General features: G+C 40.9%; 1 protein-coding gene and 1 pseudogene across 1 annotated transcript in view; both read left to right on the top strand.

Annotated features, from left to right (window-relative positions):
- Positions 1-19,982: 19,982 nt before the first annotated feature.
- Positions 19,983-44,461, top strand: LOC120553578 (annotated as a pseudogene).
- Positions 44,462-52,933: 8,472 nt separating this feature from the next.
- Positions 52,934-54,448, top strand: part of LOC120553037 (NXPE family member 3-like) — a 23,603-nt gene continuing 22,088 nt past the window's right edge. Inside the window, exon 1 of the mRNA XM_039791094.1 lies at positions 52,934-53,077. The gene's annotated coding sequence lies outside the window, so the exon portion shown is untranslated. The remainder of the gene's footprint in view (positions 53,078-54,448) is intronic.

Genomic DNA, 54,448 nt, shown 5'->3' with positions numbered 1-54,448 from the left:
TAACCTGTTAATAGAGACATATTGATCATATCTAGTAATGAGGTGTTAACCACAGGTAATGCTTCTTTGAGTAGTCTCGTTGGGATGGGGTCCAAGAGACAGGTAGATGGCTTAGCTGAGGATATCTTTAACATTAATTGTTGAAGGTCTATAGGATAAAAGCAGTCTAAGTATATGTCGAGACTAGTCTTTATTTCTAACGACTCTGCGTTTAAAGGTGAACCGTTAGAAGTTGAGTGTAAAAGGTGATGAATTTTATCTCTAATTGTTGTAATTTTATCATTGAAGAAGCTCATGAAGTCATCACTACTCAGAGCTAGAGGAATAGATGGCTCAGTAGAGCTGTGGCTATCTGTCAGCCTGGCGACAGTGCTGAAAAGAAACCTTGGGTTGTTCTTGTTTTCTTCTATTAGTGATGAGTAATAGTCTGATCTGGCCTTTCTTAGGGCCTTCCTATAGGTTTTGAGACTTTCTTGCCAATCCAAACGAGATTCTTCCACCTTGGTGGAACGCCACTTACATTCGAGGTTTCGCGAGATTTGTTTTAATTTGCGAGTTTGGGAGTTATACCAAGGTGCTAGTTTCCTTTGCTTCATCATCTTCTTTTTCAGGGGAGCGACGGAGTCTAAGGTCGTCCGTAGGCATGTCGTAACACCGTCTACAAATGCATCAATTTGAGAGGGACTGAGGTTAACATACAGGTCCTCTGTTATGTTAAGGCATGACATAGAGTCGAAGAGTCTTCACAGGTAGGATGGGGGAGTTGCATCCATGAGTGTAAATTCAAACCAAGGCACCTTTTGTCTTTGATGGCTATCAGTTTAATGAGTGCGACTTAAAGGAACACGCCGACTTATTGGGAATTTAGCTTATTCACCGTAACCCCCAGAGTAAGACAAGTCGATACATACCCTTCTCATCTCCGTGTGTGCTGTAACGCTGTCTGACGGCTCCAGCATTAGCTTAGCCCAGCACAGATCCTGCAGGTAACTGGTTCCAACTAGCCTACCTTCGAATTGTGACAAAGTGACAAAATAAGCGCAACATGTTCCTATTTACATATTGGCGATTGTAGAGTCACAGCGTGTACAAAAACAGCGTAACATGAGACACAGCCATCTTCTATCCCTAAACAAACCAGGAACTATATTCTCAGACAGGCTTGCTGCGAGCATATCACTCCTACCAAGTACTATATTCTTCCGCCTGAGAATATGTTTCCGGTTTGTTACGCGTTAGAAGATGGCTGTGTCTCATGTTACGTTGTTTTTTTGTACACGCTGTGACTCTACAAATCACAACATGTAAATAGGAACATGTTGGCGTTATTTTGTCACTTATTCGGAGCAGTAGAACCTGCCTGTTCTGTTATGGGCTGATGCCGCTGGAGACGTCAGACAGCTTTACAGCACGCACGGAGATGAGAAGGGAGTCTAACTCGGCCGGCTGTTACGGACTTTTTAAAATTTAAATGGCGTAACAAGGTCTGCTTTTTCAAGAACTCATAAATTTAAAATGTACAGCCTACAGGTTTTACTAGGTCGACTTTTTCACGAACTCATAAATTCAACATTTATACAAGTAAAACCAGGTTGACTCATACACTTCAAAATCTACACATGTACCCATTTATCAGAGTATAACTCGGCCGGCTGTTTACGGACTTTTTATTTTTAATTTAATAGGCGTAACAAGGTCTGCTTTTTCAAGAACTCATAAATTTAAATTGTATACAGGTTTTACTAGGTCGACTTTTTCACGAACTCATAAATTCAACATTTATACAAGTAAAACCTGGTCGACTTTTTCACGAACTTTCTAATATGCACGCGGCTCAAACTCTTATTCTACGGGTCTCCCGTCCTGGTCGGCTACTGTGCACTTAATACCATATGGACCCTCTTTCAGGCTTTTTAAGCTTAACACATACAAATCACACACAATCACATACATTGCCTTTGATTTATCGTTTTCAACGTAGTTCTCAATTGGGCATTACTTTATCATTACTTTTACAGATTTTAATAGACTTACCAGTTGATGCTGCTGAATTTTCACATCTAAAACGTTTCCTATATAAGCTCTGCAGCGTTTTGATAAAAACAGGTTTTCTGCTCACCTCTCAGTTGTCTGGGCCCATGTGAAAATTCAGCAAATCACCATGATCCGTCTTTCAATTTGCCTTTTTCCTTTCGTCCTCCAAAAATCCACGTCGGAGGGTCACCAATTGTTAAGAAAAACTAAAAGACGTGATCGTTTGATTTCTGAGGAGGAAGGAGATGCCTGGGTCGAATTGAAAGATTAAGCAAAAGGTTTAATGAACAACACGATGAAAACGACATAACAAAAACAATCAAACATGAAACACTGCCAGCAGTGGACTGAAATGACATGCCTCCTCTTCAGGAATTACATCAATCAGTCCTGAATCATTCTCAGGTTCCGAATTATATTCCTGTCTCTCAGGTTAAGGACACACCTCTGATTTCAGGTTTACTCCAGGTCACAGACAAAGGTCGTTTAACATGGTAGTGTCGATTCTGTTCAAGTTTACAGAGTTTGCATTTCCTTTGTTCTAATCAAGTCTGGCCCCGCAGGGAGTGGCTCCCCAAAAGTTGTTTAAACAATAAGTCTTCTAGAGCATCTACATTCATGCTAAGTAACAGACATGACCTAATCAATTCTTTAGAAGCTTGAGAAGGTGTGAGCCAGACAAATGCTAATTAAGTGTGGTGTGATGCAATCGGTATTGTTTCAGTGTTCTTTTGTAGCTACAGTGTTCATTTAACTAAATGTATATTTTTTAAATCAGACATCACCAATGGTTTAACTTTTTACAACCCAACACTCTCTGTTTCATCACGACTGCATTCACAGTTGGGCAAAAGCATTGCAAACACACACATAAAATATAGCAACGCTGGGTTAGCTTAGCTGCTACATTTACATGGCACAACAAAAGTTACGTGTCACTTCAACATACACAGTCGGAATATACGGCCAACTTTCCCACCATCACTACAATCTCCTGACACCATGCTACACATCTGCTTATTACCCATTTTATGTTTTCTTACCTGCAAAATACACAGACATTGCGTACATTGTTAACACATTTCTGTCCAGCGTTTGCTCTTAGCACTACCATACAATGTACATGCTGACTCTGTTTACTCCTGACAGAAGCGCTCATTTAAGGGTATACTCCCTCTTGTGGCTGAAGGGAGAAACAACATGTTTCTACTAGAATGCCTGAGTGCAAGGAGCACTCATTTTAATGAACATGAACTGCTATAATGCAATTAAATTAAATATTATATATGGGTGGTGGCTTTTCCTATGAACTAAACAGTATAACTTATTTTATGACCTGGTCTTCACAATTTGCCTACATTTATGCCTAGAGTAGCATCGTTGGTATGTATTCATTCAAAAATCCGTCAACTGGCTGCGTCCGCATTTCCGTTAAAAATAAGGTGAATAGAGCAATACCGAAGATGGCACGTTGCTTACACAATCAATAATAATAATAATAATAATAATAATAATCAGTGGTATCAAGGGGCAATTTTTCTGTTATGCGTACTTTTACTTTAATACTTTTGCTACAAATTTTGGTAATATACTTTTATTTAAGAGTATTTTCAATGCAGTTACTTGTAATTAAGTACTTTTACATGGCAGTATTGCTACCTTCACCACTGATCAAAGCCTCAGAACAAGGCTTCAAATATCAGTTAATGATTACGTGACTGGCTTTAACATGATTGGCTGCAACCTGTACCTCTGCAGGATGGACACTGATGCTACAGTGCCTTGCGAAAGTATTCGGCCCCCTTGAACGTTTCGACCTTTTGCCACATTTCAGGCCTCAAACATAAAGATATAAAACTGTAATTTTTTGTGAAGAATCAACAACAAGTGGGTCCCAATTATGAAGTGGAACGAAATTCATTGGCTATTTCAAACTTTTTTAACAAATAAAAAACTGAAAAAGTGGGCGTGCAAAATTATTCAGCCCCTTTACTTTCAGTGCAGCAAAATCTCTCCAGAAGTTCAGTGAGGATCTCTGAATGATCCAATGTTGACCTAAATGACTAATGATGATAAATAGAATCCAGCTGTGTGTAATCAAGTCTCCGTATAAATGCACCTGCTCTGTGATAGTCTCAGAGGTCCGTGTAAAGCGCAGAGAGCATCATGAAGAAGGAGGAACACACCAGGCAGGTCCGAGATACTGTTGTGGAGAAGTTTAAAGCTGGATTTGGATACAAAAAGATTTCCCAAGCTTTAAACATCCCAAGGAGCACTGTGCAAGCGATAATATTGAAATGGAAGGAGTATCAGACCACTACAAATCTACGAAGACCCGGCCGTCCCTCTAAACTTTCAGCTCATACAATGAGAAGACTGATCAGAGATGCAGCCAAGAGGCCCATGATCACTCTGGATGAACTGCAGAGATCTACAGCTGAGGTGGGAGACTCTGTCCATAGGACAACAATCAGTCGTATACTGCACAAATCTGGCCTTTATGGAAGAGTGGCAAGAAGAAAGCCATTTCTTAAAGATATCCATAAAAGTGTCGTTTAAAGTTTGCCAAAAGCCACCTGGGAGACACACCAAACATGTGGAAGAAGGTGCTGTGGTCAGATGAAACCAAAATCGAACTTTTTGGCAACAATGCAAAACGTTATGTTTGGCGTAAAAGCAACACAGCTCATCACCTTGAACACACCATCCCCACTGTCAAACATGGTGGTGGCAGCATCATGGTTTGGGCCTGCTTTTCTTCAGCAGGGACAGGGAAGATGGTTAAAATTGATGGGAAGATGGATGGAGCCAAATACAGGACCATTCTGGAAGAAAACCTGATGGAGTCTGCAAAAGACCTGAGACTGGGACGGAGATTTGTCTTCCAACAAGACAATGATCCAAAACATAAAGCAAAATCTACAATGGAATGGTTCACAAATAAACATATCCAGGTGTTAGAATGGCCAAGTCAAAGTCCAGACCTGAATCCAATCGAGAATCTGTGGAAAGAACTGAAAACTGCTGTTCACAAACGCTCTCCATCCAACCTCACTGAGCTTGAGCTGTTTTGCAAGAAGGAATGGGCAAAAATGTCAGTCTCTCGATGTGCAAAACTGATAGAGACATACCCCAAGACAACTTACAGCTGTATATCGCAGCAAAAGGTGGCGCCTACAAGTTATTAACTTAAGGGGGCTGAATAATTTTGCACGCCCAATATTTCAGTTTTTTATTTGTTTAAAAGGTTTGAAATATCCAATAAATTTCGTTCCACTTCATGATTGTGTCCCACTTGTTGTTGTTTCTTCACAAAAAATTACAGTTTTATATCTTTATGTTTGAGGCCTGAAATGTGGCAAAAGGTCGAAAAGTTCAAGGGGGCCGAATACTTTCGCAAGGCACTGTATCTGTGACTGTTTTAAGGTACATGGCGAATGCTCCTACCCAGAGTGGTGTATATGGCCTGCTACACCTCTGGAATCAGCCGAGACATTCCACACCCAGGAAGCTTTAAAGACTGCTCAATGATATCAAGGCCAGCATCAAGACAATAGATTTTACATCTGGAAACTTTATGGGCAACATCATAGGCAGAGGAAGGTCACCAGTATTACACACTAGTGCAGTGACCAGTGGCTAGAACAGACCAGTTACTCAAAGAGCTGATAATCTTTTAACCGGTCAAAATTATTAGCAGGTCGATTGTAACCGTCTCTGGATGAAGTACATTTTCAGGAGAATTGCCTGACACAGAGAGAGCAGAAGGTGAGGGGATGTCCCTCACCTTCCGCTCTCTGTCAATATGCAGAGAGGAGAGATAAGCTTGCGGTTACTCGCTGTCAGGTACCGAAATTTGGCACTGTTTGATTTAGCGTGAATAGGTCCACGGTAGTACCGAAGTAATTCGGTCGCTACTCAAAAAAAAAAAGTACAGAGTTCGGTACCCAACCCTAGTATTGGGACAGATTGTGGCAGGATTGCTCAGGACAAAGTAACGTTACACTGTATTGTGTGAACAGTTAATTTCATTAAATATTGTTTGTGGGCATTTTCTGTAAGGGGTGCAAATGTTACACCAAAACAAGTTCCTTCCCGAGACTATTTTGCAGAGCCACCGCCACTGTGTCCGGAGCTAAGCGCCAACCGAGACGATTGGGATTGGTGATTGTTATTGATGATTGTTGAACGCCACCAGGGAGGCGGAGGAGTGCCTACAACCAAAGAAAGAACAGGTTTAGATGGTTTTTTGCCCTTCATTCGTTAACAATGCTTTTTTTAAATTCAGGCAAAGAGACAAAATATGAAGACGTTTGTCTCACCACTCAACATCCACACTGACTTGAGCGTTGCGTACATAACGCCGCGGGTAGATGCACTTCCAGACGACTTTTAGATCCTGTTGGGTGATGATTTGATCTCTGATGGTCACAGTCAGAGTGTTTTGTAACTGGATGTGGGTTTTGTTCACCTGAACACACACACACACACACACAGTTATGTTAAGTCAGACCTCACACTTCACAAGGGTGGAATAGACTGAGAAACTGAATACACTTTGGCATCTGCTTTTTTTTTTTTTTTTTTACAGTTTTAGGACTTCATTATTGAGATATCTTCTTATGGGATGACAAACTGCACACAACTCTGACCTAAATGTCAGCAGGATTAGAGAAAAGCTACTGGCCCGATTACCACGAAACTTAGTGGAGGGTGTAGCATGGGCCAAAGATTCACGGGGCGGATACACGTTTTTTTCCCCCACTTTCGTTAACATTGTGAGAGAGGGCATTTGTGCTGCATTCATGTGGTGTTGGAATAATCAGGGAAATTCTTGGCAGAGGTCTGTGCTCTCCGAGTGTCCTTCTAGTTTGTGTACGTATTAAGAAGCCCATGAAGCCAATGATTACATCACTTTAGAGAGATATATAACAATTTCTTTTCCAGTAAGAATGAGAATAATAGGTCACAAATTGATGACGTTACCTCCTCCATTCTGACTGTGTAGTGGCTTCTGGGAATAGTGGTGTTGAAGAAAACACACAGACATTTCACAGCAGGTTTAAAACAACGGATGCCATGTCCAATTTTCTCTGGATGTCTCACTGGCTTGCTGCGGTTTATGTAAGTTTCAAATGATCACTTGGAATTTCACCAGTAACTTTACCTGGTATGTAAAAATAACCTTGTTGGGTAAATAGGGCAAATCTACTGTAAGGCTTCTTAATTAGTGATGATTCAAGGCTCTTCTGAATTCTCTGCAATTTAGAGCAATACACATTTTGCTGTGGCAGATATTGCATCTGTATTTATGTTCCCATTACTTCAGTGGTCCGTTTCAGGAAGGAGGTTTAACAAACTCTGAGTCTAACCCTGATCTCTGAGTTCATTTACCCTGAGACAGGAACGTTTTTGGTTCCAGAACAGCTGATTTGAGTTGGTTGTCAACTCAGAGTAGGTTCACTCAGAGTTAAACACGTGCACCACCACTATTAAAAGGCAGCATGAATGGAGCCATGATACTACGATTCACTATGGTAACGACCACAAACCGGTCGGTGGAAATTCTCATGCCACATACAGCGAGTTTGAATATATATTTAATATATATAACATATAGTGTATTAATATCATATTTATTCATAAGTATAATAGTACTGGTGAAATGGTATTGAACCTATAATCTATTTCATTTAGTAGCAGGGCTAGGACTTTTTCGCCCTCAGGATTGCACATCCTGTAGGCGAAAAAGTCCTAGGCCTACTAGTCCCATTCTGAGGCTGCAGCACCATCATTAACAGAATTATAATTCATAATCTTTTGTTTCAAAGGGTTTACATCATTCACCTGCAATCCTGTGGAACTCCTTTTTAATGGTTTGTGTCCAGGGAACACTATAAAAACGTTTATAAAACGTTTCAGAGCGAGTCACACTCTTCTGACTGCTTTACTAATATGCTCCACACCACCAGTGTTGTAAAGAAAACTGCTGTTTGCAAAAAAACGTAACGCGAGAAAGAATGTGCTGGGATGTAAGAGCATGTCCACGATGGGTGACGTTATATGAGGACGGATAAAAGTATGTAGGCTACATAACTGATAGACTGGGAGCTCAAATAGGTAGGCTAGTATCTGGATATGAAAATGCATCTCTAGTCGGGGCCTCAATATCATCTCCCAACGTATATGTTTAACTCCCTGGGAAGTAATACAGCTTCTTCATCAATGGGATCGTCGACAACAGGAAATGCTATGTTTTGAGAAAACACGGTTAATATACCAACCCCTTTTTTTTATTCATGCAGATAACAAACTGTGCTAAAATGTGCCTGCTACAGACTGAATGAATAAATGAATGAATGAATAGGGTAATTAAAGAGAGCTGTGTCAGAGGGAGGAGACCGACAGAAAAAAAACCTGTTCCCGACCAGGTTAGGTTTTACCATAGTAACTGACTGAGGTTAAGTTACCTCCCTTTCTGAAACAGACTGGAGTTACCCCTCTCTCAGGTTTAAATAATCTCTCTTTCTGAAACAGAAAACCCAGTTTCCCTCATCTCAGGGTTAACAAACTCAGAGTCTTCACTAAACCTGCTTTCTGAAAGGGACCCCTGGTGGTCAGTGGTGCCCTGCATCTCTCTGCATAGAATCTGCCCATCACTTAGTAATGAAATGTCTTTTCATTAGCTCGATCAGCCACTCACCCGCCTCTCAGTTCCACATTCAGAGGCTTTTCGTGAGATGCGGAAGTAGTAGAACATATCCGTCCATCTCCGTTTTTTGCATCCTAACAACTAATTCAACTTCCTTTATGTATCTCGGTGGCTGAGCAAATTGTGATAGGAGTCTGAGGAGTCTGAATGATTCAGGTGACCTGGAACACAGCGATAATATTTCAGGGAGCAGTTTCCTGGTGACCTAGGGTTTAATGGACAAAGCTACATTTTTAAAATGACCACTAAAAAGATATTAAGGCATTCAAAAGGGAAATGTATAGATATTTTGCTTGATTGACAGTAGTCCCAACCAATTACAGTTGCCCTGATTTTTTTAACCTCCAAACCCACCAACATACTGTTAGCAGCAGGCTATAAACCCATACAAAATGTTATTTTGGTTAACTTGTTCGTACCTTCTACAGCCTTTACACGAGGCACATTTTCTGCAGTGTTCATAATGAAGAAGCTTTAGTATTATATTGCTGAGGTCCAATTATACTGGAAGGGATATATTCTTAGTTTCACACCACTGCTTAGGATCAACCACTTCACATGAGTTAAAACTGAAATTTCACCTGTTAAAAAAGGCAACACGTGTTTAATAGGACAAGACATATGTCTTCAAAAAGTTTACCATTGCAGATTGGATGTGAAGCCACAGGGGGGTCGATGACAGAGCTCACATCGTAGTAGCCATGTTGGCACAAACAGGCGTAGGAGCCCAGGGTGTTGATGCACAGAGAGTTAAGAGGACACAGCTAAGCAAGTTGAGCATCAAGCTAGGTGACGTAAATTGTGTGAGACCAGAGATGTAGTTCACTGAGCGGTTTCACACTAAACTAAGTGGTCATGTGACAAACCTACGGCTAACTGAGACTTTCTTTGTTTGAATTTGACGAACATCATATTTGTAATCCATGGCTCAATTCAAACGGGATAAAAAAAATTATTATCTCTTCATCGACTCTCGTTCATATTTTTTCCGAATTATGGTCCCATGAGGTCCACCTGAAGGGGCGCGACTTCGGCTCTCTATACTGAATATCACATAGTTGCTTTAATCTAGCCTCCCTTATTTTCTACAGCTTTCCCTTTTGTTCTTTATGCTGCGTTTTCTTTGAAAAAAAAGAAATCTAGAAGTACCAGTCTTTCCAATTATTGTTCATTTGTGGATAATTTGTAAACACTAGATTCTAATTTAAGATTGCATTGTTTGGTATATTTCATATCACATTTGATTTGTTCTTTAGGAGGGAAATGATTAAGTTGTGTACTTTCCTTTTAGGATTTCAACCACTACATGAACTACCCCAGAATAAACCCCGTAGTAAGTCACCCACCGTAGTAAGTCACCCAGTTGAGTCTTGTCCAACAGCCCCCCCTTACTGCCAACTTGTAATTCACAACAATAGCCTGAGGTTTTCTTCCTCAGTTACAAATACCATACAAACTTACCATCGTGTTCCTCTTCTCAGTGACTGATGGAAATGGGCTGGACAATAATATAATATAATATAATATAATATACTTTACTGCAGCATCAGCGTTCTTTTTCCAGTTAATGAACTAGTGCTTACTAACAGGCCCATGTGTGTGGGACCAGTCTGTGTTGTCTTCTCATCTGTTTCTACATTACCTGTGTGTGCCACAACTGTCTTGGCATTCATGAGCACACCGTCTCCACACAGCGCCTCCACCTTAGCCTGGTGCTGTTGGCATGGCAGCAGCCCCCCCACAGTGAAGTTGGTGACGAGCGTGGTGCCCTGCAGCTCCCCCTCGTGGTAGATCCTGAACATGGAGATGGACGAGGTGTCCCGGGACTCCCAGCTCAGGGTGTAGCTGTCGTGGCCATACGATGTCTGTTGCAAGGCCTCAATGCTGGAGTGAACTGAGGAGTAGAGAGACGAGGATGTCTTGCAACTGTGGTCTTTTCTAAAAGGACGATATCAGCCGGATGACGACAAAATCCTCTTTAGAGCTGCTTGTCATATTTGCTCAAATATACTGTACATGTTCATATGCTACTCTGGTGTACAGTTTTCTATTATTTGCTGCACTGACCCGTTTCCCCCAGCAGAGATCACTGAAGTTTCACTTCAAACGTCTGCTCTTTCAAATGTGAGTCTCATTTTTTTTTTGGCATTACTGTGTAACCAACCACTGTGGCCACACGTGACAATTACAAGGTAACGGTAGGTGCTAAAGTACTACAGAAGTGTCATCAAGATGACTCTTCTGTTCTTGTGCTACTGTGAGTTACAGTACATGGCAATATCAACATACATTTAGCCACCATAAGCTGCCAGACCAAAGAAAGCTGTATTGGCAAAAGCACTGAGTGTATATGAGGAACAGTGCATTTTATTTCTCATCATCACTAATATAGTTTGTAAGCTCTGGAAAATATTGCCTTGGACTTCACATATGGTACAGTAACTGTATCTGTGGTAAGACAGGGATCTCAAACTGTAAAGGATATCATGAAACATGATTCATTGTTAATGTTCACTTTAGTACTATGTGTGTAGTTGTTGTCTAGCTCTGTGTGTATTTTTCTTTTTATTTCTTCTTTTGCAGGCATGAAAACGGGTCAGGGGTGAAAAAGGTGAGAAGGATATTACCCCTCTAGGGTGGTCCGGGGGCATGCTCCCCTGTAAGAAAATTTTAAATATTCCATATTTTAAAGCATCAATCTGATGCATTTTGAGATGCATTTTTTGCCAACCAACAGTGTAATATTTCAATATGCGCTCATTAAAGTTAATTTGACTGGTAAAACAGTTAAAGTCCTTCTGACATTACACATAAGTCATCATTTTTAAAAACTAAAAAGTTTTGGATCAATTTTTACTTCTTCCAAACATATGTTAAATTAAGAGTCAATGTGGATTTACATATTGCAATAATATCATAATCCTACAGTGAATCATTGTGAAAACTAAACTTTACTACTTTGGCCAGGTCATCATCAAAAAAGCGAATTAGTACATTCATGATTTTGTCCATGTTGATATTAGCTGCTTTATTTACATTTATTAAAAACGTCGCATTGTTTATCTTTTCATATAGCTAGACGTCTAAACTCTGGGACAAGGCCGTTAAGTTCAAATAGCTGCCACGCTGATTCCAAACAGACAGCTTTGTCAAGGCAGTTTTGGGCTTCAGATAGCTTTTACACAGTGGCCATGTTGATGACAAATCATGTTCCGCTATGAACGTGCACACACGTACAGTTTGTATCACGGTCGGTCAGTAAAGGAACAGTCGCAGCGGTAGCGGTCGTTGCCGGTAACGTACTCGTATTACAGAGTGCATGGACCAAAGCTTTGGGACTAGCACTGTCTTACTGCTGCTGCCGTCCGGTATCTTCCTTAAACATGCGCTGCAGAAGCACCCGTCTCCCTCAGTTTGAGGCACCAAGTGCTAAACGGCTACCAGTCCCTTTTCCTCTTGTCCTCTATTCATGCCCAGCGCCATTTGTTTGAACTACTTTCTCAACTAAAGCTTCCTGTATCTACATGCTCCAAGTTTGATAAACTTTGCCTCAATTTGTTTTAGCTGCGTTACCATGGAGACCACACCGGCACCGCACTCTCACATATCTACACAATTCACGTAGGTCACCTATTTTGGTTTCAAAACGGCGAATATCGCCGACAGGTGAGTGATTTTCATGTCTGCTTTTGAGCGGAGCTGCTCGGGGAACGCAAAATGTATTTCGGTGTGACCTGACAATAAAGTTGCATCGTAAATCAGTGACTGCACAATATTTAAGTTCAGTATCAACACAATACAGTGGTCTATAATAAGTTTAAATGGGCAAATACATGATGGGCCATTTAGTCAGTTCATCAACCCGTGCAGGACCTACCAGAGTTGCCATCGTTGAGGACCATCGTGCTGTAGCGGGACTCTATCCCCGCCTGGCAGACCGTCTGCAGGCCAAACCTAACCCTGGTGCAGGGCTCCAGGTCAGACAGGATGAACACAAAGGTGTCCTCCTTGTGCCACAAGAGCACCTCCTCTGTGATTTGGTCTGCGCCATTGAGGTAGAAGGCGGTGAGAAGGAAGGAGGAGAACTTGCAGTTTGCAGGGCAGTCCCAGGCCAACGATATGCTGCTGCTGTTCCACGAGATATATATATATATATATATATATATATATATATATATATATATATATATATATATATATATATATATATATATATATATATACACACATACATATATATATATACATATATATACATACATATATACATACACATATATATATACACACACATATATATATATACATACATATATATATATACATACATATATACACACACATATATACACACACATATATATACATTATATATATATATACACATTATATATACATTATATATATACACACACACACACATACATACACACACACATACACATATATATACACACACACACACAAATATATACACACACATACACACACACACACACACACACACACACACACACACACACACACACACACACACACACACACACACGTTCCTTAAACTTGAATTATGAATCATTGAACTTGCAATGAATTATCATGAAGCAGAATGTGGCTGTCAGAAAGAGAGTCACCCGGTTAAACGGCAACATTGGCAGTCCAGGATCCAGCCAAGTCTCGGCTAAAGGGCACCACACCTCCTGACATCCAGCTGAAAAACCAACGCAGGCACAAAGCCATGAGAATCCTGACAACACCACTTTACAGAGCATAGACGGCGTCTCAGCTGCAGTCACATTCAGCCTGAGTGCTTTTTCTATTTTTCAGGTGACCCTTAAAGTTACCTCTGACGTTGCTGCGCACCTTTCCAGTATGACAGGTTCTGAAGAGACAAGGTGTCACTAGCCTACTGGAACATGGAAGAAGTGTGTCAGCGGTGATGGACATGGTGCCATAGCTGCTAATGCAGAGGTTACCAAACTTTTTCACATCAAGGACCCTAAACTGACACAAATTATGCATGGACCCCCAGTTGATAAGATTTCTTAACAGGGTGAGGGTCCCACAGGTGACAGGATTTTTTTACTACATAAAGTATATGAAACACATCACCAAAATAGTCATACATTCTGTAATTATGTTACTTATGGATGGAATTATAGTAAAAATAACTATTTTCCTTTCTGCTGGGAATGCCCTGGAACATCATCAAGGACTCCTGGGGGTTCCCGGACCCCACTTTGGGAACCACTGTGCTAATGTACAAGTACAGGACGGAAATTAAAATAACAGCCTCAATATTAAATCATATCTACCTTTACCTTAACAGCTTCTTATTGATGTCCCTCGTGAGATATGTGTTGTATGGCTCCAGAGAACAGAACCAGACTGTATGAAGACAGTTTATCAGAGCATACATATTATTAAAATAAGATACTCCTGTTTACATAATTACGAATAAGATACAGTGCCTTGCGAAAGTATTCGGCCCCCTTGAACTTTTCGACCTTTTGCCACATTTAAGGCTTCAAACATAAAGATATAAAACTGTAATTTTTTGTGAAGAATCAACAAGTGGGACACAATCATGAAGTGGAACGAAATTTATTGGATATTTCAAACCTTTTTAACAAATAAAAAACTGAAAAATTGGGCGTGCAAAATTATTCAGCCCCCTTAAGTTAATACTTTGTAATGCCACCTTCTGCTGCGATTACAGCTGTAAGTCGCTTGGGGTATGTCTATCAGTTTTGCACATCGAGAGACATTTTTGCCCATTCCTCCTTGCAAAACAGCTCGAGCTCAGTGAGGTTGGATGGAGAGCGTTTGTGAACAGCAGTTTTCAGTTCTTTCCACAGATTCTTGATTGGATTCAGGTCTGGACTTTGACTTGGCCATTCTTAACACCTGGATATGTTTATTTGTGAACCATTCCATTGTAGATTTTGCTTTATGTTTTGGATCATTGTCTTGTTGGAAGACAAATCTCCGTCCCAGTCTCAGGTCTTTTGCAGACTCCATCAGGTTTTCTTCCAGAATGGTCCTGTATTTGGCTCCATCCATCTTCCCATCAATTTTAACCATCTTCCCTGTCCCTGCTGAAGAAAAGCAGGCCCAAACCATGATGCTGCCACCACCATGTTTGACAGTGGGGATGGTGTGTTCAGGGTGATGAGCTGTGTTGCTTTTACGCCAAACATAACGTTTTGCATTGTTGCTAAAAAGTTCGATTTTGGTTTCATCTGACCAGAGCACCTTCTTCCACATGTTTGGTGTGTCTCCCAGGTGGCTTTTGGCAAACTTTAAACAACACTTTTTATGGATATCTTTAAGAATCTTCCATAAAGGCCAGATTTGTGCAGTATACGACTGATTGTTGTCCTATGGACAGAGTCTCCCAGCTCAGCTGTAGATCTCTGCAGTTCATCCAGAGTGACCATGGGCCTCTTGGCTGCATCTCTGATCAGTCTTCTCCTTGTATGAGCTGAAAGTTTAGAGGGACGGCCGGGTCTTCGTAGATTTGCAGTGGTCTGATACTCCTTCCATTTCAATATTATCGCTTGCACAGTGCTCCTTGGGATGTTTAAAGCTTGGGAAATCTTTTTGTATCCAAATCCGGCTTTAAACTTCTCCACAACAGTATCTCGGACCTGCCTGGTGTGTTCCTTGTTCTTCATGATGCTCTCTGCGCTTTAAACGGACCTCTGAGACTATCACAGAGCAGGTGCATTTATACGGAGACTTGATTACACACAGGTGGATTCTATTCATCATCATTAGTCATTTAGGTCAACATTGGATCATTCAGAGATCCTCACTAAACTTCTGGAGAGAGTTTGCTGCACTGAAAGTAAGGGGGCTGAATAATTTTGCACGCCCAATTTTTCAGTTTTTAATTTGTTAAAAAAGTTTGAAATATCCAATAAATTTCGTTCCACTTCATGATTGTGTCCCACTTGTTGTTGATTCTTCACAAAAAATTACAGTTTTATATCTTTATGTTTGAAGCCTGAAATGTGGCAAAAGGTCGAAAAGTTCAAGGGGGCCGAATACTTTTGCAAGGCACTGTATATTAACTGGGTTGTGCTTTTGGTTGATGAGAAGTGGGAAAATTCCATTTCTTTTGTTGCAATTTTCTTTTTTTATATAAACAAAACCTACAAAATATACTGTATGTAAAATCCAACTGGAATAACATTATGAAATGAGCAGTATTTTTACGTATGTATTTAATAGTTTGAAGTTGAACTTAATGTGAAGTGTACTCACTGTTAATCACGAGTGGTTTCTGTAACAGGAATAAAAACAGTCGACAAAACAGGTAGTTCAAACAAAACCGTTGAATGGTTATTTATATTTGGGTGTTTTAATACATAAATAAATGTGAAGACGGTTAAATAAGACAATAAATACTTCATACTGTGTTCACATTAGTTAGTTTTTAAACTTAGTTTGAGCTGTAAACCGGAGCACTACCTCAAAATAGGTGTTGTCAGCAGTAATGAAATAAGGAACACATAGACTCAAAGGACGTTCAACACAAATGGAACTCACCCAGCTTGTCCTGCTAGAAGCTGTTAGGTGGAGTCACATATATCATTGTTGACACAGTTAACTTCCAGTTGTGTTTTGTGCATTTAACAGTCCTGTGGGAGCAGAGCAGCCTGTCAGTTAAAATGATAGGTGCTTCTAACGCATAATTATCTCTGCTGTGTTCTTCTGCCAGACTGATCTAACCTGCCATTCAGGTCTTCAATGTCCTTGATTAACAAGCCTCCCTGGTGTTTGCATTGGTTCTTGCATGCTTTAAGGCCATGGCTGGTCTTGTGTATGATGTAACATTTTCCATCTTCTGGGTTTTTCTGGAAATTGAAGGCAACACCGTTGCTCTTTGAGAGGTCATTTTACCTAAATATTAGACCACACCAAGTACATATTAAATTTAAAGTGGGGTTGAAATGTAAGCAAATAACCACCTTTCTTAGCCCAGTTGAATTATTTACACACAAAAATAATAATAAAGAACCTGTTGCATGCTTTCTCCAATGCCTATTGTTATAAGTTCTATCCGTAATATGTTTGGGAAGCAACCATAAATGTCAACAACCCAGCCCTCTCTAACACCTTAAACATTTCTCAATCAAACAGATGGTATATATTCTTATTACATGTACAAACAATTGTTTTTTAAAATAAATTGATTTTATATTTTGTTAGCAGCTGGGCCTGTACAAGAAACTCACTATATTGGGTTTTGGCGCATTAGTGTTTAAGAAGACGAGGCATCAAAATATCTTGAAAAAAATGAAAATCTCTTGTCTATTTCATATGTGATGAGGATTCATGCCAGTCGTCACCGCCCTAAAATTAATTACCTGGAAGTCAAACAAAGAGAACAAACTGGAAGACTGAGTGCAGCATCACACAAAAATTTTATCACAAGAACTCTCTGCTGAGGTAAGACGCATGATAAATAAAGCTTAAAGTATAATTAAAGTTTCATTTTATAGACATTGTGAAAACTAAAGGTTGCCACTAAGCTATTATTGAGGTATTTGTATTTTACTTTTACTAATTCCATTTCATGCTACTTTATACAACTACATTTTACAAGGAAATAGTGTACATTGTACTCCAGTACATTTACTATTGTTACTGATACTTTGTTGATTAAGATTTTCATCAGTTCATAAAACCATGCATTCAATTTGCATGCATTCTTTATGTAAGTAAACATGGGGCTGATTTTACATACTTCTACTAATCTATAGTAATAAATCATAATTTAGTTGATTATATTTTGTATTAATCTGAATCTGTAATGTAACTAGTAACTATAATTCTGGAATAAATGTAGAGTAAAAAGGTCTTATATATATATATATATATATATATATATATATAGATAGAGGTAATGTTTGCGTATTTGGTACACCCAAATGGAAACATTGTTACAATAGAACTGTAAGGCCCAAATGCGTGTATGAGGCTTTCCATGTTTACTGTGCAACAAACTGGATGAACAACTACAGCTACTGTTGAGGAAGAAGATTTCTCTACATCTGCTGTTTTGTGCTTGAGAGAGACGTGGCTCTGTGAACTGATACCATACAGCTGGCTGGTTTCCAGCTGTTCAGAGCAGACCGCGACACGACTCTCTCCGGCAAATCAGAAGGTGGAGGAATCTGTTTTTACACTAAAGGCCCTGACACACCATAGTGTAGGGTAAAAACATCTTCTTCCTCAACAGTAGCTGTAGTTGTTCCTCCAGTTTGTTGTACAGTAAACATGGAAAGCCTCATACATACATTTTGGCCTTACAGTTCTATTGTAAAAACGTTTCCATTTGGGTATGCCAAATAGACAAACATTACCTAAAAGGGCTGGATTTATTAACATAAGTAATGCCTGGGAGTTCTCATAAAGCCATTACAGTAGTCTAGCTGTGTGGTCGTGCCAGGCTTTGGAGCAGCAAGCTGTGGGTCCAGAATACTTAAGTTTTCTCCAGATTACATGGAAATCACACTCTCTTGACTAAAAAAAGAAAGAACAAAAAAACACACTGAAAAAACGACTGACATGAACATAAAGGAAAAAATTTGAATGAGAATCAGAATGCTAAAATAAATAAATATATAATGATTTTTACTTTTTTCAGTATAATTAACTAATTGAGCATCTTTGATCTGTGTAGTCAGAATGAAAACAGATAGCTGTGGTACTTTTTAGGTCACCTTTGCAGAGTGCGGCATCAGATTGCACAGTCCATATGTTTTCAAAGATGTGCATTATGTTGCACAGAGAAGATGAGAGGATCAGTGACGGTACCCGACGGGCCGGGCCGGGTTTGGACACATCAGCGCGATTATCGGGTTGCACACACCAACCCAATAATCAGCCGTTGGACAGTCTGGCGAGGTCAGTGACTCGAGTCTGTTCGGTGTGTCCCGTGCCGTCGTCAGTCTGGGGGGCTGTTGGCCTTCATTTTGGCCGACCTGACATGTTCAGTCGGAGACAGGGCAGTTGGGACTCACTCGGAAATGGGGAGCGGACTGAGCGTGACTAGAGTCTCTCAAAATCTGGCGAAAATCTTTTAAACTGACCTTTGTTGAGCTGAAATGAAGACAAATTCAGCAACTGCACGGCCTATTTCTCGCTTAAAATGTTCTCAGAAACATGTTTCAGTGAACTATTTTAGTACAATATGAGATCGTATTCTGAACAAACCCATGTGACGCGTTCGTCCAATCAGCTGCCGGTTTTCATTTTTTGGGCAACAATCACTGACATATATATAAATACAACAATACAGATTAGCGCTGCCTGCTGTTATGGAGACGTATTACGGCTCGTCTCTTCGGTGTGTTCTGAGGCACTTTTTGGACCAACTCGAGGAGACTGATCAGTCCGACTGGCTTTTCTGCCGACGGTTGGCTGGTTGGTGTGTAGGCTAACTGCCTTAAGAGAGCTCAGTGCGTGTGTAAAGTGGGCAGGAGAGAGATAGAGAAAGAGGACCGGAGCAGAGATGGTGGAATAAGTTTAAGTTTTGTACAAAGTGTGTGCGGTGTCCAAAATAAACCCCAGACTGAAAGCCCAGTTCAGTCATTTGCTCACCAGAAACAGGATTTTAACCCCCACGTTATTCTTTTTATAACGTCGGCCCTGGAGGTAACCAGTCTCACCTGGTTTTCTGACCACGATCGGAAACTAAGCGATCAGGAAAGGTTAACACATTGAACATATTAACAGCTTATTAATGTGTTTGCTGATGCCCCATGTTTGCTGATGCGCTCATCTGTTGACATTTCTGAATGCCTTCCTACAGTTACTTAATAAAAGCGGGCTTTCCACACAAACAAACGTACATGTGTCATTAGTATGAGAAAAAAAAGAGAGATTTTAACTGTGTCTGGCTCAGGTCGGGCTCGGACACAGCTCTGTCGGACGCAGGCCGGACTAGGACAGAAAAATTCGGCCCGATCCGGACTCTAGTATGAGTCATAATGTTGAACAGTTAGGATACAATACAAATTTTCTGGGTGACTAGATTTAGCTTAGTCATTATAATTCTTATAAAGGTTGACATACTATTTGTTTAGACATTTCCCATTTGAATTTTTGTAGGAATATACATTATATCCTTTAATATAACAAGGTGTCACTTACCCCATTGTTTTTGTATAATTTTTTTGTATCCAGTACTGGAGGAAGTGCTCACGGTGCTAAGCTGCAGCCATAGATGAAGACTATCATGAAGGCCAGAGCTTGTATATGAAAGGAGTACAGCATCCTCTTCCTCTGTCTGGCTGTGGCTGTTTTAATCCTTGTTCTACGTAACATGGAGATACTGAAGGTGAGAACTTGGTTTTAGTAGAATCACTTGAAGGGTTGATTCTGTTTGAAATGTTTAATTTAGTCCATTTTCACTGTATTGTTTTCAAATGTGTGTTCAATGTGTATATATTTTTGCTTTGTTTAGTTAATTAGCTTTTAGTGCATTTGTCACCATCTCTCCGTAGACCCCCAGCCAGTTTCAGCATGAGGTGAACTCCACCATCATGGCCCCGAGAGTTTCCACTGACCCTGACGTGCATCGGGGCTTCTGCACCTTCCAGCCACTGTCCCCTGAGGACGCTCTGGAGGAACGCCTCCTACTGGACTCCATTGCTTGGCCTGAAACTTCACTATTGCCAGCTAATCTTTCCCTGGAGCAGACCAGTGACCCAGCTCACAGCACCTTCACCATTCTCCCAGGGAGGGGGGGAGGACAGTGGCACGTAGGGAATCAGCTGGAGGTTAGGATCAATATGTCTGATTTCCAGGGCCGTCCCAAGAAGTCTGGGGGAGACTTGTTACTCGCCCGGCTGCACAACCAGAAGCTTAGTGCAGGTGTGGCTGGACAGGTGGTGGATCATCTGAATGGCAGCTACTCTGCTGTATTCTCTTTATTCTGGGAAGGAGACACGCAGGTTGAGGTGATGCTATACACTATTTTTTTTAAATCTATCTTCTAACTGATTGTTTACTAAGACCTCTTAGTTACTGTTGCTATGTCTATTACATTTTATTTCTCGCACGGCCCGTGCAATTTGTAATGATAATGGTTGCAGATTTACCATTCAAATTTCAGAAAAAATGGCCCTCATTTATCAACCTAACGTAGAAACCAGCGCAGATATGAGCGCAGAAATCCTCTTACGACTTTCAGGTGTGATTCATGAAACGTTCGCATCACACCAATCAGAGCGTAAGAATGGTCGTACATTGATAAATGCAGCGGCTGGAAACGATCGTCACTTAAATGAGTTTTGAGGCCTCGCCCCTACAATTTACGACATGGCGAGACGTAATCCGGCTAAGAAACGGCACTTTTCAGAGGTGGAGACTGAAACCCTGTTATCTCAGGTTCATTTGCACTAATGTGTGTATTATTTGGCAGCCTGAAAACTGGTATTAAAGGCTGTAGAAAGAATGCGGAATGGAAAGAGATCACTGATGCGGTCAACAGTGTTGCCGTAGTAAATCAGACTCCAGCTGAAGTTTATTTAATTTATACACCCTTGACATATGTAGGCTATGCTATAGTCCTAATAGTAATATACTTATACTAGGCTTATATTGCATTCGCTTAGGCCTACATGGTGTACCTATAATTAAATAAACACACAGTAGCGGAGTTTATGCAGTGTCTTATTTTACTCACGTTTTTTTCATGAGTCAGAACAGGCAACAGCTGTGAGGAAGAGCGCGTGTCCTCCGCGCCCCCGTGCTGGACCACCACCTCGTCTCCCGCCTCCAGCAGAGGGGCTGGAAAAACAAGCCGAAATAAATCGGTCAATGGCAGAAATAAATCATTCACTTGTGGCCATTAATGACACTTTAAAAGAGAAAAGAAAACCTGAAGAATAAATAAAAATGTTGTGCATCGTCATGGTTCCTGTATTGAGTAGCCTATCATTGCCAAACATAACACTAACCCTTTTAAAAGCGAGGAATAATATCCTGTCTCCTTCGTATAGCCCCCAGTTGGGGCTGTGCTTCTCTCTGGGCATCGGGTCATCTGGCTCCATCGCTACATTTATGGCACCCGGTTTACCTGCGCAATGTTGTGCAGAACCCCACAGGCTAAAACAATGTGGCAGACTTTTTCTGCCGTATATAGTAGCCCCCCCCTCCCCGCTGATACAAGACCGAGCCATCTGCCCTTAATCTGATGGAGCGCTCCACCGTGGCCCGTGCGCGTACGTGTGCACTATTGTACTGCGCATAAAGGTCTTCTAAAAGAGCCAGATCTGCCATTGCTGATAAGTGATCAACTGATGACTTCTCCTTCTCCTGTTAAACTGATTATATGCTGCACCGCAAGTCCACGCTGACTCGAAAACTTGCGTACACGAGTTCAGACCAGACGTGAGATTTTATCGCAGCCTACGCTCACGTTCAAATTGATAAATGCCGAGCTTTGCGTAGGAATCGGCGTACGCCCGTCCTACGCCTGTTTTAGGTCGTACGCACGTTCCATAAATGAGGACCACTGAGACATTTTCATTTCAGACAAAAGAGTCTCCTGTTAGATTTGTTGCACCTGTTAGGACAGGACTAATGACAGCTTTATCATTCTTATTGCTAAAAAAGATTTGTGACCTAATACATTTCCATCTGAGCTGTGGCCCACCTTCAAAGTGAGCCAAGGACTAATCAGCCAGATTAACTGAAATCACCTGTGTAGGTGTTCAGAGTGGGTGTGGTCATGCTGTATTGCTCCAATAGCTCCCATATGGTGCTAAAACAGGCTGATATCAATATCCAACTCGTGAAACGCAATGCACAAATACATGCAAAGTGATTTGTATCTGTAAACACAATGCACAAATGAATGCAGAGTAATTTATATCTATCACCATAGCATTAGCATAGCAATTGATAAAGAATAAATATTTCAAAATTATGCAAACACGTGCCACTCTCTTCCATGCATGCCTCACAACGTATTTGTTTCCTTCTTATCTGATACGGAATGTATCAAATAAGAAGGAAACAAATACGTTGTCTGAAAGTGTCTCCTTTATATCATCAAAAATCTGCTACCTGTTCATTGCTGATCGACTGAACTTTGTATTAGTATGTGGACAAAACGCTAAACAGTATGCAAACATTAGGCCAGTTTGAGATGAGCCAGAGGCCTGTACTACGAATCAAGATCAACAAGCCCTGGATTTCTTTCAGTTATCCGGCTATGGTGCTCAAACAGTCTCATAACAATTTGCAACTTGTAAAACACAATTCACGAGTGAATACAGAGTGATTTGTATTCGTAAATCAAGAAGCATCAAGTAGATTCTATTATGTCTATGGTGCCAACTGTCTCTCTGTAACGTTTGACAAGGCTTCTTCATGTAGTTTAACAGCAGTTGGCATCCATAAGAGTTGCATTACCGCCATTTACTGGAGAGCGCTGGGATCGTCACCTGAGACACGAATATCTTCTGACCACAAACGGCGCGGAAAAACTGTCTCAAAAGTACCCACACACATAGAAGGAGATTTACATGTATATTTACATTGAAAAATATTAAGTTCACTTACAAATGATGAAATATGAGTTACAAATTAGATGCACAGACACAGATACACATTTACGAATACAAATCACTCTGTATTCACTTCACGTGAATTGTTTTACAAGTTGCAAATTCTTATGAGAGAATTAGCACCATATCTGGCTTCACCTAACCCTAACAACCACGGTCCCGCATAAGCTGTGTCACGACGGTGGTTATAAACTAGTTCAATCAACCCAGGGTTTCCCAATCCAGCGGTGCGCATTCACATAAAAGAAGCGGTGTTTGCACAACATGATCACAAACATCTACAAGAGCCGCATATTTTACATAAGAAGAGCAAACTTTAATTCTACATAAATATGAATAACACAGACACGGTTTTACAGGCAGAATGCAGGAAGGAAAGCTGGAAAAAAATGCGACGCTGCTTTGCGCAAATCACAAAGCTTCCTATCAATCCTATCAATATCACTTCCAGTGGTGTAGTCTACGTAATAGTAAACTCCAGGACTTCTATATACCCACTTAAAAATGCCCAATGACACGTAACAACATACTTTCAATTATGTTTGATCAATTTTGAATTGTCATCCGTACTTTACTAAGGTTTTTTTTTTTTTTACCGTAAATTGGTGCATAAAAGTGTATCGGAATGCAGGAAATTAAGTTGTTAATGCTTAAAACTTCCCTGAGGGAGGACACCCAGGCCCCCCCACTATGATATGCCCCCCTCCTCCCCCAAAGGCAGATTCTGGCCAATATACAGTACACCCACTATAATAGTCTACATTAGATACTATTATCTCCGCTTAAAATCTATATCTTTCATAAAGATACCCATCAGTGAATGTTAACGGGGTTGTCGGTCTAAAATGTTTAAACTTTTATGAGCGCACCCCTCTCTCTCTCTCTCTCTCTCTCTGCACATCGAGCTCCACCTGGTCTTCTCAGAATGGTGACGCTGTTATCAATCAAGTATTGATTGGTCAGTAGGCGGTGCTTTAACACCGGTTGATCTCTAATCTCCAACATAACCTGCTCCAGACCATGTTAGGCGTTCAGCCTAAGTTACCACGGCGATTTAACCCGGTAACAAGTGATCCATCTTTGTGATACAGAAAATCCTGGGTTGAACCTGAATTTAGCTCGTTAACGCCAAATCCTGCTTCGTAGTAAAGGCCTCTGGTTTGCACAGAATCAATCACCGGGGCTTGCCGCCCAACGCATGCCGGTTAGATTTGTTTGTTTTTATGTTTTGTTAAACCACCCGCATCTTCACCAGCAAGTGATCCAAGGAAATGAAGAAACTCCTGCCATTTTAAGTAACGCGGTTACAAGTGACGAGTTACCATCCTGCTCGGCCGTCCTCTCCCGATCAAGTCCTCCCGTAGCCACCCCCTCACATCAAGGCAAGTAGGCTAACATTAACGTTAGTGTGTGGCTGTCTGTATGCAGGGGGATCTCTCAATCTTGTATCACCTCTGCAACGCTCAAATTAGGAAGTAAAAGGGCTAAATTGTTGAGGAGATGAAAAATCTTTGTGCTTTTTACATGCACTTTTAACTCTGGTTCTCTAACTATTTTCTCTATCTAGGTGACACTGGTTCACCCTAATGAGGCTATCCCAGTGCTGAAAAGACTGAACATCGAAAACTTTGACAGGCTTTACTTCAAGAGCCTTTTCCGCTCAGGTTCCATCTCTGAAACTACCATCTGTAATGTCTGCCTACGGCCAACCTAGCAGCCGCTGTGCAACCACACTGACCTCCGTACAGGCGAGCCTTGGTTCTGCTACAAGCCGAAGAAGCTGAGCTGTGATGCCAGGATTGACCAAGCCATGGGACTATACAAACAAACCATCAAGGCCACTGAGGAGAAGCTCTTTCAGAGGTGAGGGAGAAAAGAGACAGGAGTGGCATTTTGTGTGACTTCTAATAAATATATACATCTCCTTGGTTTCAAGTTTCAAAAGTTTGCAAATACAGGCAGTTAAGAAAGATAAATAACATTAACGCCCTGTTTTGACCTGGTATTAAAATCCAATTCTAGTGATTAGATCACAAGTGGACAGCTCTAAGTACAATATAAGGTGTTAATGCCCATAGGATGCATTGAGGAAGCCTTTAAATCCGATCGCTAATACCACATTCTGAGGTGGTCTGGGCCACATGTGACCACATTCTTATAGCAATGTGTACCGTTGCATGGCTAAGCTAACCTGGGCTCGTACCAAAGAACAGACAGCGAGCCTAGCCGGTAACATAAATTTGATGGTCCCCTCTCCCTGCGTGTTTGCATTTAACGTGCACTGTAACCCTTTGATGTAAATTTACAGCTAAAATCTCACAGTATCTTACTGTTTTAATGTTATACAGGATCATACTGTAAGTGGCAATGCATTCTGGGAGAAAATAATGATATTACAGCACCATCACCAGAATGTTGCAGATTACAGGGATTTACTGTTAATCGCAGTGCATCTCGGGAAAATAAAGAAAAAGCGGGAATTACACTTTGAATTTGAACATATTTATTTTTCTGACCAGTCTATTTTAAGACATGCAGCACATTTCACTGTTGCTACTCTTTCCAAATTATGCTTTAAGGGAAAAAAGTGGGATTAGCAGCTAATAATTAGTGAGAAAATATTTAGTATAACAGGACTATGTCTTACGGCAAAAAGTGTGTCTATTATTTGTATGTGTATGGGTGTGTGTGTGGGAGGGGGGTGGGGAAGAACTTTTTCTCACGGTGACTGGCTCGGACTCGGTCGGTGATGCGTATCATCATTCAGTCTCTGAAGGAAAACGCATGGACAGTAGCAGCTGCATCAAGAGGACGCGATTTTTCAACATTCATGTAAGTTTCAAAATCTTTTTATTTGCCTGCATGCCTTGAAATGTTATTAAGGATAGTTTTATCGATTTATTTGTTGTCAGATATGGCAGCAGATCACTCAGTAACATTAACGTTAAGCTAGCTAGCTAGCTAGCTAGTAAAGTTAAGCATCAGTTAATGTTGGCTAACGTTAGCTGACAGGTCACGGTCACTAACGTTACCACTAGCTAACACAATTAGTTATCGTTAGAAGATTTCCTCAAGGAGCCTAACGTTAGACTGTACAGACATTTTGGAGCGTGATCTTTAAAAATAAAACAAAAAAAATCCTCAACCCTGCTGAATCTCATATTTGCTCTTTTTTTTCTTCTTAAACTAAAGTTACTGTAACCTTACAGACTTTTTTGTGTTCTCATATTTACTCCTAAAACTATAACTTTAGCTAGATAACGGACTTTTGTGCAAAAAGAAGAGGAAAGAGACGTTATAATATTGACGGTGTCTCTATTTGTTTCCGGCCGGTTTCATTGTCAATTTTGTGGCTTCATCTTTGTAATTTTTTTTAATACTTTAGGCGGACTTTTTTGCTAATGAACATTGTTTAGTCATATTTGCTTAGTTTTACTTCTAAAACTAGCTATAACTTTAGATTACAGACTTTTTTGTGCAAACGAAGATATAATATTGACGTGTTATCTATTCTCAAACGGTTTTATTGTCAATTTTGTGGCTTCATATTTGTAATTTTTTTCAAAAACACATTTGGCGGACTTTTTGTTAACAACAACATTTGAAACTGTTCTATTGTAAACTCAGTGGCTTCATATTTGCTCCTTTTCCCATCTAAAACTAACTTTAGTTAACAGGCATTTTTTCTTCTTTTTTGTATTTGTTGGATAAAGCCACACTGCCTAATATTTTGTTTTATATTTCTAGTCACCAAAGTCTAATTCTACCATAGCCATACGCAGGGTTACATTGGGCGGGGATCCGGGGCTCCAGCCACGGCACATACCATCTAAATATGTCACATACAATTTGATGAAAGTGATGCTTTTGACAACATGATATTGCTACCCAGAACTGCAGACAATTCACCACTGCGGTCAAGGTCAACTACATAACGCCAACGTGTCTACGTTGGTAGGATTAACAGATGATATCCTTCTTTTTTTTTTTCTGCTGTTGTTACTGTCATATGCTGCACTGTCTCTTCATGTGGCACATTATGTTTGGCACATTGTATGGGTCACTTCTTATATCATAACAAGGTAATACAGTGTGTAATCATTAGTGATGACTGATTAACAGTAATGTAAATGCTAAATGCCCTAATACCTGTTGATACTACAACAATGCAGAGTATAGTATAGGCTCTTAACATTACAGTTTTGCACATATCATGGAAGACTCAATTTCCGGCATACCCCGGACCCCCTAGGAAGAGCACCCTCACATAACAAATCGCAATTGAACCCCTGGCCATACGCATGGAGACATACAATCACATTCTGTGGATATGTAAATAAATTCAGATCAAATTAATTTATGTACAGTGTAATCATATTGTTGCCATTTCTATTAACTATTCATATTATTTTTAGGTCCAACTTGGCTGACTGATCAGCAGTGGTTTGTAAAAGTGTGGAGGGCTAGGTTGTCAGTGAGGGGAGTGTCCTTTGTGCTGGGGCTTGCTGTTCTAATGTCAACTTTCTACAACTTTAACCTGCAATACCAGGACTATGCTGCATGGTCGTTGGAGTTCATTCAGAGGTAGGAGATTTCCACACATATTACACACCTGGATTGATGACTTTTATTGATTAAGTTCTCCGAGATTAGAATTTCAGTAGCTAAAGCTGCTGATGTACTACAAGCATATACATTTACTAAAATGAAAAAAAATAATAAAAATACTTAGGGGTTTGACGTCATTTCGCGACACCAAATTTGGATCGGGTGAAACCAAACCAAAACTATAGGTCTGCTTGTGCACAGCTCATTTGGTGTACAATGTGCAGCACACAATAGGCTGTAAGTACCTATCGTCACCCGTCACGCTGTAGCAGCAGCTCTGTACTAGAGATGCACCGATTGACCGGCTGGTGACCTGCCGAATTGGCCGATTTGCGTGATCGGCCCGGTCGTGGTGTGAAGGCGTGCGCTCTCTATTCTCCGACTATGCACTCTCACTCTCTTTGTTATTTATATATTATTGTATAGCCATTACCTGTTTTCCCTGCTAATAAATCACATATTTTTAGTTGAATATTGGATGTGAAAAGAAGGAAATGGTTCTAACATTTACTAACTTTAGATGTGTTTGGATTACCCACCCCAGGAGTAATTATATAGTTCTATTTTATAGTGATCCATTATCTGTTCAAAACATGTTCTATAAAAGAAAAGATAGAAAATAAATATTTGCGTGTGCTTTAAAGTGGTTAGAATTAGTTTTTATCGGAATCGCCTAAAATTGGTATCGGCAGATCAAACTCAATGAAAAATCGGAATCGGCCTAGAAAGTTGTAATCGGTGCATCTCTATTAACTACCTACCATTAAGCAGCATTGTTACATTTTGTGACATTTCAAAATAATAGAATGTTTTTCTCATTCAAGTTTTCTAAAATAATACTGTAAAAACACAGCTCTAATGTTCATGAAATATTCTCCACAAATGCAGGAGGAAAAAAGTCTACTTAATAATTGTATTAGGCTTTAAAATATGTTTTCCAGAAATGACATACTTATGGAGATTTCTTAATTATTGGTAACTGTATTTATTTCCTTTGGAATGTGTACTTATACATTGGTATAAATATTATACTGTTTTTAAACCTGTTTAGTAGCTGAATACTACTTGTATAAGAAAAACACAAATTAAGCTTGTAGCTCCTTTAACACTGAAAGACTATATGTTCTCCAAAATTAACCGTTTCTTCACTAACCTATAGCATTTGTGTTACATTGTCATTTAGAATCTGCATGGGGATTAATCCTGAGAGAGGATCAAAGGCATACAGTGGACAGGCACCCAGCAGAGAGACTGGAAAGATGGTCCAGAAGAAACCATCAACAGTGAACCTGCATGTCTGCACCCTAATCAGGAAGCTCAACGACTTCAAGTGGGACTTTGTTTGATCTTCTCTCATAGCATTGTATTGTTTAGGTGCAGATACCATTTGTCAATTATCAATGAACAATATATGCCGATAAATACTGATCGATTTTGTGTTGTTTAGTTTAGTTATTGCAGCTGATAGAGCTGTATTATTGTATTGGCCAGTTTCCCTGTTTGCAGTGTATTGGGATCGTGACTGGCTATATAATGGTGTGTGACTCCATGGAGCTCAACAGGGACTTCTCACTTTTTTTTTTACGGTGGTTCCAGAAGTGTTTCATTGACATTTCAAAAATTGCTCATATATAGGTTTAACCCTGGAACTGAGCCAACCAGCTACAAGATGAGTTACTAGTTTTGGTGATTATGAAACATTTGATTCAGCACTAAAAAACATTTTGAAAACAAGTTACAATACTGTGTAGAGAAACTATCGTAGATGTTCAATGGTAGAGGCTCGCTCTAGCGTCCCGCGCCGGTTTTGTGGATACGTAAACCTGTCTATGGTAACGAAGTTGGGCCAATCAGAGACATTACTGTTACACTTAGGATTGTGGGTAGTGTAATTTCTCTCCATAAGATCACACATAAAACATGTTTTTCTTAATGCAAGTTTGATTTCATACGGACCTCTTGCTTTTACAACCTTGTAGCTCGGGGTCAGTCTGCCTCGGATGATTTAGATTGCTAATGATAGACACATTTTCTATTGTATGCAGAAGAGTGCGTATGTTGGATGTCACGAACACGCCGCAAAACGGGTGTTAACTTTTTCTGCTACGGCATTGATACAGTTCACAAAACTGCAAACTGCTGTACCTTTCTTTAAACGTGCTGTATACTCACATGATATTTACTATACAGTATAAATAAAGAGTTAATTAGATTTTGAATCTTGCCTTTTTTCATTGTTATTTAGGACTGATTATTTATTGCAGTCTTCCCTAAGGTAGAATTTAAAGCTGCAGAATTTCTTTTTCTGCATCAGTATTCTGAGATTTTTATAATAGTATTACTTTATGCTGCCAACACAAGTGTATAAATGTAAAACAAATTAAATAATACGTTTATTTACAGTAAATAAAAAAAGACATGAACATAAAAGGATATTTTAGATTTACAGTGTAATATTGGCGAAGTAGCTGCCAGTAAAATACAGTAAATTAAAATAATACAGTAAGAAACTGTATGTCTATTTACAGTAAAATACCTTAAATTTAAAATACAGTATGCCTACTGTAAATAAACAGTAGTTTACTGGCGAAGCTGCTGCCAGTATATTACTGTAAATTCAAATACAGTTAGTAACTGCATACCTGTTTACAGTTAAGTACTGTAGTTTTAAAATACAGTACTTAACTGTATACCTGTTTACAGTTAAGTACTGTAGTTTTAAAATACAGTACTTAACTGTATACCTGTTTACAGTTAAGTACTGTAGTTTTAAAATACAGTATGCCTACTGTAAATAAACAGTAATTTACTGGCGAAGCTGCTGCCAGTATATTACTGTAAATTCATATAATACAGTACTTAACTGTATACCTGTTTACAGTTAAGTACTGTAGTTTTAAAATACAGTATGCTTACTGTAAATAAACAGTAGTTTACTGGCGAAGCTGCTGCCAGTATATTACTGTAAATTTACAGTAAAAAGTTTTACAGTGTGTGAATGAGACCTGTGCTTGCCTGGATGAGTGTATGCTTTCCTACCTGAGAAGGGTTGTGCTGTGTTAAACTGACTCACCCATCCACTGTTTCAGTTTGCGTTCCGGACCCAGGCCTGCTTGCTTCGGTGAACTTGCCGTTGAGAGCGACTAGTAGTGGGGATCGTTAATTAGGGCCCAAGCGCCGACAGCGGCGAATTATATATATATATATATATATATATATATTTTACAATATAAATTGGCTATTTTAACTATTTTGTGGGCTCTACTGACCTAAACCATCTCATGTGCTATCAATACTGTATGAGACTTAATTTTGGTTGAGGCTGTTTTGACCTCTTTATTTCAATCTTCTATTGATGCTAAGATTAATATTCATGATTAATGATGATCAATATCCCTGATATTGAACAGGGGATGAATAATTGATCTTTTATTATATTTAGTGGTGGGACTCGATTAAAAAAAATTAATCTAATTAATTAGAGGCTTTGTAATTATTTCATCTCAATTAATCGCATATCAATATCGTAAGACGAGCAACGTTCCGCGCTGTTTGGAGTGCAAAAATAAATAGCGATTAAATGCGTAATTTCTTTTCTCGCGTTATTTTTTCTGTAATTAATTAATCGTAATTAATGCGATAAAGTCCCAGCTCTAATTATATTCTATCATTTTAACCCAAATCAATTATCAAATAATAATCTTACCTTTACAATAACATCTGGAAGGCTGGCTGTCATTCTAGAGAGGTCATCTTTCAGGGCAAGTGTCTTTGACATCAGGCTTGTGAGTGTTGGTAGTAAAGCCCCGTAGGTGCACTCATCCCCTTGTAAGATGTCCAGTGCTACGGTCAGGGGCTTCATCACGGTGCAGTACTCTTGTAAGAATAGGTACTCCCTTTCATTAAGGCATTTGATTCCCAGTTTTACACACAGGGGATTCAGCTCATTCATCATCGGAATTGTGATGATTCTGGAAATGGCCTTCTAAAGGGAATTCCACCTTGTGGATGTGGGTACTATAAGTTTCCTGCGGCTGACTTCCTCCACCTGTACAGAGGCAAATGTTGATCGACTTGCTTTAGTCCAAAGAGCAGAGCATTTTGCAATACTATTCCTATATACCAGTGGCGAACCGTGAGTACTACAGCTGGGCTTTCACCTCGGCCATCACCGCCTGGAAAAAAATCATCGCGGAAAAAAGCAACAGTACAATTAATTGAAAGGGTTAAACAAGTGCAATCCTTTAATTAACGATAACAAGGATGTAAACAAATAGACCATAACGTCAATAACATTCTCCGCAAAAAGAAACATTCTCAACATTAACTTCAGAAAACTAGAGACCATTTAGGCTACATAGTTGAAATTAAATGAACATAAGCAAAGCCAAAATCTGGAAATATAAAATTAGGTCACCCAGAATGTCACCCCGTGACGCTGCTGACACAGACACCGAGGCTCATTTCATCACCAAGGACAGTGCTATGAAATCACGGCCAGCCAAGGACAGCGCTACAAATCATTCACACATTGACAAATAAATTCATGAGCATCATCAATCTACAATACAATTTCAAAATCACAATACGCCAAAAGTTACACAAAGCTGGTAATACAAAGACTATGTTTTAAAGTTGCAATGAATTGCAAATGCCCTCTCCTTGTGCAATTACGTATAGTGCATAAATTAAAGTCACACTTTTAATTTATAGGTTCTACCTCCTTAATTCTCCACAGGGAAAGGGACAGACAAGTGAGCATGGGGGAATAAAAACCCTCTAAAAACAAAAATCCAACCACACACTTCTGATACGTTTGATATATTGATAGATTGATTACATATTGAATTAAAGGCAATTTGCGCTGGGACAACCTCCGCAATGAATACAAATTCCTGAATGTCCACTTGGCCAGTAATCTTAATCCCTTGAAATAATAATCAAGGTGGTTTATAACATAGGCCTACGTTACAAGAAAACGAAGTCCATTCGTCGGTCTTTCTTTGTGAAGTGGGCGATGGCATAAGGTTTGTCCTTTGATTTGAGCTCCAAAAGAAGTCCTTTCTCTATGGACATCAGTGCCAAAGCTCCCAGGCGATCCTGTCCAGCACTGTTCCTGGCGTGCGTCTTGATGTGCTTCAGAGCCGAGAAAGACCGCTCCACGGAGGATGGTCAGCACCAGGCAGGTGAGGTGATACAGTTGCGGCATGCTCTCAGTCAGCTCTTTACGAGTCAGAAAGTGCAGCAGGTCTCATGGGCTCCTTGCCTCAAAGTTTGCCATGTTGTACATGACCGTCAGTTCAGTTTTGAGCCTGGATAGGTCAAAATGCAGCCCGTAGTTTTCTGAGAGGCTCTGAAACTCAGAGTTGGGGAAGTTTTCTATGTGTGAGGCAAACTTCTTGGGGTCCAGAAGGGCAAGGAACATGAGTTTTTCATGATCCTTGAACCTGTTCCTCAGCTGAGTGAGAATGTTGTCAAGGATTTCACTGTGTAGCTGCTGGTACGCTATGCGCACATCTCCAACTCTCCGTGCCCTGCACCCACTGGGAACCCCAACTTGTGTGTCCTCATAGATGGAGCCAAATGTGGCCTTTTCTCTCTCTGTGGTGCTGCAAAAGTCCTCGATGCTGGACAAACAGAACTGCATGTCATACTCCTTATTCTGCAAGATCCCAAAGAGCACGTCGGAGTATGCGAACACGGAGTTGAATGTGGTGAGGAGAAAGCAGAACTCGAAGCCCGTCAGCAGTGCAATGTATCCATCAGCGCTGTGTACAGCATCATCATCAAAATCATTGTGGTTGTCAACAATGAATTCAAAGAGCTCCAAGAGTTCTTCTCTCCGCTCATACACAGTGCAAACCAAACGTGATGAAAAGTTCCACCGTGTTGGAGTCACTCTGGGCAGTCTTCGCTGGCATATTTCATCCAGGAGTTTCGTGCGTTTGGCTGACTTTGAGAAAAAGGCTGCGAAGCCACTTAGGTGGGAGAAAAAAATGTTTGCACTCTTTGATTTTAGCAGCACTTTGAGACATGACGAGGTTCAGAGAGTGCGCATAACAGTGAACGAAGAGAGCTTGTGGTATTTTTTTGCTTTATTTTAGCTTGGACCCCATTCAGTCCAGAAGCCATTACTGCAGCTCCATCGTAACACTGGGCAATTACCTTATTGGTGCAGGCACAGTCCTCCAGAAACTCCAAAACTTGACCAGCTATGGCTTCTGCGCGCTTATCACCACTGACATCACCAAACTGGAAAAAGCGCTCCTTCACACCACCGTCAGTGGTGTAACGCAGGACATATGACATCTGAGCGGTGTTACTTAGGTCAGTTGTCTCGTCTACCATAACGGAGACAAAAGGCGTGTTCCTCACCTCCTCCCTCATTGCTTCGATCATTACATCTGCCACCGATTGAATCAGGTCGTTCTGAATTTTCCTGGAGGTGCCGATGAAAACAGTGGGCCGAATCCAGATGACAGCGCAGAGGGCTGTCATACCCCGCCAAAAACTCCAGCAACTCCAAGTAGTTCCCCTTGTTTTCCGAATCTTTACTCTCATGTCCTCGAAATGCCAGCTCTTGCTTTCCAAGAAAGGTGTGCCGCAGAATCTTGATGTCGGTGGGCTGACTTTGTCAGATTTGTAAGGCTGACAAATCCGCCGCTGACCCAGGTGGATGACTTGTCGGATGTAAAAAAAGTAAACAACTCCAGCAGTACAGCCTGTTTGTTTTCTTACAGCCCGTCATCCATGGATATCGCTGATAATTTTCGGTCTTGAAATGCCTTTCCACTTTCTTAACCTTTTCTTTTAATTCCAGTTCTGGAGTTGGTCTTCCATTTTTTATTATTTCAAGTTTTTCTGTGAAAGGCCGCCTTGAAAAAGGCGATGCTATCACTGTCACTCTCGTCTTCTGCCATTTAACTCTGTCTCTCACCACTCTGCAGAGATTCGGACTTCATGAAGGCCTACAATCTTTTGTTTTTTTCCCGCCCACTTGAAATCAAAGCGTGATTGGTCGATTTGCCCATCACTCTTCACCCCAAAACACATAGCTTGGCCTTCCCTGGGATTCGTGAAGTCCTAACCAATGAATGAGCCAGCTAACCGGGCCTTAATAGAGACAGACGATTCTGATTGGATAACATGTTTTTAGGACATGAACTTGACAGTAAGCTTAACTTTAGAAAATAGATGAGAAAATGTATTAAATGTATTGTATTAAATTAAATGAGATAGAAATTAAAAAATAAAAAACATTTTTTTATTGAATACTTTATTATTAGTATTATTATTATAAAATCTATTATTTATTCTTTTTTTTAGGCCTAGAAGGCCCTGAAGGTTCCCCACTGCTATATACAGCCTTGGTGTCTGCACAGGAATTTAGATGTTTGTCAACATCGCATGTTGAAATGAGGTTAAAGGGAGGCTAAACTGTCCATCACCAGATGCGGTTGAAAGAGCTTCTATGACATCTGTAAAAGTCGGTTCCTCATCATCACCTTCTTCTTCATTTTCAGATTCAGACTCCAAATTACAGGGCTGACACACTCTGAATGCTTTGGCAAAATTAGATGCATTATCAGTTACAGTGGCAACAGCTTTGCCATGCAGTCCATATGATGAATGGATTTCTTCAATCTCTGCTCCAATTACATCATAGGTGTGCCTGCCTCTAATTCTCTTACATGCTAGGGCGGCCTTGTTGCGCTTTGAAGTGGAATTAATCCAGTGAACGGTTACAACCATAAAACTTTTGTTATTCACCGTCCAGATGTCAGCAGTGGTGGAAACAAAGTCTACATCTCCGAGTGCAGCCTTCAAATTAGCATCCATTATGTCATATTCTCTCTCAAGGTATCCTGCAAATGACTCTCTGCGGCAGCTTGACACCGTGTTTGGTCGGTATTTTTTCTACGATGCGTCGGAACAATTCAGAGTCAACAGTGGAAATTGGCAGCATGTCCTCGACAATATAGCCAGCGACGAGCTTCTTCAGTTCAGCGGCACTAAGTCCTGTCGCTTTTATGTCTATTTTCACCTGTTTAGCAGGAGAGGGGCCCTCGGAGGTTTGCCCGGTGGAATTGGATGTAGCCGCAGCGGTCATGTCAGTTGGGGGTTCAAGTTTTTTTTCAGTTAAGTTTCACATTCAGATTTGAGGTGGAAGTTTAGATAAAAGTTTTCTTCCCACGCAGAGTGTACAGCGGACGCTGATGTTTTTGTCACCTTTAACCGAGTCAAACTCAAAGTAATGTCGGTACTTCCAAGCATTAAACGCTGCATGGTCCTGCTCTCTCCCGCGCTCCATGTTGTCTCTTGTTCAACACTACACATGTCGGTGTTTACCGCTGACGTCGCGACGCTCACACGTCAAGACAGTCTCACGAAACAAAATCATGGTTAAGTAACGCAGTAACGCAGCCTGCTTACGGGGAAGTAACAGTAATCTAATTAGGTAACGTTACTAGCTACCAGTAGGCCAACGTTACCTACTGTATGTTAACTAGCATGACACCTTAGGACGTTTAAAAATTCCATAGCGAGTACATTTTCATCTCAACCGGTTGTAATCTTTACACCTATAAACCCATTTTAACCGATTCACAATGCATCGTTACATTCCTGGTAAACACATGTACTGAGAGCTGTCCACTTGTGATTGGATTACTCAGGACAGATGTTAAAATCAGGTCAAAATAGGCCCACATTTAAATACACACTAATTATTCTTTGTCACTTGGGGGCAGCACAACAAGCTGTTGAAATATTATAGGACTAAAGTGTTAACAAACAGTGGTTTTACATCCAGTAGACATCAACATTAGCATTTATTTGGAGTTGTGTTAATGTGTTACGGTAATATTTAGCTCTAGTTTAGTCTCCACCATCTCCAGGGGGAGATGCCTGTCTACTGTAGCTTCTAAATGTTTTACAGTTCACAAGCTAGTTGCTAACTTTGTCTGTCTACTGATTAGTGGTATTGGTTAATCAGAGCTGATGATGAAAACAGCGCTGCGTCTTATACAATATGTTGGAGAGTAGTAAGACTAACCAAAACAGTAAAGTTGCTGGGGTAACAAAATGCAGTGCAAGATTTTTGTCCTCCTTTCTTGTAGTTCTGTTGATAATGTTGTAGTTTGTGTAAGAGATATTATATAATGCATGCTTTTCTTCAGTGGTGTCAACTTGAAAGTGTACATACGGGCTTCAGGACCTGCCAATGTCACCGTGTTGCAGCCGCCTGGATCAAGTCGTATCTCCGTGGTTTCCAGTGGAGCTTCGTCTGGTGATCACTCTGTTCCCACCACCTCGGCCTCATCTGTTAAGCTGTCAGCTGTTCCACCCAGTGCTCCCCATGAACCTTACATCCCCACTATCAGTGTTGGGTGTAGTTACGTTACTGTAACGCGTTACAGTAACGTAACTACTTTTTTCGGGAAAAGTAAAGTAACGCGTTACTACTGACATTTTGTTAACAAAACGTAGTTCCTTTTTCAATTCGGCGCAACGTTACTTTTCCCAGGGACAGATTTGACAGCGCCACTGCCTTCTGAGCTGCACGCTCACAAGCTCCACAAGGTACGTGACAGAGGCTTGTAGTAGCGGAGCAATGCTGCAGCCAACGCTAGCTAACTTTTGAGAGCGTTTTTAGCTTTGTGGCTTTTTACTGGATGGCGCTCTGAGCGGAGAGCTACATGACACATGCCACTACATCGCTGAAGACTGGCGGTTAAATCGGCCGTCCTACAAACAGAGCATGCCAGGCAGACACACAGCTGACTACCTCACAGAAGGAATGCTGTAGAGATGGGCTCATACATAGACTAGGCTACACGCAGCGGACCGCTGTGGACTTGTGTCGGTCGCACAGACACGCAAGGACTTCCAGAAAAGAGGCTGCATGTGTCTATTAGGGGTGGGCATTGGCACTGCCATCACAATTCGATTCGATTCCGATTCACCAGGTAACGATTCAATTCAATTCTACGATGCATTGCGATGCATCAAAATTCTACTGCACACAAGGCAAATTTTTCATCAGTCATGAGGCAATACAAGCAGTCAGATATTGAACAACAGATTTTATCAGCTGCTATGTGTGTATTATCACTCTCCTGTATCTTTGATACAGAAGTAATTGAAACTTCACAACTTTGTCGTCCACTCAAGGCCAGAAAATAAACAGTGACATAATCGATTATGGCACTTTGCCGCATCGATGCTGAATTGTGCATGCCCCGCATTGCGATGCATTGCCGAATCAATTATTGTTGACACCACTAGTGTCTATGACAATGCATGGACCATCGTGGCTGCGCGACCAGTACTACAAGTAGATATGGACCTTACACATTAACACCGTGTAACGCCGATGACCTGCCGATGTGCATTCAACCCGCGCTGGACTCGTTCATAATGAATCAGCCGTCACTCTGTGAGTAGAGAATCTGCAATGTAGCCTAGTTCAGACACTTCACTGATAAACCAGAGATTGGCTTTATGGTCAAAGATAGCTTTTGTATAATTAACTTCAGTCTCTGCCAGAGACAACTGCTTTTAAAAGTAACGTAAAAGTAACGAGTAAAGTAAAACGTTACTTTCCATAGGGGGTAACTAAGTAAAGTAAAGGATTACTTTTTTAGGAAGTAACAAGTAACGAGCAAACACTACTTTTTAAAAGTAACTTCCCCAAAACTGCCCACTATAGCCAGGTATTTGGGTGAGTTAGGAACATGTAGGCAGTTCCTGCATAAGCGCGCTTTAGTCTTCGATCAGCAGCCCCAGACCTATGCTAATGATGAATCCAACATTGCGTTCATTGTGAGTTTAATGTCGGACTGAGCTTACCCCTGGGCTTTAGTAGTGTTCTATAATTCTGCAGTTACCCAGTCTTCTGAGATGCGGAAAGTTTTTGACCACCCTGTTAAGGGCAAAGAATCCACTAGTCGACTACTTTCCCTTTGCCAGGGTTCCGCTCCGGTCTCCCATTTCGCCATTGATTTCCGCATTATAGCAGCCGAGAGCGGATGGGATGAGACTGCATTACAGATAGTTTTTATTAAGGGGCTAGCTGATAATGTAAAGGATGAATTGGCCGCCCATGACGAAACAAATTCTTTTGACGAACTTATTTCTTCACCTGGATAAACGTCTTCAAGAGGGTTCCCCTTCCCCGTTTATCTCAACCCACTTACCTGAGCCCACTGCTCGTTCCAGTTCCTCACCAGAGTTTTATGCCTCCCTTGGATCCGCTACAGTTGCACTCTCTCCACCAGACATTTAAGAGCCGGCACTTTATTGACTCTGAAATGTGTTGTCGAGCTAACTTGCCAACAGAGCCTCTTCCTGACCCCAAGATGCTTTAGATGGAAGGTTGCTCGCTCTTGTCACTCAACGGACTGCCCCTCTGTCCCTCCAGCTGTCTGGTAACCATCAAGGTAATTTCTCTGGTCATCCTGCCCTCACCCACTGATCCCATAGTCCTCGGTGTCTCCTGGCTTAAACTACACAACCCCCATATTGACTAGTCTACTACTTCCATCATTAATTGGAGTACATTGTATCATGCACACTGTTAACACTTGGCTACTCCCCCTGGTGTCCTATGTCCATCTGAGCGCCCTGAAACCCATTGCTATGTCTTGTGTTCCCTCTGCTTACCATGACCTCCAGGAGGTTTTAGGTAAAGATAGAGCCTTGTCATTGCCACCTCCCTGTCCCTATGACTGCTCTATTGAGTTGGTGAGAAAGGTGCAACCCTACCTTCCAGTAAGCTCTTTAACCTGTCCCAGCCAGAGAAAGAGGCCATGTGGCCAGTGTTACATCACAGACTCTTTAGCTGCAGGTCTCATACGGCCCTCTTCCTCACCTGTTGGGGCAGGGTTTTTCTTCGTGGACAAGAAAGATACGTCTTTACGTCCTTGCATATACTTCAAGGGCCTTAATGATATCACTATGAAAGTATAAGTATCCTCTGGCTCTTATCGACTTTGCTTTTGGTCCCTTGCACCAGTCCACCGTCTTCTCCAAGCTAGATCTCCGCAACGCCTAACACTTCGTCAGGATTAAGGAGGGAGAAGAATGGAAAACAGCTTTCAACACCCCACTCGGCCATTTTGAATATTTGGTCATGCCTTTTGGCCTGACCAACGCCACAGCCGTTTTCCAAGCTCTTGTCAGTGATGTTCTACGGGACATACTGAACAGGTCCGTGTTTGTCTACCTAGATGATATCTTGATATTTTCCAGAGACATAAATGAACATACTCAACATGTAAGACTCAGAGTTACAGAGACTGTTTAAGAACAAACTTTTTGTTAAAGCCTCTGAACACCCACAAAGGTGTTTTCAGTTTTTCTGGCTGATTAGACTCTTTTCAGGTTGAAGGTGGGCCGGAGCTTTGATGAGAACTTATTATGTCACAAATTCTTTCTACCAATAAGGAGACACTGGCTGGAGGGTTCCTCTCAACTTTTTCTGGTGTGGACGGATCACAAAAACCTCTCTTATCTGCGGTCATCCAGGAGGCTGAACTCACGCCTGGCTCGTTGGGCCCTGTTACTGGGTTGATTTCAGTTCACCCTCACCTTCCCTCTTGGGCCCAGGAACGTCAAGCCAGATTCCTTGTCCCATGAGTTTGCAACTCGTTCGCAAGCGGTTGGTTCAGGAGATTCTGCATGACCAGCCAGCCCCTGATAACTGTCCCCCTGAGTTTGTCCAGCCATCTGCCAGGCCCTCCGTACTCCAGTGGGAACATTCTTCCAAGATTCCAAGCCCGTCACCCCGATTTTCATCAAACCCTTTCCCTGCTCCAGCAGCGTTTCTGGTGGCCGACCATGTCATCTGACATCATGAATTAAATAATGAAATAGTAAATACAGAAACAGAAATATGTGCAGAATTATGAAAAATGAACGATGTTCTTAATAACATAAGTGTAGCATTACATTTTTTTATTTTATTTATAGGCTATGTTAAGTTCCTACTACTTTTTCACATTCTATTTATGACATCCACACGGCACTTCTTGGGGAGATGAATCCATTCATTCATTTTACGCCCTCATGTTTAACATAAAGTATATATAAGTATATATGTATAAGTAATTATAAAGTAGCCTATGGATTAAACAGTTAACAGCATCTCCCATTTGGGTTTTGGCCTTTTGATGTGGACATAACCGTATCCACATAAATAATCAAACTTGTATGGTGTATCAGCGGATATACAGTAATTATGTTTTTTTATAGACAATGTCATAGATGTATGACAGTAACTGGAGTGGAAACTTTAATTTAAATTATTTAGTGAGTTTCGGCACTTCAGTTAGATTTCGCCTTGTTACAGAGCCAGGCAAGACTTGACGCGCACATTCTTATGGCTGCTGTAGAGTTTGCATGACAGCCTGCACATTCTCACAGCAAGTTAATTTTTATACATTACATTGTGTGCATGAAAACCTGCGTACACATGAGGCCACTGGTGTGTAAATAATTTGATTAACTGCCAGCCACGCACAAGTGATCTAGATCCTGTAGAGCAGCTATCGTCAACTGGCAGCCTGCAGGCCACATCCGGCCCGCCAAACCTAACCCTAACCCTAACCCAGCAATGCCCAAGCTCCACACACACAGCTGAGCCGGGATGTGTGTATGTTAAAACATGAAGCACCTGACTGGGAACGATACAGAGAGGATTATCAATGGCCACTGGGGCGGATGAACTCACCCTGGTCTCTTTTCTGTAAATAGGCTACAATTAAACCTTCGTGAGTAAAAAGTCAATACTTATCAATGCACTCACCTGTGTAGACCGGCATAAACATGTAGAAAGCGATATTTCAATCTACTCAGTCCACCGCGCTGTTTTACACAAACACAGCTCTACTCTGCAAATAGCGAATTTTTACAAACAAGCTAAAACAAAAGCTGTCGGTTTGTAGTCTAACTGTTTATCTTAGGTTGCCGGGAATCTTGAAATTTTTACAAATTCTTGTAAACCTCACTGCTGGCTGAACAAACCAAACTCTCCGCTGGAGTGGTAAATCTATGGAGACCAAAACAGATGCACGTGGCTATATGCACGTGATTGACGCAATCGTTATGTTCGCGTTATTCATTCTTGATGATGATGATGCGGTTTGTATTATTTTGCAACAGCATCTTTCATTGCAAATGAGGCATACATGACGAGTGCATAGCCTGCTTATCAGTCCATTCATCATTAAAGCTCGGCTTTTGGCTTTTCCACGTCAACTTTTCGCTTCAGCCTCTTTGACAGTGACATGTTTACCTGACAACAGCCATTTATTTCTGCAAGCATTTTCCACCAATCAGGACGCTGCATACTACAACGTTTCCATAATCACAGACTTTAACCATCTCTCCTCAGTGAACTGCCTCCTATCTTTTTCTAGTTAAAGAGCCAGTTATCATTATGAAGTTTCCATGTTTTTTAGGAGTTTGCTCTAGGGTTGTGTGATGGCTGGCCAACATCACGATAGAGAGCCACCATCGTGATGCCACGCCCCCCACCCTGTCAAACACACGCTTATCCTAGTCACGGGTGCTGGGCGGGAAACTGACACTTGCGTCGGGCATTGCACTGTGGTGCACAGGGTGCAAGTAAAGATAGGGCCCCTTGAGTGGAAGATACTTTTTTTTCCCCCTTATGTGCAACCTATTTGTGAAAAGACCATGGCTTTGAGCAGACTGGATTGGTTGTTAGTAATACAGTCTCTTTCTCTCTCCCTGTCAGTAGTAGCCCTGGACTGTTAACGCAATTAAGCATGTGGAGGACCATGGAAGCGGTATTTCACCAAGATGTTGTTTGCATAGTCCAAGGCCATGTAAGGTCCAGCTTGCCCCGGGCTGTGCAGGTCAAACTCCTTAAGATCTAAAAGTATTACAGAGGGAACAGATTTAGCTGCAGTGTGAACAAGCTGTTGCCATAAATCCCTGTGGATGCGCTCCCTGCTACTTTGTCTGCTGGCTGACGGTGATGCTGCGGGGATAGGGTATGCGCCTCTGTTAACTTCTGCCGGGCCTGGCCCAAAAAGATACGGAACGCCAACCCAAGTGCGGTGCGGTGGCCTCGCCCTGGCCATCCTCCACGGCCATCCTCCACACGCCTGTGGGTAGCCAACTCTCGCGGTACAGATATGTCAGTAAATTAAAGTATGTGCAAATGCGCCACAATAAACTCAGATGTGGGAGGTCCCCATACTAATCCAGTGCAAATAGAGCTTTAGTTTGTCTTTGAAATCCAAGGTTTTTAACATTGCTGATTGAAGGTAAGCACTGACTTTTCCTTGTTTTTCCTTTGGTCCACCAGCCTAAATAGGCTCTTAAAATCCCTATACTTTAACTTCCTCTCAGGCAAACCAGAGGTGGAGAGCAGCAGTGTGAAGTCTGGAGCCTCTGGCTATTACTACCAGGGTGTTTGGCAAGCACTAGGTGGCACCACAGTTCGTCAGTTCAACATATCTGCTATCAGTCAGTGTCTGAAAGGCAAGGTGGTCCACATGTATGGAGACTCCACCGTCAGGCAGTTTTATGAATTCCTCAACGCAGCACTACCAGGTAGCTGATCCACAGGGATTTATGGCAACAGCTTGTTCACACTGCAGCTAAATCTGTTCCCTCTGTAATACTTTTAGATCTTAAGGAGTTTGACCTGCACAGCCCGGGGCAAGCTGGACCTTACATGGCCTTGGACTATGCAAACAACATCTTGGTGAAATACCGCTTCCATGGTCCTCCTATATGTATTGTTCCTGTCTCAACCAGCGAGCTTCGTTACATTGCGAATGAAATAGATGGCTTAATCGGAGGCACCAACACTGTTGTAGTTTTTGGCATCTGGGCTCACTTTGGCACTTTTCCCATGGAGATCTACATCCAGCGACTGCTGAACATCCGCAGGGCGGTGGTGCGGCTGCTGGACAGGGCTCCAGGCACGCTGGTTGTCATCCGGACCGGGAACCCTAAAGTTTTGTCACTTTCAACGTCACTAATTATCAGTGACTGGCACTCGCTGCAGTGTAACAAGGTGCTCAGAACCATGTTCAAAGGACTGAACGTTCATCTGATCAATGCCTGGGAGATGGTCCTTGCCCACCACCTGCCACACAACCTCCACCCACCACGTCCCATTATTGAGAACATGATTAACGTTCTCTTGTCCTACATGTGTCCTAAAACAGACAGCTAGATGTGTGTTTATTGGGTGAGAGGAGTGGAGATTCAGAGTTTACAGCTTATCTTTTGTTGCAATTTTCTTTATTTTCTTTAAACCCACAAAATCTATGTAAAATCCAATGGGAATAATCCTATGAAATAGGGAGTATTTTTCTTAAAAATATGTATATACTGTATAATGGTTGTTTGAAGTTGAACTTAATGTAAAGTGTACTACTTACAATTTGTAAACTGTTAGCAATTACTACTGCAAAGCCTTTACAGACTGTGTACTATAAGCAGACCTTGTTGCAAACTAAATAAATCAAAATCCTCAGCAATGTTACCTTGAAAAAAATAAAGGTTTTCTGCCTTCCATGCATTGAACATGTTTGTTCAAATAAGAAAATGCATGCAAATAACAAAACATGCAACTAAGAAAACACACGCAAATAAGAAAATGCACGCAAATAACAAAACATGCAACTAAGAAAATGCACGCAAATAAGAAAAGCATGCAAATAAGAAAACACATGCAAATAAGAAAACGCAGGCAAAAAGGAAAACGCACGTAAATAAGAAAACACGCAAATAAGAAAATGCACGCAAATAACAAAACATGCAAATAAGAAAATGCACGCAAATAACAAAACGCATGCAAATAAGAAAACACATGCAAATAAGAAATCACATGCAAAAATGTCTTCTGATGTTCAACAACACCCACTGATTCAGCCTGGTTTCTTCACCTAAAGAACATTTCTAATTTTATTTATTTTAACGTCTATAGATTGTAGTGTTTTGTAGCTAATCATTTAAAGCAACAACTCAGCACATCTTCTAGATGTAAAAAAGTGTCCTGACTGACCTAGCAGCCCTTGAGTGACTGAACTTACAGCTCTGAAAGGGGTATTTTAAATGTTACTGTGATGATCGGGAAGTTTAAAAAAATAAAATCAATATATCAAATACACGGTCTAATTCCCATTAAAATATGAACATTAAATGAAGGTTATAATATGTCATGACTTAATATTTATAACAACAAATTGATGGAGGCGAAAGTCTAACAAAACCTCTGATTCACAGCAGACATGTTTACTTGTCGCAGTCAATTGTAATATAAGTTCAAATTTCATGACGTTACTACACAACGGTTTTAACCTAACGTTACGTACTGTTGTTATGAGTGCAATGGGAATCTAGTCCATCACTCTAAATTGAGAAATTATCTTGACCAATTTGAAAACATCAAAACGTTACTAATTAGCAAAAGGCTAACTACAGTAAGCAAAAGAATATCGCTAGTTTAAAAGCAGATATCTGCAATAGTTAATGTTTTAGAATCATACAATGTCAATGAAATGAAGAGTTAAGAAGTCAAACTGTGTGTGCATCACTTACAAGTGTCTGCCGGAAACACTTCCGTTGTGTTGTGAGCTATTTGCGTGTGTTTTCTTATTGTTGCGTGGTGTGGTTTATTTGCGTGCGTTTTCTTAAGTTGCAGTGCAGTTCCCTCTCAGGGCCACCGTATTAATTTAAAGCGCTGTGCTGCTACTGCGCCCCAAAATCAATATCCATTCTCGCCATGAAAGTTTTTTAAGCTTAACGTTACGGTTCTTCAGGGCTGCTACAACAAGCTAACTGTTGCGTTTGCTAACACGAGTAACATTAGCTACCTACTGCTAGCTGGATTCAAAAAGGGAAACTTAAATCTGAAAAATTTAAATTTGGTCTCTGTTGTTATAATTTTTTTTTTAATATGCTACTTTATGAATCTCACTTTACAGCCAGACTGTAAAAACAAAAACAAAAGTTTACTGCCAGTTAATGTTACTCACACACCAAATTATTATTGGACCAATGTGATGTCAATCTTGTATCCTGGTTGTTGATTGGTTAGGGAGGAAATCCTCCCTTGGTGCATCATAATAGGTGTTTTAGCCAATAACAGAGGAGCATGAAAAAAATACAGTACATTACATTAATATAGGAGATCCCGCCCTACAATCGTCTAGAGGAGGACAGCAGAGTTCTTCCTCCCCTGCCTCCAATGGCCCCAAGCCCTTTTCCCTCTCACCTGTCAGGCATCAGTACAGCTAAGATGAGTAGACACATGGCCCAATAAATTGCACAGAAAGGAATTGGCAAAGAAAAGAAAACCAAGAAAGCCTATGACTCAATGCCGCACTCATGGATACTGGAATGCTTGGAACTGTGTAACGTCAACAGGACACTAAGAACTTTCATTAAGAAATCAATGGGGCTGTGGAAGACGACTATAGAGGCCAACTCAAAGTTGTCAAATGACATCGGAAAGTCGTTCGGATTAGATAAATGTGGTCAGATTGTATCAAAGAGAGGTAAGATGGACGGAAACCATAAGGAGGCTGCAAAGCAGTCAGCAACAGCAAAGTACCCACACAGGGTAAGGCAGGTCCTGAAGAGCCAGCTGAATGGCAAGAAAAAGGTCCGAGCCATCCACACATATGCACTGCCAGTCGTTAGATGCAGCTGATATATTAACCTGGCCAAAGGAAGAGAAAGAAGTCACTGATATCAAGACAAGAAAGCTCCTCACAATGCATGGATGGTTTCATCCTAAATCCAGCACCCTGAGACTATATGCCAAGCGGCCCGAGGGTGGCCAAGGACTTGAGCGTCAGAGCCACTATCCAGGATGAAACAACAAAGATCCAGGAGTACATCAGGATTGTTTATTTTGTTGAGAAACATCAAGTTCATCCACATCCAAATCAAAATCACAACTGTCCTTGTAGATTTTTGCACCAGCTGGAGGATTGGTGATGGCGTCACTATTGTAAAGGAAACATTTACATGCAAACTCAGAACTTACACTACCGGTCAAAAGTTTTAGAACACCCCAATTGTTTTTGTTTTTTATTGAAATTTTAGCAGTTCAAGTCCAATGAATAGCTTGAAAAGGTACAAAGGTAAGTGGTGAACTGCCTGAGGTTAAAAAAAAAAGTAAGGTTACCCAAAACTGAAAAATAATGTACATTTCAGAATTTTACAAAAAGGCCTTTTTCAGGGAACAAGAAATGGGTTAACAACGTAAAGCTGTTCTGCAGCAATGGAGGTTGATCAAGCTTTGAAAGTCGGTGCTACCAATTCCCACAGGTGTTCCAACTTGTCTCTGTTTGTATAAAAGCATTGTTGGAACACGCTGTGGTACCGTACCCTCGTGAGCATTATTTGAACAGTATTGTACTGCAGAAAGTAGCACGTTGCTATAAAAATGGCGGGAAAAAGGCAATTAACAATGGAAGAGAGACGGGCCATTATAACACTTAAGAATGTTGGTCTTTCCTACAGAGAAATTGCAAAGAAAGTCAGCGAGTACAGTATTGTTGGCCATCAAAAGGCACTTAGAAACTGGGGGAAACTCTGACAGGAAGAGGTTTGGCAGACCCAAAGCCACAACAGAATCAGAAGACAAGTTTCTGAGAGTCAACAGCTTGCGTGATAGGCGGCTCACAGGACAACAGCTTCAAGCACAGCTTAATAGTGGTCGTAATAAGCAAGTCTCAGTTTCAACTGTAAAGAGAAGACTTCGAGCTGCAGGTTTGATAGGTAGAGTTGCAGCAAGAAAGCCATTGTTAAGACGTCAGAATAAGAAAAAGAGGCTTGCCTGGGCCAAGAAACACTGCCAATGGGCTACTGAAGACTGGAGAAGGTGCTATGGACTGATGAATCAAAGTTTGAAATCTTCGGTTCATCACGCAGGATTTTTGTACGCTGTCGAGTAGGCGAAAGGATGGTTCCTCAGCGTGTGACATCACCTGTCTAACATGGAGGAGGAAGCGTGATGGTCTGGGGCTGTTTTGGTACATTTTGGTTTATAAATTGATTCCATGATTTCTTTTTTAACTTAAATTGTTCATTTGTTCTATTCTTTCATTTCAGAGTACAATAAGACATTGAACTGCATGAATTTCAATAAAAACCTGGAAAAATTGGGGTGTTCTAAAACTTTTGACCGGTAGCATATAGGTCGTCGTATGTGCAGTTTGTACTCAACATTCAGAACATCAATATAGCAGCAAATATTTGCAATGTAAAGATATAGTGGAGTAATGTTGTCCTGAGCAAAGAATAAAGTCACACTGCCTCTGTGTGTGTTGCAATCCAAACTACTCTTCTTCTCTGTTCTTTGTGGGCCGTGGAAAAACATCTGTATTTCTCTAGTTGTGGAATGGTCTGTGAGAGTCATGTGGAGGCAAACCCAGCCCGCTGGTTTTTCAGTATTTGGAGTACAGCCTCTTATTTCAATGTATTACAATTTGGATGGTTTCTGTAGTTTGGCCACCATTCCTCTTGGTAATAATAACAATGTACTCACCAAGTTAATTGATTTTTCGCTAAGCTCAGCTCACGTTAGTTACTGTTGCTACGTCTGTTGAGCTTTCCATTCTTAAATGACACTTTACAGGGTTTACAGTGATAACAGTGGCAGATTTACCACTCATAATGCATTTTTCAAATAACTGATTTCAGACAGGTAGACAAAAGCTTCTCATTTCTAGCTGGCAAATGTCGATTATGCTATTTGAAACGGTTGCTTACAGATTTTATCAGCTGTAGCTTGCTAGCTAATGCTAACTCAATGCTGTCAGTTTGAAAACATTGTCTCTGCATGACTGGTTCAGATGTTTACAACCTGTCTGATCATGGGACTGCTCCGATTTCTTCATTGTGACAATGTTGACATGTTCCCACCTCTTAACACATGTTATAGAACGATGATATACCCAGTGGAAATGATGGGTGCAGCCATCTGGGCTGTCGGAGGGTGGATCCTGTTTTCTTTGCTTGTCAGTGGTCAGTGAGGAGAAACCGATAAAGCCCACTAGTGTAAAAAGCTGGGAAGCGAGGCGATCCCTGTCGTCAAAAAACTCCACAGTGGACACCATCCATAAACCGTCTGTTTGAACACTGCCTTGTGCTAACAAGGATGTTTAATGATAATTATTTATGTTCTTACAATGTAGTGACTAAGTAAACAGTCTTTTCCAGATATTAGATAAAACACACACACACACACACACACACACACACTTCTGTTAACCTACAGAGAACTGCTGCTGTCATCTTGTGTATCAGAGAATGAAACAATAACGCTATAAGATAAATAATAAATATATACAGACGTGCTCAAATTTGTTGGTACCCTTACAGCTCATTGAAATAATGCTTCATTCCTCCTGAAAAGTGATGAAACTGAAAGCTATTTTATCATGTATACTTGTATGCCTTTGGTATGTCATAGAATAAAGCAAAGAAGCTGTGAAAAGATATGAATTATTGCTTATTCTACAAAGATATTCTAAAATGGCCTGGACACATTTGTTGGTACCCCTTAGAAAAGATAATAAATAACTGGATTATAGTGATATTTCAAACTAATTAGTTTCTTTAATTAGTATCACACATGTCTCCAATCTTGTAATCATCAACAATAGTCATTCAGCCTATTTAAAAAGTAGTCACTGTACTGTTTGGTATCATTGTGTGCACCACACTGAACATGGACCAGAGAAAGCAAAGGAGAGAGTTGTCTGAGGAGATCAGAAAGAAAATAATAGACAAGCATGGTAAAGGTAAAGGCTACAAGACCATCTCCAAGCAGCTTGATGTTCCTGTGACAACAGTTGCAAATATTATTAAGAAGTTTAAGGTCCATGGAACTGTAGCCAACCTCCGTGGGCGCGGCCGTAAGAGGAAAATCGACCCCAGATTGAACAGAAGGATATGATAGAAAAAGAACCAAGGATAACTGCCAAAGAGATGCAAGCTGAACTCCAAGGTGAAGGTACGTCAGTTTCTGATCGCACCATCCGTCGCTTTTTGAGCGAAAGTGGGCTCCATGGAAGAAGACCCAGGAGGACTCCACTTTTGAAAGAAAAACATAAAAAAGCCAGACTGGAATTTGCTAAAATGCATATTGACAAGCCACAATCCTTCTGGGAGAATGTCCTTTGGACAGATGAGTCAAAACTGGAGCTTTTTGGCAAGTCACATCAGCTCTATGTTCACAGACGAAAAAATGAAGCTTTCAAAGAAAAGAACACCATACCTAGAGTGAAACATGGAGGAGGCTCGGTTATGATTTGGGGCTGCTTTGCTGCGCCTGGCACAGGGTGCCTTGAATCTGTGCAGGGCACAATGAAATCTCAAAACTATCAAGGCATTCTGGAGCGAAACGTACTGCCCAGTGTCAAACAGCTCGGTCTCAGTCGCAGATCATGGGTCCTCCAACAGGATAATGACCCAAAACACACAGCTAAAAGCACTCAAGAATGGATAAGAACAAAACATTGGACTATTCTGAAGTGGCCTTCTATGAGTTCTGATCTGAATCCTATCCTAACAAACCCTAACATCTATAGAAAGAGCTGAAACTTGCAGTCTGGAGAAGGCACCCATCAAACCTGAGACAGCTGGAGCAGTTTGCTCAGGAAGAGTGGGCCAAACTACCTGTTAACAGGTGCAGAAGTCTTATTGAGAGCTACAGAAAACGTTTGATTGCAGTGATTGCCTCTAAAGGTTGTGCAACAAAATATTAGGTTAGCGGTCCCATCATTTTTGTCCATGCCATTTTCATTTGTTTTCTTATTTACAATATTATGTTGAATAAAAAATCAAAAGCAAAGTCTGATTTCTATTAAATATGTAATAAACAATGGTGGATGCCAATTACTTTTGTCAGTTTCAAGTTATTTCAGAGAAAATTGTGCATTCTTCATTTTTTGTGGAGAAGTACCAACAAATTTGAGCACGTCTGTAAGGCTATCACACGATGACTCTAGTGTGTGCCCTAATAAAACGAGTAATTGTGGCTGCTGCAGCTCGTGCAGTTACCGTGAAATGTCACTACTTCAAAGTTAGCTGCCGCTGCCACAAATTTAGCTTGCCTGCTGGCTGTTTTCATCCTGGAGGAGACACGTTAACTAGCGGCAGCGGCTAGAGGCTACTATAACAAACCAAATGTGCATGCATGCATTCTCATTCACTTCAAAAGCCCACTTAACGGCACTTCAACTTCCAACTTTCTCTCGCTCTTGCTGGCCACCGACGGACTCACTTGTGTCAATAACCCTGGTCATTAGTGATATGAAGGTTTAGGTCGTTTTATCTAGCTAATTATTATTGTTAAATATTCTTCTTAAACGGACCACTTGTTGGCCATTGTCAAATAAAAAATATGGACAAAAAATAGGGCACTTTGAGGGCAAAAGGTGCAGGCGATGGGTGCTCAAGCACCTCTGCGTGCATGTGCCTGTAGGGTGACTAGAAAAGACACAGGAAGGATCAGATCTGGGCCAGGATACATTCTTTTACCATCCACACCCTTTTAAGTTCATTAAGTTAAAACTCTGAACAAACAAAATCCCCTAACCACTACCGAGATGCCCTTGAGCATGGCACAACCCACCAACTGCTCTGGGCGCCATGAGGCAGCCCCCTCGCTTTGACATCCCTGCATACATTACTGAATGCGTACAGGTCCCGTTTGTGCATGTGTGTAAATAAAGTTTGGTCCTAAAGCTAAAACCCTTTTCAGACATGGAATATGTTACATCGCTTCCTTCATCTTTCTGTTGTCACAAACTGTGAGAGAGATTTATGTAAAAAACACAAAACAAGCATTGGAGTGGGTTTATCAGCAATAAAGGCAGTGTATGTATGTGTTGGGGCTTTTTGTTGCTTTGGTTATAGCTTTGTTAGTCAGGACACTTTTAATAGTAGGTCCAAGGTTTGTAGAGTAAGTGAGTGATATTCCAACTGCTGTGTGACAGGGAGTGGCACTGCTGAAAATGTGGAAAGTTAAACTGTAAAATGTTTTATGTTCTGTCACAGGCTGCATCAATGAGTTCAATAAAACGATATATAGATGTTTTATTGAATCATCTTTTTTCCTGATCTGCTGGTTTGGGAATCTTAGGTGAAACCAAGTTACAGAGAGTTGTGAACACCTGCTCTAATATTAAAGGTGGACAATAAAGATGTATTCAATTGAAGTTATTCTAGCATTGAAGCCTTATTTAATGGCGGAGTAAACGATTTCTGTCGTGACTTTTACGTTTCAGTGACTCTAGCATTTATTCTGACATGAGACCAGCATTAAAGTGCCGTCAGATTCACATAACAAGGTGCATGTCTAAACCTTTATTCTCTGCTAAAATGGCTGGAAGCTTGCTGCTTTATTTATTTTTTAGAATTCGATAGATAGTGCTCGTGTTAACATTATATTGCCAGTGGAGCTTTGGCAGATGTCAGTAAGATATGAGGCTGCAGCTTCGACAGACAGACAGTTTAGTCGTGTGTGCTTTGCAGGGAAGTGTTGATAATACATGATGTTGCTGCGGTGCTGTGATGTGGACGACAAGATATAAAAGGAGACAACAGTATAACAACAGTGCAGAGTTTACCTGAGGTGGTCTGAGTGCATATGGCTGATGTAGATGAGATCTGCTGCACACAGTCTGTCCAGGGAGTCTGCTGGAGGCTCATGGAGAAGCCACCAGCCTCTGGAACAACCTCCCTTGTTATAAGTTCCATCTGTAATACTTTTGGCAAGCAATCATAAATGTCAACAACCCAGCCCTCTAATAAACATTTCTCAATCAAACAGATGGTACATATTCTTATTACATTACATGTACAAACAATTGTTTTTTGTCTTTGATAAAATTGATTTTATATTTTATTAGCAGCTGTGCCTTTAAAAGAAACAAAGCCAAAACAAAGGTTTTGGCTCATTAGTGTTTAAGAAGACGAGGCATCAACCAGATGAAATACTCGTCTATTTCAGATTTCAGATTCATGCTGTCAGTCGTCCCTGCCCTAAAATGAATTACCTGGAAATCAAACAAAGAGAACAAACTGGAAGATTGAGTGCAGCATCACACGAAGATGTATCTCTGCTGAGGTAAGATGCATGATAAATAAAGCTTAAAGTATTTTTTAAGTTTCATTTTATAGACATTGTGAAAACTAAATGTTGCCACTAACCTTTCTAATGTACATATGTATACCTTTGAGGTACTTGTATTTGACTTTTACTACTTCCAATTTATGCTACTTGATACAACTTCATTTTACAAGGAAATAGTGTACATTGTACTCCAGTACATTTACTATGACTATTGTTACGGATACTTTGTTGATTAAGATTTACATAGTAAAAAACATGATCAGTTCATAAAACCATGCATCAAATTTGCATGCATTCTTCATGTAAGTAAACGTGGAGCTAATTTTCTACTTTACATACTTTATCTATAGTAATAAATCATAATTTATTTGATTACATTTTGTAATAATCTGAATCTGTAATGTAACTAGTAACTATAATTCTGGAATAAATGTAGAGTAACAAGGTCAAAATCTAGCAGTTCATGGCTGGATGGAAAAATTGTGGATAAATTGTATATAAACTTAGCACAAAAAGTAAGGAAATTTGTGTTTGGTATATTATTTCTCTGTGGTAACAATGCTTTTTGGCAATACATCTTATACCATTGGAAAGCCTGTTTAGTTCCCTTTCAAAGGATGCCCCATTTGTAAGGAACATGCATTTGTGGGATGAGCAGCAGCGCTGAGTATGAAAATTTTGCCAAATCTTCTCTGCCAATGCCAAACAGCTTATTCTGCCATTGACTCATTTGGTGTTTGGTGGATTGGATGATTCTGCCTATGGCAGTTGGATCGTAGGGTCAAAGTGTGGAGAACGCTGAAAACACTACGCTGATTGCTGCACCGACAGAGTAACACCTTTTGGTGGAGGCAGTGTGATGGTGGGGGGCGGCATCTCCTTCACTGGAAAAACGAGGCTTGTCATCATTGGAGGCAATCTCAATGCAGAGAGATATAGAGATGAGATTCTGCAACCAGTGGAAATCCCATATGTCCACAGTCTGGGACCGAACTCTATCCTCCAAGATGACAACGCTCGCCCCCACAGGGCGGGTTTTATCAGAGACTACCTCCAGAATGTCGGAGTGGAGAGGATGGAATGGCCTGCCAGCAGTCCTGACCTCAACCCCATTGAACACTTGTGGGATCAGCTTGGGCGTGCTGTTCGTGCCAGAGTGATCCACACAACCACGTTGGCTGACTTGCGACAAATGCTGGTTGAAGAATGGGATGCCATCTCACAGCAGTGTGTGACCAGGCTGGTGACCAGCATGAGGAGGAGATGCCAGGCTGTTGTGGCTGTGTATGGTTCTTCCACACGCTACTGAGGCTCCTGTTTGTGAAATGAATAAATTGTTAAATTGCCAATATGTCTTGTTTCTTC

Source organism: Perca fluviatilis, chromosome 23 (assembly GCF_010015445.1).
Source record: "Perca fluviatilis chromosome 23, GENO_Pfluv_1.0, whole genome shotgun sequence".
Lineage (NCBI taxonomy): Eukaryota > Metazoa > Chordata > Actinopteri > Perciformes > Percidae > Perca > Perca fluviatilis.
Note: the sequence above shows the minus strand (reverse complement) of the source record. Positions and strands in the feature narration are given on the sequence as shown.